Source organism: Aquarana catesbeiana, linkage group LG03 (genome assembly GCF_042186555.1).
Source record: "Aquarana catesbeiana isolate 2022-GZ linkage group LG03, ASM4218655v1, whole genome shotgun sequence".
In the NCBI taxonomy this organism is placed as follows: Eukaryota; Metazoa; Chordata; class Amphibia; order Anura; family Ranidae; genus Aquarana; species Aquarana catesbeiana.
In genome coordinates, this window is record NC_133326.1 from 603,017,668 (window position 1) to 603,089,756 (window position 72,089).

General features: G+C 45.3%; 1 protein-coding gene across 3 annotated transcripts; it reads left to right on the forward strand.

Moving 5' to 3' along the window:
* Positions 1-1,430: 1,430 nt before the first annotated feature.
* Positions 1,431-56,346, forward strand: IL1A (interleukin 1 alpha). Of its 3 annotated transcripts, none has more exons than XM_073622113.1 (5): positions 1,431-1,565; positions 12,810-12,943; positions 27,631-27,807; positions 35,028-35,146; positions 54,870-55,151. In XM_073622113.1, the coding sequence occupies exons 2-5, from the start codon at positions 12,910-12,912 to the stop codon at positions 55,134-55,136; spliced, it is 597 nt and encodes a 198-aa protein (XP_073478214.1). In that variant the 5' UTR covers positions 1,431-1,565; positions 12,810-12,909; the 3' UTR covers positions 55,137-55,151. The 3 variants fall into 3 exon arrangements, with proteins under 3 accessions (XP_073478214.1, XP_073478215.1, XP_073478213.1); XM_073622114.1 differs by lacking the exon at positions 54,870-55,151 and adding an exon at positions 55,348-56,346 and having other exon boundaries at positions 1,549-1,690; XM_073622112.1 differs by having other exon boundaries at positions 1,549-1,690.
* Positions 56,347-72,089: the final 15,743 nt, after the last annotated feature.

The following is a 72,089-nucleotide window of genomic DNA, read 5'->3' on the forward strand; positions in this document are numbered from 1 at the left end:
TTTTGAGTATTTACCAATTTTTTTCACGTCACTTAACATTTTTTATTCTGTCATAAATCTAAGGTGTACGCCGAAATTAATTATCAATCAGTGCAACCATGTTGAACATGCCTGTGCAGAGAGCAGAGCTGTGGGAGGTGCGATGTGGGTTTCCATAGCAATTTGTTGGGGCAATTGCTGGTGTTGGTTTTTGAGTCATCACGCCACCATGATTGTTATGGTGTCAGGAGGATTGAAGCGCATTATTTTTTTTTATTACATTTTAATATAGAATGAAATAGTTCAACTCACCATAATGTAGATGTTACTTGCCACCATCGCCTAACGCCAGATTTAGCTTGTCACTTGCTACCTCACCTGACACCAGATTCAGCTTGTCACATGCCACGTCACCTGCCACCAGATGGAGCTTGTCACTGTTATCTGCCACCAAACGTCGATTGTCACTATCCAAACGTGGATTATCTCTAATTTTATTTAATTAAATGTAAAAATCACATTCCGGAAAAGCTGTGCAGGCAATAAGAGATGTAATCATCTCTCTGCGTGGCCGCCCCACCGCTGACAGAGTCTCCTTCGCGGCACGGCCTGGCAGCAGAGGCGCCACGACCTGGTGTTGGGCCGCGGCCCAGGGGCTGACGCCCTCTGCTGTACATTATCTGTACACAATGAAAGGCAGACGGAGTCTGCCAGTGGATCCACCTGCTACCTGCTTATCCCCGCTGAGCACGCGGATGACATGTCCATGTTCACTCGCTGATGCAGAGGTCTGAAGAAGGAGCCGCACATGCTCCGAAGCGCATTACCTCCCCTTCTCCCCACTGACACCATCAGCCTTGTGTGTCCCGCAGTGAACCCGGAACACAGGCTTCCCTGCTGCCTCCTATCTCCAGCACGTACGAGAACGCTTTACAGCTGCTGGACGGCTCTACACTGCTCTCTACCACCGTGCCGAGGATGGACACATGCCACAGATGGGGACTCCTGATTTTATCATGTTTTTTAACACCCAACGATCTTGTAAGTGCTTTTAACCCTTTGTGCGCTTTATTAAATTTTGCATACTGCACTTAGAGGCGCCTTTGTTTTACGCTTTCCTCTATGGGTAGTTGGATGGAAACGGATCGCCCGTCTGATCATCCGATCCGCCAGATGGATGGGAAATCCCACCCGTCTGTTTTTAGTGGACACGGTCAGATCGGATATCGGCGGGTGTCAGCAGACACATGTTTGTTACATCCACCGCTCCATAGAGGGCAATGGGTGGTCCGATCGGTCCACCTGTGTAAAAGGGGCTTAGGGGTTTTGTTTTGCTCCTGGCCGTGCTGACAGTGGATTTTGTTTTCTGCCTCTAAACTCCTATGTGTACATGGAGGAGTGTTTAGAGGAAGAAAAAATGCTTTAAAATTGTTGTGTATGCATGACCCCTTAGGCATACGTAAATATCATCAATAAGGTTCAGGTTATAAGTCACATATCTATGATTAGGTGTGACTTTATGAATAAACTGCCTCCATAATTATGGAAGTTACAGGAAGACAATAAACCAGGAAGAGAATAAACAGGTAAGACACAAGTTTTTCTGGGCAGAATTGGGCTATAAATGTGTGTGTGTGTGCACACCCAATAGTACAGGCGAATGTCCTCCCAGCAAAGGATCAGACGGTTCAGGACACTCTCTAGTAAACAGGTAGGTGTCTGATTTAACATTGTTTTTGTTTGTACATTCAGCAGCAATGGTGATGATTTACTAAAGTAGTAAAGTGAATGTTGGCTTTGAAAAATGTATGTTCAATGTGTAAAGTGTAAAGTGGCTTTCAGCAAGCTTGAACAAATGCTAAAGCCTGCTAGCAGCTTGCTTAAAGTGGCAATCAGCACTCCCATTAGGATCTGTTTTCAACGTTTACAAACTGCAGCTCTATGGAGCTTTAAATGCTTCAACAAAGCTTGCTGAAAGCTCTGCAAATGCTTTGTGAAAACTTGCTGTTCCCACTGCTCTTATACGCTGCTCTGAAGCCCTTGTGAAACAGGCCAAAGATACAAGTCAGATTTTAGGCACCCCTGCAATAGAAATGCAAGTTTTGATGATGCTCCCCAAGGATCAATCACTTCTAAAGGGATGCAGAAACTGTGGCTTTCCTCATAACACAGAAAAAAACAACAGCTGATTAAAAATGAAGATCCTCTTATTAAAGAGGAATTCTGGCCTCCCTCCAAAAAAATTAAAAGTCAGCAGCTACAAATACTGTAGCTGCTGACTTTTACTATTAAGGCACTTACCTGTCCAGGCATCCAGCTGTGTCCTCACCCGCGTCTCCATCTTGACTAACGGAAGCCTTGTGGCTTCACTGCCGGTTTCCTACTGCGTATGCGCAAATCACGCTCTGCTTTGTGAATGGGCCGAACTTCTGAACTTCGCCGTGGCGGTCAAAACAGGGTACCCTCTTCCCCCCTCCCCCCAAAAAGGTGCCAAATGTGGCAGGGGGGGGGGGGGGGCAGACAAGCAGAGCTTCCCTTTCTGGGTGAAGCTCCGCTTTAAGTGAACAGTCTGGTAAACCAAAAAAGCCATTTCTTCACAGCAACAAAAAGTATGACTCTTCTAAAAAAACCTTGTTAAAATCCTTGCAATGTACATTGATTACCCAGAGGGGTTTATATGTTAACAACAAAAGCGGAGTTACCCTTTACCATATAAAATCATTCACCTTGAATAGGAGTGATTGTTAAAGCAGGCTAGGTTCTATGACACTAGATATTCCATGATTAATTCAAACCATATTATGTCACTATATTACATTCAATCCATATTTTTAACAAAATCTTTATTACCTTTAAATTGCAAGCCAAGCTCCCACTGTTAGCTTAAAAGCTGAAGATTAGTAAAAATATTTTTGGGGACACGGCATCAGGGAAATATATTACATCATAGATCAGAAGGCATCTTTTCACGTATTTCACCGTTTAACCCAAATCCTATGAGATTTCATAAGACAGTCATAACGGTGTTCACACAATAATTTCTATGTATCCTTATTTCATATGCATATGATACATTCTGACCACAAGATGAGAATATGTATCTCCATATTCACAAACCTATACAGTGTTTTCTGCCCAAAATTTGAATGCCTTCGTCTCGCCTTGCAATCCCTATAGAACAGGGGTAGGCAATCTTTCAGAGGTTGAGATCTACCTGGGCAACATGTGGGAAATCAAAGATCCCGGGAGGGGGGGGGTTGGGGCGTTGGCGTCATCCTTTTAAAAAATTAAATGAAAAATTAAAAATAAAGCATTCAATAAAAACACTAAGGGCCGATTCCCACTGCTGCGGTGTCAGACATCGCATGTGATTCGCACTGCACTGCAATGTCTGTGCGATGCAAATTCAGCCAAAGTGTATGGCTAAATTTGCATCGCATTCGGACCAAACTCATGCAGGACCCTTTTTTGGTCAGCACCAGAATCGGATTGTATAGGTGTTCACAGGTGTTCCTGTCCAAAGTTTCATTTGCACTGCGATATGTGAACCGATCTGCATAGCACTATCCTCTGTTTCTATCCCCCAGTAGTGTCCTCTGCCCCTCTATAGCTGTTTCCCCTGTCGCTCCCAACACACAGCTGTGGGTAGCTCTCTCCTACCTTACAGGGTCTGTTCATCACAGAGGAGTTGAGAGGCTCCATGGTGCTGAATGGAGGGCAGGACCAGGAGCTGCTTTAGTCAACGTTTCATGTTAACAAGCTGATGATTGCTTGCTAGGACTGCCTAGCAACCAATCATCTTCTAGTTAACTTGCAAAGGTAACTAAAGCACCTCCCAGTCCCACCCTCCATCCAGCACGGGTTTGCCTCTCGCTCCTCTCTGCTAGTGAAGGGAGAGCAACGTCAGTGTTTCATCAGATTAGGCGACGCGTCAGAATTTGTAACGGAAGTGACGTTCCGTCGCCGCCATCTTGCTACACCCCGCACTCCTCCACAGTAAAGCTATACTGCGCATGCGCGATGTGCAGCCGAAGTGATGTTACCTCGCGGCCATCTTGGTACACCGCATTCGTCTGCAGTAATCCTAGAGTTAGAAGTCGACAAGCGGACATCCTTGTACACCCACTGGAGTCTTGCTTTTCACAGTTATTTTTAACAGTAAACTCAGCTTTTATAGTGAAATGCAGTATTTAGAAGTCCGTAACACTGTTTTGATGTTAAATTTTAAACGCAATGGTGTTCAGTCACATCAACAAACCTGAGAGATCAGCAGGCTTGCCGCTGCTTTTACAATTCAACATCAAAACAATGTTACGGATTTCTAAATACTGCATTTCACTATATAAGCTGAGTTTACTGTTAAAATAACTGTGAAAAGCAAGACTCCGGTTTGTGTATAAAGATGTCCATTTGCCAACTTCTAACTCTGGGCTTACTGCTGACGAGAGCGGGTGTACCAAAATGGCCACGAGGCAATGTTACTTCGGCTGCGCATCGCAATGCTCTGCCACATATCCTCCCCCCTGTTTTGACCCCGAAAGGGGCATAACACACCAGCCAAACCTCTTCAAATTGGCACCTCTGTCCCAGCTATCACCCATAAGGGCTAACCCCAGGTGACTTTCCCTATGTCCCCCTGCTACACTGACTTGGGTACTACAAAGACACTTTTTACGGGTGCGCTTCCAAAAATGCCATCTGCCCATTTTCTTTGGTGCCACATCTTCAAACACTTTAACACTGGGGGAGTTACTAAGGACTTGGACCTTTTTTCCCCAACCTTTTTCTCTTTACTTCTAAAGTGGTCACATTTTAAACACCTTTTTAGCCATAAGTGCGGGCACTTTTATTTGGGAATTAAACTCTTTTAATGACACCTTGTTAAGCTTTGGGCCAGTGTCCTCAGACCTTTTACTCTTGCAACTTGGGAGGTTCCTGGACTTCTGGAAATCTTTCCCAGAATTAAACTCCTGAGCCTGTAGGGGGCCTAATTCTACTGCACCTATTCCCTGTTCAGTGTCTGTCATACCATTATTCATCTTCCTGTATTTTTTTAAGAGTGACAGCAACCACGTCACCTTGACCATCAGGTCTACCCTTATTTTTGTTGTTACCCATGGTAACCGAAACATTTACCAGTGCGTTGCACTTTTCCTCATTGTCCAAAATATCACCACATTTATCAGAACTCATTTCACTAGTGTTCTGCAAGGCAGTGTCTGGAGGAGAATCGCACAAAATGGAGTGGTTGTCTACCATGGCAACGTCTCTAACCACCAACTCCATTGCCACATGATCCTCTTCCAGCAACTGTCCTGATATCTGATCATCATTATCTAATTTCACCTTTGGGTTGATAACCACATCACATATACTTGTGCCCTCTGGCACTACCGCCCAGACTTCTGTCCTGTCCAACAGTACTCCAGAGTGTCTCTCATACACAACCTCTGTATGATGCAATCCAGCACACTGTGAGATGACTTTCCATATTAACAATGATTGCATTAAATGCTTCCAACATTGGCAATCTCTGCATAGTACAGCCTGTAATATCCAGCTCCATTTATGCACACCCCGTGGTACAAGTTCTCCAAACACAGGAGAGGATGGCAGAATTTACACCGGCTGTACACTCCAACATTCTAACATTTATCTCAGCATAGCTGTCATAAAAAAGGCACCGTGATTCTACACCTAAGACCTTCCTGGGGTCCTTCATGTTCCTGGGGATGTGGAAAGACTCATTTACTGATGCCTTAGAGGTGGTGCTTCTTAAAGGGGCTAGAGGTATCCAATGCAATAACCTGGTGCTCTCCTAGAGCGCAGCCAGGTGCGGAAGTCACCACAAAACTCTCAGGCTCAGTGTCAATTATCTGTTCCAGGTCTTCTCTATGGATAAAAGTTTGGTATACCACACCAATAACTCCTTTATGGGTTGTGGGCACAACCTCTGCTATGTGCTCAATCTCTCTTGGCCCTTCCATCTCCTGAGGAATATCCTCTGCAACAGCAGCAAGTGAGCCCTTGTCCAAAAGCTGCTCTGCAGTCCCTCCATTTAGCACAGCAGAAATTGTGTCCGCTCCATTGTTACACACTGAGCCTTCTTTCAATAAAGCCTACAGACTTGTCGCCCATCTGTCCCAGTCTACTTTCTCTATGCTCCCATCACAGGTACTACGCAGTACCTCTCCAAATGCCAAAGGAGACACAGGACAGAGTGGTTCCACAGCAGACACCATTGCACATATCACCTATGGCAAAAATTTTTAAACACAGCAGGCTGCAATACCATAACTTCACCACCTTGTTCGGGTGGTGCTTCATTAAACTCAGGAAGACTTTTGCTGTCAGCAGTGACACACCGCAGTAACCCATTATCACCACAAGTAATTTCAGACATTTTAGTTTTACCATTTGACACATTCTCATCACCAAGGTCAAGTACCCTCTTATCCATCAGAGCGGCACCACAGTTGTCCTGGGCAACCTCTGGCTCCAACACACAGAGCTCCCTGGAGGTTTCTAGGGACACCTCTGCAGCCTTATATACTGTGGCTAAGGGGAATAGCATATCCTGCTTAGCAATCACCCCAACCCCATTAAGCATCACATTATCAGCATTAGTCAACTCAATACCTGTATGATCATACTCCTCAGTAAGTTTCACATCATCACATTCAATTTTGACACTTTGGACAGGGCACTGCAGTGAGGCAAGCCCTTTTCTGCACCAACAGTGGATCTCCCCTCTGGGATCACTTCCACTTCAGTGTGAGCAATCCCACAGTCAGTCTTTCCCATGACTTCAACAGCAACAGCCTTACCATCCTCTTTGGCAGGTGTGGAAAGCTTCAATTGAGGGCATTGTCCCTTCTTTGCTGTGCTTTTATAAGCTGATGCCCCCTCATGGACACGGGGCAACATTGCATCCTTCTTGGATTTACCAACATCCCCTGCAGGCCAAACAGATTTCCTGTTGCCAGGGGTAACAGCAGACCCACACACCTAGTCATACCTCTTGCAGGATACGATGCCCTCTTCTCTGGGCTGACCACTTCACACAAGCAGCCATAAGATGAAAGCACATTTCTTGTGCTCTCTCACCCCCTGCAGGCTGAACACAATTTTCACCAAGGTTGCCAGGGGCGACAGCAGACACTTTTGCACCAACATCTTCACTCAAAATTTGAGCCACGTCTCCACTACGGCTCCTTTCTGCAAACACACTTTCTCCAGTTGCTACGGGATACCACATTCTCACCACTGAATTTTTCCAGCGCTCCCTAGATTGGATTGCTCCTAGGAAATTGTAGTAATCATCTTGATTATGACCCATCCAGCGGTACACCTCTTGGTGTTCTTCCTCCAGAAAAGGCTGTACCAACTCAACCCAGCGACCTTTGGGCCATCCTCTGTAGGAAGCAGTCATCACAAACTCACCCAAAAAGTCTTCAACATGTTCAAAAGGCAACATAGGCTGTATAAAGTCAGTAGCATAGATTTCTCCTTTGTTGCCACAGGCAATCGCAGCCATCTGCTCACTCCTTGCACTGAGTGATGGTTTCCCAAGCACAGATGCAGACTTTGGTGGACTCTCCATACTCCTAGTCACCTGTGCACTCATTGCACCAGTGTTGCTATGGACAACCCCAGCCCTCTTTCTCCTTAGCAAACTCTATTCGGGCATGTATGGGGTTTGATCAGGCGGTAACAACCCCTCCAGCCACAGAGCTCTGTCTCTCATTTCAGTGATCCTTGCTTCTTTTAGGAGCTTTGATCGCCCCATACTCACAGTCACTCCAGAACAACTTTGCACAATTCAGCAACAAATTGGAGCACTGTCTCGTTAAGGCTAGTTACCTTTCTCTTGCAGGTTCTCCTCACCTGCACACAGATTATGCAGTCTCATGCATCAAAACACAGTTCATATAACAGATGAACTTACTTGATTGCAGGGATCTCAGATTGTGCCCAAAGCACTTCTCCACCGCCTGTAAAGAACTAGCGTCAAATGTTGAGCTTTAAAGGACCCCACCACTCACTGTTTCTTCTTTTTAAGAACTTTATTTGCCTATTTTTATTAAAAGCAAGTTCAGCAAACAAACACAGATTTCCCTCGCAGGGGTTTCAGCATTCCTTTTTCCATCAAAATGTCATTCAGCCTAGTTGGCTCTCACTTGCAGCACTGCTGCTCTGGCCTTACGCTCCTGGCCCTTGTCTGTCTCGTACAGACTGTTTCACCGACCACCTTGGTGCATACAGGTGATACTCGCAAAATTAGAATATCGTGCAAAAGTTCATTTATTTCACGAATGCAACTTAAAAGGTGAAACTAATATATGAGATAGACTCATTACATGCAAAGCAAGATAGTTCAAGTTTTGATTTGTCATAATTGTGATGATTATGGCTTACAGCTCATGAAAACCCCAAATCCACAATCTCAGAAAATTTGAATATTGTGAAAAGGGGCAATATTCCAGGCTTAAAGTGTCCCACTCTAATCAGCTAATTAAGCCATAACACCTGCAATGGGTTCCTGAGCCTTTAAATAGTCTCTCAGTCTGGTTCAGTAGGAATTACAATCATGGGAAAGACTGCTGACCTGACAGTTGTGCAGAAAACCATCATTGGACACCCTTCATGAGGAGGGAAAACCTCAAAAGGTAATTGCAAAAGAAGTTGGATGTTCCCAAAGTGCTGTATCAAAATACATTAATAGAATGTTATGTGGAAGGGAAAAGTGTAGAAGAAAAAGGAGCACAAGCAGCAGGGATGACCGCAGCCTGGAGAGGATTGTCAGGAAAAGGCCATTCAAAAGTGTTGGGAACTTTCACAAGGAGTGGACTGAGGCTGGAGTCAGTGCATCAAGAGCCACCACACACAGACGGATCCTGGACATGGGCTTCAAATGTCGTATTCCTCTTGTCAAGCCACTCCTGAACAACAAACAATGTCAGAAGCGTCTTACCTGGGCTAAAGAAAAACAGACCTGGTCTGTCGCTCAGTGGTCCTCTTTTCTGAGGAGAGCAAATTTTGCATCTCATTTGGAAACCAAGGACACAGAGTATGGAGGAAGAATGGAGAGGCACACACTGGAAGATGCTTGAAGTCTATTGTGAAGTTTCCACAATCTGTGTTGATTTGGGGAGCTGGTGTTGGTCCACTGTGCTTCATTAAGTCCAGGGTCAACTCAGCCATCTACCAGGAGATTTTGGAGCACTTCATGCTCTATAGGGATGCTGACTTCATTTTCCAGCAGGACTTGGCACCTGCCCACACTGCCAAAAGCACCAAAACCTGGTTAAATTACCATGGGATTACTGTGCTTGATTGGCCAGCAAACTCGCCTGACCTGAACCCCATAGAGAATCTATGGGGCATTACCAAGAGAAAGATGAGACATGTGACTGAACAATGCAGAAGGCTGCTATTGAAGCATCCTGGTCTTCCATAACACCTCAGCAGTGCCACAGGCTGATAGCTTCCATGCCACGCCGCATTGAGGCAGTAATTGCTGCAAAAGGGGCCCAAACCAAGTATTGAGTACATATGCATGCTTATACTTTTCAGAGGTCCAATATTGTTCTATGTACAATCCTTGTTTTATTGATTGCATGTAATATTCTAATTTTCTGAGATTGTGGTTTTCATGAGCTGTAAGCCCTATCATCACAATTATGACAAATCACGGCTTGAACTATCTTGCTTTGCATGTAATGAGTCTGTCTCATATATTAGTTTCACCTTTTAAGTTGCATTAGTGAAATAAATGAACTTTTGCATGATATTCTAATTTTTCGAGTATCACCTGTATATCTAGCAGCCTCTTGCTGCACTGGTTCCCCCGTGGAGCCCTTCTGACTCCTGGTACTCAGACTTCCTATCTGCCGGGGTGGAGCCCAGAACTATGGTCAGGTTACTACTAAAAGCCCAGCACACACCTGACCAATCATTATGCTGGCTGTTTTCAAAATCGGGACCCAGGACGGGGATTTCATCCCACCCAGATCTCTCAGAAATCCCCGGGCTCCAGATCCCAAAGTGGACTTTTCTAAGAAAGGAGGAAACTGAAAAGCCATGTTACAAGCTCCTGGAGCTTCTCAACCCGTTCAGTTGAGAATTCTGGGTCACAACCTGCTTCTAGACCCTGGCAGGGCAACACTCTGCCACAATATCTATATCCTTTTCCTACTGTATAAAACATTTTTTTGGGGGGGGGAACCCTACGCCGTTTTTTTTTTTTTTTAAAAAAAAACATTATTGTATTACCGGCATTCTTTTCTTTACATTCATCTGTCAGTGGGGAAGCCTACTGACAGATGATGACTCATCGGTTGTTAAGGACTCGGGCGGCCAGCTTCCCGGCCCACTGCTTAACAACCAGCTATTCTTCACACAGAATTCTAATTGATCTGAAAAGTTGGAATTCATTAGAAAAAGAATAAACAAAACTAATTTTTATGGATTTGAACAAAATTTGTTACTATTCTTCCTATTGCATTAAGAGATTCGGATACATCCGAATCTCTGAATGACCAAAAATTTGTCTGAATTTGTATTTGGACCGAAACGAATTGCACATGTCTAATTTCTAACACGCAGCATGTACATACAAAAAATGACACCCCACCATACATTCTGCTACTCCTCCTGGTTATGGCGATACCACATGTGAGACTTTTACACAGCCTGGGCAAAAAAGACATTTACCTCCAGCAGGGCTAGTTTAAAACACCTAGACAATCTAAAAAATATTAGCAAAAAATATGGGGATTTGGTCACACCATATTGCTATATGGTGCTAAGCCCACTTACTGCGACAAAGTACCCCATGATTAGTGGGTCCTACACTATCCATGGATTGGGAGATCCTGCTTCTCTGAACCATGAGAGCAATACACTCTTCTATATGGGAGAACTTTGAGGTCTCCACCCATGACACAAGTGGACACTAATGAGAGGCACTTAATGAAATAGTGGGGTGCTCTGCACCCAAGGGGATTTGGTCAGAATCCATACAATAAACAAACAAGATATTTGGGGGGCACACCCTAAAAGATGCATTAAAGCTGGTGCATCCATAAGACAATAGAGCAGAGCAAAGTATTACAGCGCACACATGCAAAAAAGACATTTACCTCCAGCAGGGCTAGTTTAAAACACCTAGACAATCTAAAAAATATTAGCAAAAAATATGGGGATTTGGTCACACCATATTGCTATATGGTGCTAAGCCCACTTACTGCGACAAAGTACCCTATGTTAAGTGCCTCTCATTAGTGTCCACTTGTGTCATGGATGGAGACCTCAAAGTTCTCCCATATAGAAGAGTGTTTGCTCTCATGGTTCAGAGAAGCAGGATCTCCCAATCCATGGATAGTGTAGGACCCACTAATCATGGGGTACTTTGTCGCAGTAAGTGGGCTTAGCACCATATAGCAATATGGTGTAACCAAATCCCCATATTTTTTGCTAATATTTTTTAGATTGTCTAGGTGTTTTAAACTAGCCCTGCTGGAGGTAAATGTCTTTTTTGCATGTGTGCACTGTGATATTTTGCTCTGCTGTATGGTCTTATGGCTGCACCAGCTTTAATGCATCTTTTAGGGTGTGCCCCCCAAATATCTTGTTTGTTTTTTTACACAGCCTGGCCACATAGAGAGGCCCAACATGGACGGAGCATCGTCAGGTGTTCTAGGGACGTAAATTACATATCTAATTTCCTGAACCCCTATTACACTTTTGCAGGCCCTGGGGCACCAGTACAGTAGAATTACCCACAAAATGACCCCATTTGTCAAATGTTCTGAACATGTCATTTTTTTCCTTACGTTTTTTGAAAATGTGGAAAGAAAATAAACGCTTTTTTTTATGCATTTTGTTTTTACACATTTTTATGGCACTGACAGGCACTGATGAGGATCCACTGATAGGGTGGCACTGTAGGGCACTGATGGCACTGTAGTTCACTGATGAGCACTGATAAACACTCACTGATGTGCACTGATGGCACTGATAAGCACCCACTGATGGGCACTAAAGAGCGCTGTAGGGCACTGATGAGCACTATAGTAGGACTGTAGTGGCACTGATGAGCATTGTAGTGGCACTGATGAGCACTGTAGTGGCACCATAGGGCACTGATGAGCACTGTAGTGGCACCGTAGGGCACTGATGAGTACTGTAGTGGCACTAATGGGCACTATAGTGGCACTGATGGGCACTGTAGTGGCACTGATGAGCATTGTAGTGGCACCATAGGGCCCCGACGAGCACTGTAGTGGCACTGATGAGCACTGTAATGACACTGAGCACTGAAATGACACTAAGCACTGTAGTGGCACTGTAATGACACTGAAGGGCACACAGGATCATGCCAACTCACGCTGCTGCAGTGTTTCTCTCTCTTCTCTCCTCACACAGATACAGCATATAACGGTGTCCCAGAACTAGCCGGCCGCGCTGTAGGCATCATAGTGCAGTCAGCAAGTGGTTAAATAAAAAATATTACAGAGTTGTGTTAAATTGTGTCTAATATATCTGCCTACAGTTCAGCTTTAAACATCATGGTTATTACTGTTGTTTTTATTTTTTTTAAATGATGGGTATTATCATCATATTATTTGCAAGGGCCCTATTTGAAGCAGATTCCTGTTGGATTTTGAAAAACTTTTAAAAATTGTTAAGATTTATAAATTTGTTACTAAAAATATGCCATCATAATGTGGAATTATTAAACTGAATACTATAACTATTGTATGTACAGTATGTATTAAGAGAATATTTACCTAAATGACCACTATTTCTTGCTCATTTCAATTTAGATGAAGATATTATAGGCGAGACCGAGACAAATAAGAATCTCTATTACCTAAAGGGGAAGTCTATAAAATATATATATAATACAACCCCTCATCTGGACTAATGGCCTCGCCGATAAGAAATTCAGAAGAAGGAGGTCAGTTTCTTTTTTTCTTTTAATTGTTTTAAATATGAAATTAAAGTGGTTCTAAAGATATAAAGTGGTTGTAAAGTCTCCACAATAAACCCCCATGATAGGTTCTCTTATGGGGCAATGTGTGTTTGTTCTTCAGCAATATAATCTCTAAATACCTTTTCACAGCAGTCAGGGCCACTGATAAGGCAGTACAGCCAGCCCTCCTGTCCCGGGCCCTATCAGTTTAAAAGGGGGGCCCAGGAACCTGCTGAGCAGGAGGTCCGGCTATACTGTCTTATTGCAGACACCAATCCTCTTCTGCCTCCCCCTGCAGTACTGCCAGCTTCTCCTCCGCTTTCTCCCTCCGGCTGCACTGCAGGGGGATTGTTTCTAACACATGTGCCCCTTCTATCTGCTGTCCGGTCCCCCCTTTCCCACGCAGCACTGCTTCCGTCTATCGATCACAGAAAGGAAAGGAAGGCTCAATCAGTCGCAGGAAGGATTGGTTGATCGATTGCAGGAAGGAGCGGCCAGTCAATCGCAGAAAGTATCAAAGTAAGGAAGGATCAGTGGATCAAACACAATAAGGATCGGTCAATTCGCAGAAAGGATCAGTAGATCGATCGCAGGAAGCATTGTTCGATTGAAAAAATAATCAAAGTATTGGTCGATCAAAGGAAGGATCAATCGATCGCAGAAAGCATTGGTCAGTCGAAAGTAGGATCAGTCGGTCTATCGCAAGAAGGATAGTTTGATCGATCGCAGGAAGGAATAATGTAAGGAAGGAATGATTGATCGAAGGCAGGAAGTTTCGGTTGGTCGATCGCAGTAAGGATCGTCGATCGATCACAGATAGGAAAGGAAGGATCGGTCAGTCGCAGGAAGGATTGGTTGATCGATCACAGGAAGGATCGGCCTGTCAATCACGGGAAGGATTAAAATAAGGAAGGATAAGTTGATCAATCGCAGGAAGGATCGGTCGATCGCAGGAAGTATCAGTTGATCGATCGCAGGAAGCATTGGTCAATCAAAGGATGAATCAATCGATTGCAGAAAGCATTGGTCGATAGAAAGATCAGTCGGTCGATCGCAGGAAGGATAGTTTGAACGATCGCAGGAAGGATTAATGTAAGGAAGGATCAGTCGATCGTTCACAGGAAGGATCGATCACAGGAAGGATCAAAGTAAAGAAGAATCGGTTGATCAAACACAGGAGGGATCAAAATAAGGAAGGATCAGTCGATCGATTGCAGGAAAGATCAGTCGATTGATCGTAGGAAGGATCGATTGATCGCAGGGAGGATCGATCGGTTGATCGCAGTAAGGATCGTCGATCGATCACAGAAAGGAAAAGAATGATCAGTCAATCGCAGGAAGGATTGGTTAATCGATCACAGGAAGGAGCAGCCAGTCGATCTCAGAAAGGATCAAATAAGGAAGTGTCAGTTGATCAAACACAGGAAGGATTGGTCGGTCGATCAATCGCAGGAAGGATCAGCCGATCAATCACAGGAAGGACCAAGGTAAGGAGGGAATCGGTTGATCAATCACATGAAGGATCAGTCGATCAATCGCAGGAAGCATTGGTCGATTGATTGACCAATACTTTGATCCTTCCTTTGAAAAAAGAATCAATCGATCACATAAAGCCTTCGTCGATGAAATAAGGATCAGTCGATCGATCGCAGGAAGGACCGTTTGATCGATCACAGGAAGGATCAATGTAAGGAAGTAGCGGTCGGTCAAACGCAGTAAGGATCGTCGATCGATCTCAGAAAAGAAAGGAAGGATCTATCAATCGCAGGAAGGATTGGTTGATTGGTCGATCGATCGCAGGAAGGAGCGCCCAGACGATCGCAGAAAGGATCAAAGTAAGGAACAATTGGTTGATCAATGACAGTAAGGATCAGTCGATCGATTGCAGGAAGGATCAGTTAGTCGATTGCAGGAAGGATCGGTTGGTCGGTCGCAGGAAGGATCGGTTGGCTGATTGCAGGAAGGATTGGTTGGTCGATTGTTCATTCCTTGTGAAAGCAATAAAGTTGATAAAAAAAGTTAGTGACAGTGCAAAAAAAAGTTTTGAATAAAATAAATAAAACTAATAATAAAAATATTTAAAGCACCCCCTCCCCCCAGTGCTTAAATGTGTAAATGTGAATGCATACGCAAGTCACGTAAATGATGATCACACCAAACATGTGAGGTATCACCGCGAACGTCACAGTGAGCGCAATAATTTTAGCACCAGACCTTCTGTGTAACTCTAAACTGGTAACGTGTAAAGGCTTTTAAAGTGTTGTTAATAGAGTTGCCGTAGTTTGGCGTCGTTCCACGGGCGTACGCAATTTTATAGCATGCCATGTTGGGTATCGATTTACCCAGCGTAAGATTATGTTTTATATTTTAATTAAAAAATTGGGTATTATAAAGTGTTTTTGTGCAACAAAAAAATAATTAAAGTGTATTTTTTTTCCCCAAAAAATTGCGTTTGAAAAACCACTGCACAAATACCATGTGACATAAAAAAAAATCACAACACCCATCATTTTATTCTCTAGTGCCTTTAAAAAATATATATTATGTTTGGGGGTTCTAAGTAATTTTATAGCAAGAAATTACAGATTTTTGCATGTAGGAGAGAAATGTCAGAATTGGCTTGGGGAGGGGAGGAGTAGCTTTAGGGGAATAGCATTGCTCTATGGCGGCTGGAGGAGAGGAGAGGGGCGGGGAGGAGATCGTGTTCTCACACAGACTGCATGCTATGGAACTAATGGGTAGAGGGGGAGGAGGTAGATGCAGAGACGCATAGGAGAGAGCAGGAATGATGGAGGCGCGTAAACTGACCACGTATTCATGGCTCAGCAGTCATGATAAACATGATCAGCTCACAGAGGGGAAGACAGGAACAGGCAGGATCAACCAGGTACTGTAGAAGATAAAAAGGGACCATTGACATGGCAAAAGCACTGTGCTACAGCTTGTGCCTTAAAGGGAAAGGAGCATGACTTTGTAGGATTACAACCTCTTAATGCATTTTCTGCATTAAGGGAAAAAACCTTCTGTGCCACAGGATCAAGCTGTGCTGGTCTATAAACACAGGCAGCATGGCTTAGAATCAAGCCTGCTTAAGTGCCCCTATAGGAAGAGGTTTCATATGGGGGCACTCACCAAAATGTTGGAGCCAGGAGCACCGGCAGGGTACCCCAGGAGAGGAGGATTTGTGCAAAACCATTACACAGAGCAGGTAATTGTGACATGTTTATTATTTCATGGGGGAAAAAGGTTTACAATCACTTTAAACCTTTTGTTTTGGATTGAGTAGGGAATGGTTAAATCCCGTCTTTGTCTTTGTCTTTGTTTTTTTTCTCTGTTTTCCAGAGGGGAGATTTGCCTTAGCTTTCTGTCCTGTAGACTTAACAGAAAGAAAAAGAAAATCTCTCCAATAATAGTTAGTTACAACTGGATTTGTTCTGTAGTATTGAAGATGAATCGTAGCTTCTCCAAGCCAGTTCTAATGAGTGTCAGGAACAAATCCCAACTTTTATATCCACACAGGTAGCACCAGCACCTTGATCCTGACACCATGGAAAGGCTTTTCCCATCTCCTAGAGCAGGAGTCTCCAAACTACGGCCCTCCAGATGTTCAGGAACTACAATTTCATTTATGTGTGGGTTGTGAGGCATAGTGGGTGCAAGGTGGACAAAGTTATTGGGCGTCAGACACTTCTTGGATGTAAAAGCGGTTTTATTTCTCTTAACATTCCTTTTTATATTTTTGGGGGAAAGAGGGTTAGGGCCAGGGCACCCTTAAATAGTGGTAGATTCAATTGGCAGACTTAGAGACTTCAATAGGATGACAGACGTGCAGGGAAAGGCCCCAGCAAGGCGCCACATCTGCACATGCAGGAATGCTGTCTCCTATGGCAACAGTCTTTAACAGTTCCTAACTCAAACGTAACAGTTCCTTCAGCTTCACTACAACTCCCTCTTGTAGTTCTTCAACACTGAGCTCCTGGTCTCTCACTAGACCCCCTGATTTACTGACTCTGAATCCCTTGAGCTCCTCCAATATTTGCAGTGGTATCTCCCTCAAGCGTCACCCACGCTTCCCTGCTAGGTTCCTAGCTTGGCGCTCCAGATACTTCTCAAGCTTCACCCCTGCTGCCTGGCTCGGTCCCTGGCTTGACTCACAAGGCTGCTCTGCAAGCGTCACCTCCGCTGGTTGGGTCCCTGAATTGATCACCGCCTGAAGTTTCCCGTATCTCCACTGTGCCCGTTCGGTGAAAATGCTGCTCCGGTACTTGCTTCAGTTACTCACTGTGGTCCCTGGTAATAAGGTGGTTGGTCCCTTTGTGGCGACAGCTTCCCTTCTACCTCCGACCACGACAGGTTCTCTGACTGGCAGAACCGTCACTTCTGGTTGGACTGCAAGCCGCAATCCCAACCCTGCGCTGCTCTCTTACTTCTGGATAGGCCCTCACACAGCCTAGCAGCCATATGCCCCCGGGATAGGCCCAGTCTCCAGCCTAGCAGCTCGGGGCACACGACACACGTCCGCCCAGACAGCCGTGGCACAGATCATAGATCACCTGACTCCACCTGAATATATACTGTATTTGCCGGGATATAAGGCGGCTGGGCATATAAGACGACCCCCTAATCTTCCATTTAAAACATCGGTTTTGTGCTATACTCGCTGTATAAGACGACCCCCTTCCGACCAGTCTGTCATCCTGCTGGATGTGCGGTAATGCCGTATGTTCAGTAGCTTCGATAACAAGTAACATACTGTCTCAAAGTATACATACAGTATACCGCGCTCGGCCAATCACGGCGAGCGATGTATTCTATTAATGAATACAAAGCCTGCTCGGATTGGCAGAGGCTGTAACATCATTAGCCCGAGCCTCTGACTCTCAAAGCCAATCGGAGCAGGCTACTGTATGTAGCTTGCTGGGATTGGCAGAGTTTGTTACTCCGATCCGAACAGGCTTTGTATTCATTAATGGAATACATCACTTGCCGGTATTGGCTCAGCGGTGTATACTGTATGTATACAGTATTACCGCACATTCAGCAAGCATCCGGAGGGCTGTCATCCAGCAGGCGGCTTGCGTATAAGACGACCCCCTTTTTTATACCCGGCGTATAAGATGACCCCCGCGGTTTGGCCATTTTTTTTTAGTGTAAGAGGTCGTCTTATACGCCGGAAAATACGGTAGGCTCTCCCAGCAGGCCAAGGAATTCAAGAAAAACCCCCCCATATACCCATAACCTGACCTTGAATTGTCCTTCTCATATCTAGTACCACCAAGTGCCCAGTCACCTAGTGGTAGAAGAGAAAAGTACAACCAGGGCATGCTTGGGGAGATATCAATGAATCTCTAACAATTGACCAAGGTAACTACTCCTGGCAAGTAAATTTGTGAGGAGCATCCCTGACTAAGCCCCAGGGTGCTACACAAATGGCAATGCATCAGAGAAGTGTAAACCGGTCCTTCGTGTTCAATGCTATAACAGCTAAAGAGATATTTGTGGTCTAGATCAGTGTTTCTCAACCTTTTTTCAGCCAAGGCACCCTTTAAAATTCTGCACAATCTTGAGGCACCCTATTCTAAAATGTAACTTGAGGGGATTTGACAAGGGCGCAGATGCGCTATTCTGAAGATCGACACACCAAGACCTAATGTCAAGAGGGTCAGACCGATAAGAATGGCTGATGGCTGATTCGTTTCGGGGGAGCACCCCTTTCTTCAGAGCCTGAGCGGGAAATGTCTAATCTCTCATAGTTGCCTCTATAAATATGTGTGTCTGTGTCTGCAAGGCCCAATTGGTAGCGACGCCCACCAAAAGGCGACACCCACCCATATAGACTTCCCCTCCCTGGCCCCATCTCTCCTAGGTATGACCCTTAGCCTGACAACTGGGAACCAACACTAATTATTGTTGTTGTTTAGTGCATGCTGAACCAATACATGTGGTACTGTCAGCATAAATCATAAATCACAGAACACAAATGCTCGGGACAAACACCTCCAAGGGGAGGTGAACCAATGTACCTTGCCCCTATGATGGTCCCTAGCCGTGGGCTGGTGTATGGAGATGGTAAGGGGCATCGCAGGCTCCCGGGAGCCATGGAGGCGCTGTTGCCAGCGTGTGGAACGCAAGCCGCTCAAAGGGCCAGGAAGTGCGAGTATTCCTGGGTTCCACCCGCAGCTTCCGGCCAGTCACGGCATCACTTCCCCTTCCACGCGCGTCGTAGGACGCTGTGTGTAGAGCGGGTGTGTTTGGGCTCCACCCGCTGCTTACGGCCACCGTGGGGTTACCTTGGTGTAGCTTTAGTTGCTGATAGGAAAAAAAAAGAAAATGGAAAAACGGGACTTTATATGAAACATGCACTCCAGGAGATAACAACTTAATAACCATGAATATGGCAAGTACCCAAAATACAACAGAACCAAAACACGTTGCATGGAAGCATCACATAGCCTCAATTAGCATTATATAATTTATTTATTGATATATGAATTGTAACAAAAAGTAAAAATAATAATGACATGGTTCATAATATTAAAAAATCCTTATTAATATTGAGACAGGTCCTAAATTATACATAAGGTATAGCAAAAATACAGTTAATGACATGGTTAGTTCATTTTGTACATACTGTAAAAAGCAATTACATAAATGATAAGTCTCTATGATCATTGTAAGCTGGGTAGGCGAGTAAAATCCAATTGATATGTGGAATAAATTAATAATGCAATTTTTAACATATGGGGGCAACCATTGGCTCACACTTCCATAATAAAACAACATGATTGGCTCATATTGATACATACTGTAGATAGCCAGATTCACTGAAGTGTATCTCCATAGTAAATAATTGTAGCTAGAATTAGTTGGTACAGTCCAATTGGTATAAATACGGTAGTAGAGTAATAGTAATGTAGTGTGGACACGGGGGCATCTATTGGCTCAACGCGTTTCGTGGCGACGCCACTCTTCAGGAGCAGGTATGCAGTAGGTGTCTAAAGATATTGAAAAACATATATATATTAAAAGAGCCTATATGGTAGATCTGTGTAGGGGAGTTGCTGATAAAGCATTATTGGATCAGGTCCTGACTAAGAATGAGTACCAATTTCTGTATTCTAAGCACCCAGTAGTTCCCCACTTTTACCATATCCCAAAGATACACAAAGATATGGAAAAGCCCCCAGGTAGACCTATTATAGCAGGGATTGATAGTTTGACCAGCAATCTTGGTAGCTACATTGATCACTTCCTCCAGGGATTGGTAGTAAACCTGCCATCATTTATCAAGGATTCGGGTCATGCCCTAGAGGTACTTAGTGCATACACTTGGGAACAAGGATATAGATGGCTATCGCTTGATGTGACATCCTTGTACACATCCATTCAGCATGAGTTCGGACTTAGAACTATTGAAAACTATTTGGCAGAAGCACACTTGTTCGATCCTATGCAAGCTTGATTCATCTATGAATGTATCGAGTTTATTCTGACTCACAATTACTTCACCTTTATGGACAGATTCTACAGGCAGGTAAAGGGTACAGCCATGGGTGCTAGGTTCGGTCCCAGCTATGCAAACTTGTTAATGGGCTATTGGGAGCTCAATTACATCTGGGCCAATAACCCATTTGGGAGGAACCTAGTACTGTACTCACGGTACATAGATGATGTTCTCATCATCTGGAGTGGCACCGACGAAGAGCTGAAAGGATTTCTAGCACATTGTGCAGGGAACCCTTTTGGGATTTCCTTTACACATGTGGTGGATGATAAGTCCTTGGTCTTTCTGGACTTGGAGTTACAGGTCGATGGCTCTGGGACCATTTATTCAAAAACCCATTTCAAACTGAGCTCTGGTAACTCTTACCTTCATGCCCAGAGCCACCATCATCCTAGATGGATCAAAAATGTCCCCCTGGCCGCGCCCCCTACACACAGCATCCTACGATGCGTGTGGAAGGGGAAGTGACGCCGTGACTGGCCGGAAGCTGCGGGTAGAACACAGGAATACCCGACCTTCCTGGCCCTTTGAGCAGCGTGCGTTCCACATGCTGGCAACAGCACCTCCATGGCTCCCGGGGGCCAGTGATGCCCCTTACCATCTCCCTATACCAGCCCACGGCTAGGGACCATCATAGGGGCAACATACAGGAGGCAAGGTGCGTTGGTTCACCTCCCCTTGGAGGTGTTTTTTCCGAGCATTTGTGTTCTGCAATTTATGATTTATGCTGACAGTACCACATGTATTGGTTCAGCATGCACTAAACAACAACAATAATTAGTGTTGGTTCCCAGTTGTCGGGCTAAGGGTCACACCTAGGAGAGATGGGGCCAGGGAGGGTAAGTCTATATGGGTGGGCGTCGCCTTTTGGTGGGCGTCGCTACCAATTGGGCCTTGCAGACACAGACACACATATTTATAGAGGCAACTATGAGAGATCAGCCATTGCCCGCTCAGGCTCTGAAGAAAGGGGTGCTCCCCCGAAACGCGTCAGCCATCAGCCATTCGTATCGATCTGACCCTCTTGACATTAGGTCCTGGTGTGACAATCTTCAGAACAGCGCATCTGCGCCCTTGTCAAAGCCGTTTTTGATAGCTCGTTTTGTGAGTATACATCTTGCTGTTTTAATGCTTTATTAAAGTTTTACCAGTGGTAATGCACTAGGTCGGTGCGCCCTCCTTCTTTTCTTGTTTCATTTAGTTTATGAATACCCATTGTTCAAAGGAGGGCTGCAAGACGTCAGGCATTACCTTACTAAGGTGGTCGCACCACATACATAGTTACTGGACACCTGAACGCAGGAGAGATTGTTACTGTTTTTACTTGGGGGGATTTAACATGGTTTTTTAACTTCTGGTGATAAAACTGAGCCATTATGAAAAAAGAGATATTACTGTTACTGGTATGCTTATGTTCGCTCTCAACCAAACTGTCATCAAATGACTGGTGTTATAACTGCAGCATCATGACAGTTCAGGCGCAAGTAGTGCATGCAAACAGGCACTGTTGTTAAGGACTCAGGCGGTCAGCTTCACGGCCTGCTGCTTTACAACCAGCTATTCTTCACACGAAATTCTAATTGTTCTGAAAAGTTGAAATTCATTAGAAAACAAATAAACAAAACTAATTTCAATGGATTTCAACTAAATTCGTTACTATTCGTTCCTATTTCAATCAAAAATTCCGATACATCCGAATCTCTGAATAACCAAAAATTCATCTGAATTTGTATTTGGACCGAAACGAATTGCACATGTCTAATTTCTAACACACAGCATGTACATACAAAAAATGACACCCCAACATACATTCTGCTACTCCTGGTTATGGCGATGTGTGAGACTTTTACACAGCCTGGCCACATAGAGAGGCCCAACATGGACGGAGCATTGTCAGGTGTTCTAGGGACATAAATTACATATCTAATTTCGTGACTACCTATTACACTTTTGAAGGCCCTGGAGCACCAGGACAGTAGAATTACCCACAAAATGATCCCATTTTGGAAAGCAAACATCCCAATGTATACACAGTTGTGCTCATAAGTTCACATATCTTGGCAGAATTTCACTCATGGTTAATGTTTGACTGAAGCCATTTATTATCAATCAACTGTGTTTACTCTTTTTAAATCATAATCACAACAGAAACTACCCAAATGACCCTGATCAAAAGTTTACATACCCTGGTGATTTTTGGCTTGATAACATGCACACAAGTTGAATGGCTATTAAAGGTAACCATCTGTTTGCTTGTAATTAGAGTGTGTCTATAAAAGGTCAATGAGTTTCTGGACTCCTGACAGACCCTTGCATCTTTCAACCAGTGCTGCACTGACGTTTCTGGATTCTGAGTCATGAGGAAAGCAAAATAATTGTCAAAGGATCTACGGGAAAAGGTAGTTGAACTGTATAAAACAGGAAAGGGATATAAAAAGATATCCAAAGAATTGAGAATGCCAATCAGCAGTGTTCAAACTCTAATCAAGAAGTGGAAAATTAGGGATTCTGTTGAAACCAAACCACGGTCAGGTAGACCAACTAAAATCTAAGCCACAACTGCCAGGAAAATTGTTTGGGATGCAAAGAAAAATCCACAAATAACTTCAGGTGAAATACAGGACTCTCTGAAAACGTGGTGTTGGGTGTTGGAAGATGGGCTGCATGGTCGAGTCGCCAGAAGAAAGACATTACTACGCAAATGCCACAAAGTATCTCTGCTTATAATGCACCAAACAGCACAGTGACCACCCTCAAACCTTCTGGCATAAAGTAATTTGGAGTGATGAGACCAAAATTGAGCTTTTTGGCCACAACCATAAATGCTACATTTGGAGAGGAGTCAACAAGGCCTACGATGAAAGGTACACCATTCCTACTGTGAAACACGGAGGAGGATCGCTGATGTTTTGGAGATGTGTGAGCTACAAAGGCACAGGAAATTTGGCCAAAATTGATGGCAAGATGAATGCAGTATATAACATAGATTGATGCGCTCTGATACAAAGTTCAATCAATGTGAGAAAATAATTTTTTGTGCTAAAAAAACAAAGTGAAAAAAATTGCTACCAAATCGCTAAAAAATCGCATATATATAAAATCCCAAATATATGAAAAAATCGCAAATATTTAAAAACTGTGTTCCTCCAGTTATACAAATCCACTGGAAGTGGTGCGATATCTCCAAAATAAACTAAGCAACAATTGTGTATAGATATACTAAAAATGCATTTGTAAATGGTAATCAATCCAAATTAGTGCCAATAAATAAATAAATTAGATATATTCCCTGTGATGAGTGTTGAATCCTCCGTAATAAAAAATAAATAAATGATAAGCTTATAAAGGTGCAATATATATATATACAATTGATGAGTATAAATAGATAAATAGTGCCAATAGAATCTGATTAAATATAGATGATTAAATTCATGAGATAGGATAAGTAACAGGCGACAGTTCAATCCTCAGTAATCTGGGATATCTGGATTCCTGCAGTACTTATTCACCCTCTGAGCTATTTCTTCCACAGCCACAATGAATGGTAATTTTCTCAGTATCAAGTGGTTTTATGTAAAATAAACAAAGAGAGAAAACATTGCGCAATATTGTTACAAAAAAAGTTCACAGGCAAAACAGCACAGTGATACTCACCTGTGCCTGACTTGTTTTAGGCATGCAGATAAGCAGATAGGCAGATCTTAGCTGGCTTGTAAGGACAAGGCTTGCTACGCAAGCTGCTTCTGCTTAGTACAGATGAAAGCAGTACCGTATATACTCGAGTATAAGTCGATCCGAGTATAAGTCGAAGCCCTAATTTACCACAAAAAAATGGGAAAAACGTATTGACCCGAGTATAAGACGAGGGTGAGAAATGCACAGCTACTGTAAGGGGAAAAGAGGGTCAACAATGCCCATTTGCAGCCTCACTGTGCCCAATTGCAGCCTCACTGTGCCCATTTGCAGCCATAGGTCCCCCGAACTTCAAACTCTGTAGTTAAGGCTTCCTAGATGCCCCCTAGCGGCAGCCAAAATTTGGGGTCTCTGAACCCAAAGGGTCCTGAAATGACATTGCTGCAGATGGACACAGTTGACCGATTTTGGGGCCCCGTATCTCGGGGCCACTTAGTGCTAGGAACCCCAAATTTGGTGTTCAAACCCAGTGGAACTAGCACCATAAAAATATCCAAAGCTGGGGTTTCTAGCACCAAGTGGCCCCGAGATACAGGGCCCCAAATATCGGTTCAGAAAATGTCAAGCACTTTTCTGCAGCAGAGAATGACATTTTCCGAACCTACTTTGGGGCCCGTATCTCGGGGTCACTTGGTGCTAGGAACTCCAGCTTTAGATATGTTATGGTGCCAGTTCGACTGGGTTTGCACACCAAATTTGGGGTTCCTAGCTCCAAGTGGCCCTGAGATATGGGGCCCCAAATTTGGTTCAGAAAATGTCAAGCACTTTTCTGCAGCAGAGAATGACATTTTCCGAACCGATTTTGGGGCCCCGTATCTCGGGGCCACTCGGTGCTAGGAACTCCAGCTTTGGATATGTTATGGTACCAGTTCCACTGGGTTCGCACACCAAATTTGGGGTTCCTAGCACCAAGTGGCCCTGAGATACGGGGCCCCAAATTTTGGTTTGGAAAATGAAATTTTTTGCTGCAGAAAAGTTCTTGACTCGAGTATAAGTCGAGGGGGGCACTTTCAGCACAAAAAAATGTGCTGAAAATCTTGACTTATACTCGAGTATATACGGTATGTTATCAAAAAATACTGTAGAAACATTTGCATTCATCAGCCAGGAAGCTGCGCATGGGACGTACCTGGACATTCCAACATGACAATGATCCAAAACACAAGGCCAAGTCAACCTGTCATTGGCTACAGCAGAATAAAGTGAAGGTTCTGGAGTGCCCATCTCAGTCTCCTGACCTCAATACCATTGAGCCACGCTGGGGAGATCTCAAATGTGCAGTTCATGCAAGACAGCCCAAGAATTTACAGGAACTGGAGACTTTTTGCCAAGAGGAATGGGCAGCTTTACCATCTGAGAAGATAAAGAGCCTCATCCACAAATAGCACAAAAGACTTTGAGCTATCATTAATGTTAAAGGGGGCAATACACGGTATTAAGAACGAGGGTATGTAAACTTTTGATCAGGGTTCTTTGGGTAGTTTCTGTTGAAATTATGATTTAAAAAGAGTAAACACAGTTGATTGATAATAAATGGCTTCAGCCAAACACTAACCATGAGTGAAAGAAAAGTTTTTGTGTTATCATTCATATTCTCTGAAAAATGGCCAAGAAATCATAAATTCTGCCAGGGTATGTAAACTTATGAGCACAACTGTGCTATGAGGCATAATAAATCTTTTGAATATGTCATTTTTTCCACAGATTTTTTGAAAATGCGGAAAGAAAATGAAACCGCTTTTTTTTTCCATGCATTTCTTACATATTTTTACGGCACTGATGAGGATCCACTGATAGGGTGGCACTGATGAGCACTCACTGATGGCACTGTAGGTCACCGATGAGCACTGATAAACACTCACTGATGGCACTGATGTGACTTTAGGACACTGATGTGCACTGATGGCACTGATAAGCACCCACTGATGGTCACTGCACTGTAATGGCACTGATGAGCACTAAAGTGGAACTGTAGTGGCATTAATGAGCACTGTAGTGGCACCGTAGGGCACTGATGAGCACTGTAGTGACACTGATGAGCACTGTAGTGACACTGATGGACACTCACGCTGCTGCAGTGTTTCTCTCTCCTCTCCTCACACAGATACAGCATATAACGGTGTCCCAGAACTAGCCGGCCGCGCTGTAACCATCATTCGGCTATAGTACAGTCAGCAAGTGGGTAAATAAGAAAATATTACAAAGCTGTGTTAAATTGTGTCTAATATATCTGCCTACAGTTCAACTTTAAAGCGTCATGATTATTACTGTTTGTTGTGTGGTTTTTTTTTTTTTTTTTTTTTTTTTTTTTTTAAACCACTTCCGGATCGCTGCACGCCGATATACGTCCTAAATTTGAAGAGGGATATCTTTGTTATGGCAGCAGCTAGCTGCCATAATCCTGGTATCCTCTTCTGCGGCGGGCGGTCCGGTTTCCGATAATAGTGGTCTCTGCAGCGGATTCACCGCTAGATCACATTTATCGGCGATGGGAGAGGGCCCCCCCCCTCCCGTCACGCTCCAGTGCCCTCCACCGCTTACCGGAGCCGTCGGCAGCAGAGGAGGCAATCGGATCCTTCTTCCTGCTAGGCATGGAGATGAGTGAGGGGAAGATGGTCCCCACCTGTCTCCATACCATTGCAGGGCGGAAGCAACGTCAAAACGTCACTTCAGCCCATAGCTCTTAAAGGGACTTTTTTTTTTTTTTTTTTCAAATGACAAAAATTTTTTATTGCATTTTAGTGTAAATATGAGATCTGAGGTCTTTTTGACCCCAGATCTCATATTTAAGAGGTCCTGTCATGCTATTTGTTCTATTACAAGGGATGTTTACATAAAAGAACAGTGAAAAAATAAAAGGCAAAATAAGAAAAAAAAAATTTGAAAGCGCCCCATCCCGCCGAGCTCGCGTGCAGAAGCGGCGCCATTTGTTTGAATGCAGAGGCCGGGCATGACGTCATAACATCGCGCCCGGCCTCCAACAAATCTCTATGGTTAACATCCGGGGCCGGCGGATCCATTCTCTGACTCTCCGATCGCAGCGGTAAATCGGTAGAAGCACTGGAGGGCAGCGGCCCGTAAAAATGATCAAGAGGCTGACCAGCCGCCATGATCATTCTTATGGTGTAGGGAATCGCTGGTTGAAAAAGCCAATATCTGAATGATGCCTGTAGCTACAGGCATCATTCAGATATACCCCCACAAAGCCCAGGACGTCATATGACGGCCAGCCATCGGCAAGTGGTTAATTGATGGGTATCATCATCATATTATTTACAAGGGCCCCATTTGAAGCAGATTCCTGTTGGATTTTGAAAAATGTTTTAAAAATTGTTTAGATTTATTAGTTTGTTACTAAAAATATGCCATCATAATGTGGAATTATTAAAGTGAGTACTATAACTATTGTATGTACAGTATGTATTAAGAGACTATTTACCTAAATGACCACTATTTCTTGTTCATTTCAATTTAGATTGGAGACATCGTATGCGAGACCCAGAAGAAGGAGCATCTATATCACATAGAGAGGAAGTCTATATAAAAGGAGCCAGTCAAACATCTCAAATTCATGATGAGGGAAACAAATTGATATTTTATAACCCCTCATCTGGACTAATGGCCTCGCCGAAACGAAATTCAGAAAAGGGAGGTCAGTTTCTTTTTTCTTTTAATTGCTTTAAAATATGAAATGAAAGTGGTTCTAAAGATATAAAGTGGTTGTAAAGTCTCCACAATAAACTCTCATGATAGGTTCTCTTATGGGGCAATGTGTGTTTGTTTTTCAGCAATATAATCTCTAAATACCTTTTCCCAGCAGTCAGGGCCACTGATAAGGCAGTACAGCCAGCCCTCCTGTCCCGGGCCCTATCAGTTTAAAAGGGGGGCCCAGGAACCTGCTGAGCAGGAGGTCCGGCTGTACTGTCTTATTGCAGACACCAATCCTCTTCTGCCTCCCCCTGCAGTGCTTCTCCTCCGCTTTCTCCCTCCGGCTACACTGCAGGGGGATTGGTTCTAGCACATGTGCCCCCTTCCATCTGCTGTGCGGTACCCCCTTTCCCCGCAGCACTCCCGGCTTCCCTCCTCTCCCGCCAGCAGCTGCTATGGGCACACAGGGGATGTTTCAGGATGGAGAGTGGGGGAAGGGGCCGGTAATTGTGTAACACACTGGCCCCTTCCTTTCCTGAATGAACACAGTGAGCAATCGGTACCAATCACTTCTGTGTCCATTCATCAATGAAGCATAGTAAACTGTGTTTACTATCCTTCAGTTTGTGAATTAGCAGGAAGCCTTGGAACGCTTCCTATTCATTCATCTGTGCAGCTTAGGCTGCAGAGAAAGGGACTGATAAATCTACGTCCTCTGTCATTTTTGGCTGGGGGGGAGGGGGGGCCTGTCAGGTAGGCTGTATGGGGCCCCATCATTTCTAACAGCAGCCCTGCCAGCAGTGCTTCTATGCAGTCACCTGTTTTTTTCATGTCTTCCTCCCAAGCAGAGAGACTCAGGTGGGAGGGGCTCACATAACTCTGCTGGGTTAGTTTCAGGAGGGGAGGGGAGAGGATCAGCTTTACACAGACCATGGAAATGATAGGAAGGGAGGGGGAGAGAGGGAGACACAGAGGCTGCAGGGAGAGCAGGATGATGTTTACTTATTGACAGGAACACAAGAACAGGCAGGTGTTATGCTATATGGAAAATAATAAATAACATTGCAAAAAAATTACTTGCACAAAAATAATGAAGGAAGGAAGGATCAAAGGTAGGAAGGTTCAATCAAAACAAGGAAGGATTGATCAAAGGAAGGACCAGTTGGTCGATCGCAGGAAGGATTAAAGTAAGGAAGGATCGGTTGATCAAACACAGTAAGGATTGGTCGATCGATCGCAGGAAGAATCGACCGGTCGATCACAGAAGGGATCAAAGTAAGGAAGGATCAGTTGATCAATCACAGGAAGGATCGGTCGATCGCAGGAAGGATCAGTTGCCCTATTGCAGGAAGCATAGGTCGATCAAAAAAAGAATCAAAGCATTGGTCGAAAAAAGAATCAAAGCATTGGTCGATCAAAGGAAGGATCAATCGATCACAGAAAGCATTGGTCGATCAAAAGAAGGATCAGTCAGTTGATCTTAATAAGGATTGGTTGATCGATCGCAGGAAGGAAGGATCAATATAAGGAAGGATTGGTTGATCGATCGCAGGAAGGATTGATCGCAGGAAGGATTGGTTGATCAATCGCAGGAAAGATCGGTCGATAGATCGCAGGAAGCAGCGGCCAGTCATTCGCAGAAAGGATCAAAGTAAGGAAGGATTGGTTGATCAATGACAGTAATGATTGGTTGGTCAATCGCAGGAAGGATCTGTCGGCCGATTGCAGGAAGGATTGGTTGGTCGATTGTTCATTCCTTGTGAAAGCAATAAAGTTGATACAAAAAGTTAGACAGTGCAAAAAAAGTTTGAATAAAATAAATATTAAAAATAATAATAAAAATATTTAAAGCGCCCCCTCCCCCCAGTGCTTAAATGTGTAAATGCGAATGCATACGCAAGTCACGCACACATATGTAAACAGTGATCACACCAAACGTGAGGTATCACCGCGAATGTCACAGTGAGAGCAATAATTTTAGCCCCAGACCTCCCATGTAACTCTAAACTGGTAACATGTAAAGGCTTTTAACGTGTCGCTAATAGAGGTACCCGTAATTGGGTATTATATAGTGTTTTTATGCAAAAAAAAATCATTCAAGTGTATTTTTTCCAAAAAAAAATTGTGTTTGAAAAACCACTGCACAGATACCATGTGACATAAAAAAAATCACAACACCCACTATTTTATTCTCTAGTGCCTTTAAAAGATATATAATTTTTAGGGGTTCTAAATAATTTCATAGCAAGAAATTACAGATTTTTGCATGTAGGAGAGAAATGTCAGAATTGGCCTGGAGAGGGGAATAGCATTGCTCTATGGCGGCTGGAGGAGAGGGGAGGGGTGGGGAGGAAATTGTTCTCACACAGACTGCACACTATGAAACTGACAGGGAGAGGGGAAGAGACACATAGGAGAAAGCTGGAATGACAGAGGCACGGAAACTGACCACGCATTCATGGCTCAGCAGTCATAATAAACATGATCTGCTCACAGAGGGGAAGACAGGAACAGGCAGGATCAACCAGGTGCTGTAGAAGATAGAAAGAGACCATTGACATGGCAAAAAGCGCTGTGCTATAGCTTGTGCCTTAAAGGGAAAGAAGCATGATTTTTTTTTTTGTAGGGTTACAACCTCCTTAAGGTTTTTACCTTAAAGTGGATGTAAACCCAATGTCATCCTTTCTAAACTACTGCCATAGGGGTTATCTATAAGGATATACATGCCTCCTGCATGTATCTTTACCTGTCAAATGTCTCCCCTCTGTCTGTTATGAGACCCAAAAAACTGCAGATTCTGTGGGCGGGTCTGTTGTCTGGAGCTCGGTGGGTGGAGTCATGATGTCAGTAGACTCCACCCACCTCTACACTCCCCTTGTCAATATGCATTTTCTCCTTTGTATTTCTAACACTGAACTTCTGCTATGATCTCTAACATCCAGTGAAAACACAGGAAAGTAACCACATGACTTCAGCATGCCAAATCATGCTGAGGTGTGGAACAGCCAATCCTTGCAGAGCTGCTGAAGAAAGGAGTGGGAGGGAATTCAAAAATAATGCATGTCTTAGGCTAGTGCACGAGATATGTAAATCACCTGTCACTCACAGCAAGGGGGAGGATTTGACAAAGTTTTTCTTTGTTTGTCAAGTTCACTGAACAATAAAAGAGGATTGCTCAGAGCTGGATTAACTCTTTGTGGCAACACTGGGCTCAAATGATAGGAAATCTTATACTCTACATTATGACATTAAAAAAAAAAACATTTCGGGTTTACATCCACTTTAATGCATTTTCTGTATTAAGGTAAAAAAACCTTTTGTGCCACAGGAAACTCAGCAGCTCTCTCCGCTTTCTCCTTCTCTCAGGGAAGATTGATAGCAACGAGAGCCATTGGCTCCTGCTACTGTCAGTACTGTCTACTGGAGTGCCGGTGTTCCGTCAGATTAGGCGACCCGTCAGATTTCGTAATGGAAGTGACGTTACGTCGCGGCAATCTTGCTACACCCCACACTCAGCCACACTAAGCCTACAGTCTGAAGTCGCCAAGTGGAAATCTTTTTACACCCACCGAAGTCTTGCATTTCACATTTATTTTTACCAGAAAACTGAGCTTATATAGTGAAACAGTTTTTAGAACTCCATGACACTGCTTTGATGTTGAATTTTAGAAGCAGCGGCAAGCCTTTCTAATCTCACAAGTTTGCTAATCTGACAGCAGATTTTGGGTGAAAAAAAGGTTTACAATCACTTTAAAGTGATTGTAAACCTTCATTTTTTTGTTTTTTTAGTTAAAATAAAATTTAAAATGTTTTACTTAAAATAACAAACATGTCATACTTACCTTGACTGTGCAGCTCATTTTGCACAGAGTGGCCCCGATCCACCTCTTCTAGGGGTCCCCGGAGGCTCTCAGATAACCCTCTAGGAGAATCGCTCTTCCGGGGGGTTACCTTGCAGGCGCGCTCCTGAGTCCAGTATTCAGCGTCTATAGACATGAATGCTGGACCCGGACCCGCCCCCCAGCGCCCATGTCATTGGATTTGATTGACAGCAGCGGGAGCCAATGGCTGCGCTGCTATCAATCTATCCAATCAAGAGCCGGAACCCCGTGCAGAGAGGGACAGGTAAGTGAAATGGGCGGGCTGGGGGGCCGGTGACTGCCAGAAGTTTTTTCACCTTAATGCATAGGCTGCATTAAGGTGAAAAAACACGAGGGTTTACAACCCCTTTAAACTTTTTTTTTTTTTTTTGGATTGAGTAGGGAATGGTTAAATCCCATCTTTGTTTTTTTGGGTTTCTTTTTTGCCATCTGTGTCCCAAAGGGGAGATTTACCTTAGCTTTCTGTCCTGTAGACTCAACAGTAAAAAAAAGGAAATCTCTCCAATAATAGTTAGTTACAACTGGATTTGTTCTGTAGTATTGAAGATGAATCGTAGCTTCTCCAAACCAGTTCTAATGAGTGTCAGGAACAAATCCCAACTTTTATATCCACACAGGTAGCACCAGCACCTTGATCCTGACACCATGGAAAGGCTTTTCCCATCTCCTAGAGTGAAGAGAAATAAAAAAATATGTAAACCCTCACCTTGTAAAACTATCCATTTAGGTTAAAATAGAAAGGCAAAACATTTGTGTATATAAATACACTATATTACCAAAAGTATTGGGACACCTGCCTTTACATGCACATGAACTTTAATGGCATCCCAGTCTTAGTCTGTAGGGTTCAATATTGAGTTGGTCCATCCTTTGCAGCTATAACAGCTTCAACTCTTCTGGGAAGGCTGTCCAGAAGGTTTAGGAGTGTGTCTATGGGAAGGTTTGAGCATTCTTCCAGAAGCACATTTGTGAGGTCAGGCACTGATGTTGGTCTCCGCTCTAATTCATCCCAAAGGTGCTCTATCGGGTTGAGTTCAGGACTCTGTGCAGGCCATTCAAGTTCCTCCACCCCAAACTCGCCCATCCATGTCTTTATGGACCTTGCTTTGTGCACTGGTCCAAAGACATTTTTTACAATTTCATGCTCCCAACTTTGAGGAAAGTTTGGGGATGGCCCCTTCCTGTTCCAACATGACTGCACACCAGTGCACAAAGCAAGGTCCATAAAGACATGCAGAGGAGGAGAGGAAGAGGAAATCAGGGGTGGAGAGCTGCCGTTTGAGCAGAAAACAAGCAACAAAACGCTTGTAAAACGCTCAAGTTGGGCGTTTCTATTGAAGTCTATGGGGCCAATGGCTGGAATGCCTAGGCGGTGATGTCACCCAAAGGCTTACTATGGGGCATTCATTTTCGGCTGTCCCTCTCCCCTGAAGCCGCCACTGGGAGCTGATCATGTGACTGGACCAGAATTCCCTGAGAATAGGTATAAGCATCTTATTTCTACAGGGTAGTTAGAATAGGAGTAAGGAAGGAGGGTTGGGGTTTTTTTTACTCTTAGTTAGTTAGAGCCTGGACTTGTACTTTAAGGCTATATTCACACAAGAGTTTGTGAGCAGCCGGGGGTAGCTGCCGGCAAGGATCAATACATCTTGCTGGTGATTGCAAACTGCAATGCAATGTATCAGAGAAGTGTAAACTGGTCCTTAGTCTTCAATGCTATAACAGCTAAAGAGATATTTGTGGTCTAGATCAGTGTTTCTCAACCTTTTTTCAGCCAAGGCACCCTTTTGCAGAATTTTAATCTTGAGGCACCCTATTCTAAAAAGTAAAAAAAACTTGGGGGGGGGGGGGGGATTTAACATGGTTTTTTAACTTCTGGTGATAAAACTGAGCCATTATGAAAAAAGAGATATTACTGGTATGCTTATGTTCGCTCTCAACCAAACTGTCATCAAATGACTGGTGTTATAACTGATCGTATGTGCAGCATCATGACATAACAGTTTTACATAACACAGCAACCCCCACACTTATAGGACACCACGTAAGAGTATTCCAAAGTTCCTCTTCTCCCTCTGTTTCCCTCCCTCAGGCTGGGTTCACATATGCTGCAGACGCAGCTCACAGCAGGGGGTCTGATGCGTCCCTTTTCACTGATTCAGGTGCGAATCTGGTCCGCATTTTGTCCTGAATTCTCACCTGAATCAGAACCAAAGACGCACAGGACCCTTTTCCAAATGCGGACCGTAGCCGCCCCGGAGATGTATGATCTGGCTCCATTGAGAGCCGGGCATTCTCTCCTGTCATGCAAATTGGATGTGGGGAAACCCACATCCAATTCGTATGTATGAGAACCCGGCCTAACTCAGCTCATGTGACCCCAGTTCTGGCAGGAGCAGGGGAGGGGCAAACAAGGGTGCTGTGCAGGGGCCCAACGTCCTCCTTACCAACCAATGACGACATTGATTGTTAGGATGCTGACAGTTGGAAGTTTAAAATAATGTACAAAGAAAACCTGTGGCTTTGGGGTGTATTTACTTTTAGTACATTACAAATAGACTGCGTGTTCTTTGCAAGTGCAGTTACACTTATCTTCCTTAGTATATGTAAATGTGGTAAAGCTTCACTTTGTAAAGAATACCCAATCAGGTGCAAGGAAAAAACAGCATTTTTGTTTGCATATGATTGGATGATGGAAATCATCAGAGCTTTATTACCGCATTTACTAAGCTCAGAGAAAAATAAGTGTAACTGCATTGCAAAGGGCACAGTCTATTTGCCTTTAGTAAATCCACCCAAGTGTGTAACTAAATCACAGGCCTGGTCAACCCACTGGTTTGTATACAAGTTTGGGGAAGTTTTTAGGCATTTTGCCAAGGCACCCCTGAATAAAAGCTGAAGGCAGCCTGGTTGAAAAAGGTTGATCTAAATTATGTACAAAACACAAAGATGTGGATCCAAAATCTTGAGAAAATGCGCCCCTGAACACATATATGGAGGGAATGTTATCATTAGTAAAGTAAGAATTTTTTTTTTATATTTAGTCATTTTACATTACTAATGGGTGTATTTTCTTATATATTGATGTAACTGGGTTTTTTTTTAAGTTTTAGCTGGAGTTGGGCTTTAATTTCACTGCAGAAAGAACAGCACTGTCACCCTGTTATGGGACATTGAAAATCAACCGATCTCTAATGCACTTTGCCAGTGATTTCACATTTTTATTTTCCGGAGCTCACAGTAGCATTGACTATGTTCCAAATGCTCCATAGTAATTGCAAATACTAATATATAGATCATAAAGAATTTAACATTTTTGTGCATTTGTTTTTTACATATTTAGCAAGATTTGTAATTACAAAGTATCGTCAAGAATCCGATACAGACAAAGTGCCAGTTACTTTGAAAATAGATGGAACAAACCTTTACCTCTTCTGCAGTAATGGAGAACTGATACTAGAGGTGAGTCTTAACAGCCTTTTCTATCCATGGATACAGATTATTGCATGTTCCAACTGCCAAACAATCTGCTTTTCTTAACCACTTCAGCCCCAGAAGAATTTACCCCCTTCCGCACTGCGTCGCTTTAACTGACAATAGCACGGTCGTGTGACGTTGTACCCAAACAAAATTGACGTCCTTTTTTTCCCACAAATAGAGCTTTTTTTTGGTGGTATTTGATCGCCTCTGCGGTTTTTATTTTTTGCGCTATAAACAAAAAAGAGCGACAATTTTGAAAAAAAAACGCAATATTTTTTACTTTTTACTATAATAAATATCCCCCAAAGATGTATAAAAAAACAATTTTTTTCCTCAGTTTATGCCGATATGTATTCTTCTACATATTTTTGGTAAAAAAAAATCGCAATAAAGGTATATTGATTGGTTTGCGCAAAAGTTATAGCGTCTACAAAATAGGGGATAGATTTATAGCATTTTTATTATTATTTTTTTTTTTTACTAGTAATGGCGGCGATCTGCGATTTTTATCATGACTGCGACATTGCGGCGGACATATCGGACACTTTTGACACTATTTTGGGACCATTCACATTAATACAGCGATCAGTGCGATTAAAAATGCATTGATTACTGTAAAAATGTCACTGGAAGTGAAGGGGTTAACACTAGGGGGTGGTGAAGGGGTTAACTGTGTTTCCTGGGAGGTGATTCTAACTGAAGGGGGAGGGGAATAACTAGAGGAAGTGACGGATCGTGGTTCCTAGCTAATAGGAACACCCGATCTGTCACTCCTGTCAGAACAGAACAGGGAAGTGTGTGTTTACACACGCTCGTCCCTGTTCTGTGTCTCCTGGTCACGATCGCTCGTGGCTGGCAGTCATCATGACTGTCGGCCACAAGCATCGGCACCCCCGCTGTGCAGCGAGCGAGCCTGCTATCCGGACCCCGCGAGCCAACGTACAGTTATGTGGTTTCGTGCAGGGGAGCCAACCTGCCGCAATAAAACTGCGGTGACTGATCCGGAAGCTGTTAAAGTGGAACTGAACTCAAAAAGCGAAAATTTGCTATGTTATAAAGAACATATTGATTGAAAAAGTAATTGTGCCTAAACAGTATGTTAGTTTGGGAGTATGTGAGTGTGCCTAGGCACGCCTGTGCAAACAGCCTCATAGCTGTATATCTTCATTATGAGTTCTAAGGCACTGCTGCTTCTCAGAAGCTTTTGGGTGGGATTTGGTTAAGTCATTACTCTGCTGCTCATTGTTCTAATTGCTGGAGGCTCTGACATGAGGAAGAAAAGCCCTGCCTCTTCTCTTTTCAATGGATTTTTATTTACTTTTTCCAAAGTAAGAAATACAAGGGTATGGACAAATGGTAGGTTGAACGTAGCTCAAACCATCATATAAGGGAAATGGGAGTACGACATAAAATTATTCATATAGGTTATGGGGACAAATCTTATTCAGACAGGCTCAAAGATGGGGTAACTCTCAGGTATACCATAGGAGCATATTAGGGATGAGCTTCGAGTTCGAGTCGAACTCATGTTCGACTCGAACATTGGCTGTTCGCAAGTTCGCCGAACAGCGAACAATTTGGGGTGTTCGCGGCAAATTTGAATGCCGCGGAACACCCTTTAAAAGTCTATGGGAGAAATCAAAAGTGCTAATTTTAAAGGCTAATATGCAAGTTATTGTCATAAAAAGTGTTTGGGGACCCAGGTCCTGCCCCAGGGGACATGGATCAATGCAAAAAAAAGTTTTAAAAACGGCCGTTTTTTCAGGAGCAGTGATTTTAATAATGCTTAAAGTCAAACAATAAAAGTGTAATATCCCTTTAAATTTCGTACCTGGGGGGTGTCTATAGTATGCCTGTAAAGGGGCGCATGTTTCCTGTGTTTAGAACAGTCTGACAGCAAAATGACATTTTGAAGGAAAAAACTCATTTAAAACTACCCGCGGCTATTGCATTGCCGACAATACACATAGAAGTTCATTGATAAAAACGGCATGGGAATTCCCCAAAGGGGAACCCCGAACCAAAATTAAAAAAAAAAATGACGTGGGAGTCCCCCTAAATTCCATACCAGGCCCTTCAGGTCTGGTATGGATATTAAGGGGAACCCCGGCCAAAATTTAAAAAAAAAAATGACGTGGGGTTCCCCCTAAATTCCATACCAGACCCTTCAGGTCTGGTATGGATTTTAAGGGGAACCCCGCGCCAAAAAAAAAAAAAAAAACGGCGTGGGGTCCCCCCAAAAATCCATACCAGACCCTTATCCGAGCACGCAACCTGGCAGGCCGCAGGAAAAGAGGGGGGGACGAGAGTGCGGCCCCCCCCCCTCCTGAACCGTACCAGGCCACATGCCCTCAACATTGGGAGGGTGCTTTGGGGTAGCCCCCCAAAACACCTTGTCCCCATGTTGATGAGGACAAGGGCCTCATCCCCACAACCCTGGCCGGTGGTTGTGGGGGTCTGCGGGCGGGGGGCTTATCAGAATCTGGAAGCCCCCTTTAACAAGGGGACCCCCAGATCCCGCCCCCCCCCTGTGTGAAATGGTAAGGGGGTACAAAAGTACCCCTACCATTTCACTAAAAAACTGTCAAAAATGTTAAAAATGACAAGAGACAGTTTTTGACAATTCCTTTATTTAAATACTTCTTCTTTCTTCTATCTTCCTTCATCTTCTGGTTCTTCTGGTTCTTCTGGCTCTTCTGGTTCTTCCTCCGGCGTTCTCGTCCAGCATCTCCTCCGCGGCGTCTTCTATCTTCTTCTCCTCGGGCCGCTCCGCACCCATGGCATGGGGGGAGGCTCCCGCTCTTCTCTTCTTCTTCATCTTCTTCTCTTCTTCTTTTCTTCTCTTCTTCATTTTCTTCTCCGGGCCGCTCCTCACACATGCTAGCATGGCGGGAGGCTCCCGCTGTGTGACGGCGCTCCTCGTCTGACAGTTCTTAAATAACGGGAGGCGGGGCCACCCGGTGACCCCGCCCCCCTCTGACGCACGGTGACTTGACGGGACTTCCCTGTGACGTCACGGGGAATGCCACAGGGAAGTCCCGTCATGTCCCGTGCGTCAGAGGGGGGCGGGGTCACCGGGTGGCCCCGCCCCCCGTTATTTAAGAACTGTCAGACGAGGACCGCCGTCACACAGCGGGAGCCTCCCTTCATGCCAGCATGGATGCGGAGCGGCCCGGAGAAGAAAATGAAGAAGAGAAGAAGAGAAGAATATGAAGAAGAAGAGAAGAGCGGGAGCCTCCCCCCATGCCATGGGTGCGGAGCGGCCCGAGGAGAAGAAGATAGAAGACGCCGCGGAGGAGATGCTGGACGAGAACGCCGGAGGAAGAACCAGAAGAGCCAGAAGAACCAGAAGATGAAGGAAGATAGAAGAAAGAAGAAGTATTTAAATAAAGGAATTGTCAAAAACTGTCTCTTGTCATTTTTAACATTTTTGACAGTTTTTTAGTGAAATGGTAGGGGTACTTTTGTACCCCCTTACCATTTCACACAGGGGGGGGGCCGGGATCTGGGGGTCCCCTTGTTAAAGGGGGCTTCCAGATTCCGATAAGCCCCCCCGCCCGCAGACCCCCACAACCACCGGCCAGGGTTGTGGGGATGAGGCCCTTGTCCTCATCAACATGGGGACAAGGTGTTTTGGGGGGCTACCCCAAAGCACCCTCCCAATGTTGAGGGCATGTGGCCTGGTATGGTTCAGGAGGGGGGGGGGCCGCACTCTCGTCCCCCCCTCTTTTCCTGCGGCCTGCCAGGTTGTGTGCTCGGATAAGGGTCTGGTATGGATTTTTGGGGGGACCCCACGCCGTTTTTTTTTTTTTTTTTTGGCGCGGGGTTCCCCTTAAAATCCATACCAGACCTGAAGGGTCTGGTATGGAATTTAGGGGGAACCCCGCGTCATTTTTTTTTTTTTTAATTTTGGCCGGGGTTCCCCTTAATATCCATACCAGACCTGAAGGGCCTGGTATGGAATTTAGGGGGACTCCCACGTCAATTTTTTTTTTTTTAATTTTGGTTCGGGGTTCCCCTTTGGGGAATTCCCATGCCGTTTTTATCAATGAACTTCTATGTGTATTGTCGGCAATGCAATAGCCGCGGGTAGTGTTAAATTAGTTTTTTCCTTCAAAATGTCATTTTGCTGTCAGACTGTTCTAAACACAGGAAACATGCGCCCCTTTACAGGCATACTATAGACACCCCCCAGGTACGAAATTTAAAGGGATATTACACTTTTATTGTTTGACTTTAAGCATTATTAAAATCACTGCTCCTGAAAAAACGGCCGTTTTTAAAACTTTTTTTTGCATTGATCCATGTCCCCTGGGGCAGGACCCAGGTCCCCAAACACTTTTTATGACAATAACTTGCATATTAGCCTTTAAAATTAGCACTTTTGATTATTCATGTTCGTGTCCCATAGACTTTAACGGTGTTCGTGTGTTCGAACGAACTTTTTTCCTGTTCGCATGTTCTGGTGCGAACCGAACAGGGGGGTGTTCGGCTCATCCCTAGAGCATATAAAGAAACTCGGTTAAGGAGAGTAATGCCCCGTACACACGGTCGGATTTTCCGATGGACATTGTCCAATCGGAGCGTGTTGTCGGAAATTCCGACCGTGTGTGGGCTCCATCGGACATTTTCCATCGGATTTTCCGACACACAAAGTTGGAGAGCAGGAGATAAAATTTTCCGACAACAAAATCCGATCGCGTCAATTCCGACCGTGTGTGGCCTGTTCCGACGCACAAAGTGCCACGCATGCTCAGAAGAAATTCCGACACGGGACAGCTCGTTCTGGTAAACTTAGCGTTCGCAATGGATACAGCATTTTCGTCACGCTGCAATGTTAAAAATGGTTTACTACAGCGCACTCTCTTCTTCTTTATAATGTGACAAGAATTAATTCGTTTTGCTGCTCATATTCACACACACTTCTCACAAACTTTTATTTGTGTTTTTTTAGTGGGATTCCCTGAATATATTGTTATTAGTTGTCACATCTGACAGTTTTAAATTTTTTAATGTTTTTTTATTTTGGATTTTAAGCCTTTTTTTTTCTTTAATGTTTGGATTTTTTCCAAGGCTGATCTTTGTTCAACGTTATTTTTATTTTTACTCCAGAATATTTTTGGGTGTGTTTTGTGTGTCAAGTTACCCCAACACCATTGATATCTTTTATTATTTAATCTCCAGGAGATTGTTTGTTTGGTGTTGGTGTCCCTTGTTCATTTCACATTGTATATTTGAAATGTACCTGAATCCTCACAAACCAACTGTCATTTTTGAAGTAAAACACATAGAGTATAATTCAAAACAAAAATCCTTTATTAAGGGATCAGAACCAAACAAAGAGGAAGGCAACACTGGATCAACAGGAGAAATTAGCGAAGCCTGGGACCTCCACGGCAGACATCAATTCTTCAACATCAAAATTGGTGGCCTGAGGAGTCCATATCTAAGGGAAGGCAGTCTGGTCCGGGATTCACAGAGACTCGGATAGCAGCAGATGACATCTGTGTCCCCAGGCTGTGGTACCACAAGAGGCTGCATTTTTTGGCCAACCAGACTGGATCCAGAGTCCTCACTTTCTGGTCTTCCTTTCACGCTTCATTCCGGGCTGTGGCTGTGCAGTTGGAGATGTGGCAGGAGGAGGAGTAGGACCTGGAGGAGGAGGAGGACCTGCAGGAGGAGGAGGACTGGGAGGACCTGGAGGAGAAGGAGGAGGAGGACCTGCAGGGGAGGAGGAGGACCATCCCAAAGATGTGTGTGAGGTGTAATTTGGCCCCTCATACCTTTCTCCAGAGCCTCCGATATGAGGGCCTCACACATGGCTTTTTGGCCCTCCTCCATCCTCTGCATTTTATATGCTATGAAGGCAGCAATGTTCTCCTGCCTGGTGTGTGGTGCTCCCAGGACCTCTGTAGCCCTCCAAAAGAATGCTATAGCCGCCTCCTCTAGGGTACTCCTCCTACTGCCACTTTCTGTTTTCAGGGGGGGTGGAGGGACCTTGATATCAGCCAGCCGGCTCGGCCCGGCCACCTCCTGGCTGAGACTTCCCTGTGTATGAAAAAGGGACATAGTTTTAGTTTTTGCATCATCAATCACAATCCTAAATTAGTACTCCCAACTAACATCTAGTTAACATCATTGATTGGACAAGCAGAAATATTTAGAGGAATGCTATACCTGGCTCAATCTGGGCTCCTCCACATGTGGCCTGGAAGCCCCAGGTTGGGCGTCAGAAGCCTCAGCCGGGGGGGAAGGAAGCATGGAAGGAAGACTGGAGAGGGATGACCTGGGTTCAGTCTGGCCTGCCAGAAAGTGCAGCCTGTCATAGTACAACATCCTGGGGACATAGATGTCATCTGCTGCTCCGGATCTCTGTGAATCCAGGACTTTCTTGCGCTCCCTCAGATATGTGCTCCTCAGGCCACCAATTAATATCTTTAAATAGGTGATGTCTGCCATGGGGATCACCTGCTTCACAATTTCACACAATTGCTCCAGTGCTGCCTTCCTCTTTGTTTGGTTCTTGAAATGGGGGTGGTTAATCTCCCACAGACAGGGCAGCTCACTTAGCATATCTATGAATACTGACATGAAGTCATTATCTTTCATTAAGATATCCATGTTCACTGCAAGACACAACACAAGACAAAGCCTAATGTCACACAAAACTCTCCTAATCTTGTTACAATATAGGCCTCAATCTAGAAGCAGTATAGGCACAAGTTTGTTTCTTACCTTCGTTCTTACGATCGGCGCGTCCAATGCTCCTTCCTCCGCTCACAGATTGTACATAATACGCACGCGTGTTACGCTTTATACACACTGCGCATGCGTGTAACTCCGCCCGCCCCTGACGTTCTTTCTAGTGTATTCCCCGCCCCTTTTTGTTCGGCGCAGTGGGGGATGAGCATGATGGCGAAGTTACAACAGGTGCGTGATAATTCTAACAGCGAGGAGGAGGAGGAAAGCCCGGATCCAGGCACGTCCCGATCCAGAAGGAGACGTTTTAAGGCCACAAATATGTCGTTTGGGGAGATGTTGGAGATGGTCGACATCATGAAGAAGTCCGACTATGACGGAAAATATGGGCCTTACCCCAACCCGAACATCCGAAAGGCCAAGATCATGGCGAAAGTGGTCAGGAGTCTTGAGCGGAATTTCGGGGTCCGAAGATCGAAAGATCAGCTCAGGAAGCGGTGGTCGGACCTGAAGTTGAGAGAGCCAGAGCAGTACCGAAAGATCCGGAGAGTGCTGCAAAAAAGTAAGTAGTTGTGCTGTGTTCCTATTCCTTCTGTCTTTATTCCGTTCGTTCTGCTCCATATGCTTTTATTAATTGTAACGTTTAAAAAGGTCAACTTTAATGTTCATGGGCCCATTATTCGTTCGTATCAAACATTTTTCTTTCGGCCTCTAGAACACCATTGTTTAGGCCATATGTATTTTCACACATTTTTTTGGGCCTACTTGGATGCCAAATATTTGTTTGTGTAGATGGATTTGTTACTAGAATGAAATGCAAACTAGATTGTGTGTAAGGAGAGGACACTGAGCAGCTGTTTTCACATCTGGACACTGGAGCACTAGTGTTGGACCCCAGAACACCCTTTTTATTAGAGGGGCCACACAGGTGCTCCAGTGTATACTACAGGGGGGGCTACATCTGTGAAGCTTGTACCAAACAGGTAAAGTATTGCAGCTTGACAAAGGACACTAAAAAAGATACATCTTGGAACTCGGCTAAAATAGACAATTGTACCCCACTTCCAAGCAATGTTTCCTATTTCTAGTTCTGCCATCAAATATCTGTGTGCTAAGTATACCATTTTTGTTTTACATAGGGGAGAAAAGACTCGGACACCCCTCATCCGAGGAGACCAGAGCCCCCCCCCCCCCCCCCCCTCTGGAAGAAGGGGAAATACCAACCCAAGAAGAAGAGCAGGAGGAAGAAGAAGACATGGTGGAGATTGGCACCACAACAGGTGAGTGTCTGCGACCACAGGCTCAGGTAAAAGAGATGGATGTTGGCAGATTTTTGAGACTTTTTTTTTTGTTCTTTATCTCTTTTTAGGTGATCGTGATCCAGAACGCTTTACATCTGAAAGTGCCCAGATACTCATCAGGGAGATCATGGGGTGTAATCTCCAATTGCAAAACATCCAGCAACAAATCACTGATGTTATTAAAAAAAATAATAACATAATTGATGTTTTGGGGCGAATTTAGATCCCACAAAATTACCTGTTTTATCTTACGAAAATTTTTACAATGTTTAGAAAAGCCAAATTTGGAGGATGCACACAGTGTGCCAACATGTGTTATCTGCCATCACGGGAGATCAATGGACGCGTTTTGGGGGTGCAACCCCTTCCTCAATTATAAAGTCGCATTGAGGAAGGGCTTGCTCCCCCAAAACACATCCCTTGATCCCCCTGATGGCAGATAGCACATGTTGACATTCGTAAATTGGTGTGCATCTTCCAAATTTGGCTTTTCCAGGGGTGATTTCCCCCCATCTGAACGCTATATCAAACACAGTTCCTAAATACTCATGTCTGATATAGCCTTCAGGTTTTACTATATGTGAACTTTGTAAGTTCAAGTTTTTTGGCTTTCTTGTTGGTTTTACACAGGCCTGTTTTATCTGAAATGGATATTTAGATTTTTGAGAATGCTACTGCAAACATTGTTATACAACAAACATGTTGGTTTGTTTTAAAAACCTTTGAGAAATGCACATGTGATTGTGCAGGTATAAAAAAGTGCCTTACTCAAGAATGTGTGGATTATTGTCTCAACACTACAACACTTTTGGGGTGATGTAATTGCTGTTTTATGCAAAAATGGGGGTTATTTCCTAAGGGCAAATACACTTTGCACTACAAGTGCAGGTTCAGTGCAGTTGCAAGTGCACTTGTAGTGAAATGTGTTTTGGCATTTAGGAAGTACCAGCCAACACTGTTTTTTATAAGGTTACCCAATCACGACATTTTCTGCACTCAACACATTTCTGTCAGGGTCAGCTAAAACAAACACAAGCAGTAAATGTCCACAAAGAATTTCTTTTGGTTGTTTTTTATTTGAAAAAGGTGTCACTGATTGTCTGGCATATTGATAGCCCCCCTACCCGCAAAGAACTCCAGGTAGGGTAACCGGACATCACGGGCATTCAGGGAGGGCAAGCCAGGGCGGCCACTTTCAAGCACCGTCAGTGTTGATGGATTAGGGATTCCGGCCTCAGGCCCAACTGAGCCAGCATAGTTGGCTGAATGTTTTCTTAAAAAATTATGGAGAACACAGCAGGCAAGTATTATATGGTTCAGTTTATACTCCGCCATATGGATGGGTGTCAGAAATAATCGGAACCGGCTGGCCAGGATTCCAAATGTGTTCTCCACCACTCTTCGGGCTCTGGCCAGCCGGTAATTAAAAACCCTCTGTTCCGGGGTGAGGGTCCTCAGCGGGAATGGCCGCATCAGGTGGTCCCCCAGCGCAAATGCTTCATCAGCAACGAACACAAATGGGAGACCTTCAACATTGTCCTCTGGAGGTGGCAAGTCCAAGCTGCCATTCTGGAGATGCCTGTAGAACTCCGTCTGGGTGATCACTCCACCATTGGACATCCGGCCATTCTTCCCCACGTCCACATACAAGAACTCGTAATTAGCCGACACCACCGCCAACATCACTATACTATTAAACCCTTTGTAATTATAATAGTACGACCCCGAGTTGGGTGGTGGGACGATGTGGACGTGTTTCCCATCAATTGCCCCTCCACAGTTAGGAAAGTCCCACCGCTGGGCAAAGTGGGAGGCCACAGTCTGCCATTCCTGTGGCGTTGAAGAAAACTGTTGAGGAAAAAACAATAAACATTACTTTTTTTTCTAAGATACATGGCAAGCAGATTAGACACAAACATTATGGGGCAACCTCCAGATAGCATTTACTAAGGGGAATTTAACAAGGCCAAAGTATAAGGTACACCTATCATATTCCCCCTCCATCCCCTCTCATGGGCCATTTCTAACATTATAGGGGGGGGGAACTCTTGGACAGGTAACCCTCTTCACTTCATTGAGAGATGAATGCCTAAATACAGGGTATTACTTGTAACAGCCCCTCCTTATGCTGGGCATACACTATACGAAAAATCGGCCGAAAAATCGTTCGTATAGACACTTCGTTCGTTTTTCGGCAAGTTAATGGGCACAAATCGATAATCGTTTGTGACGTTTTTGTGGGAAAAAAACGAACGGGTAGTTTGGAAAATTTCTGCCGAACGTACGATAAATTGCAAGGTTAATGTGTTTCCCGTCCGAACTGTCTGCACTAGGTATATGTAAAAAAACGAACAAAAAATTATTTATTCATATCCACTGAACAATTTATCGGTCATTATATGATGGCACGATCGTTTGCGGTCACGGTCGAACGTTCGTTTTTCGAAAATGGGTTCGGCCGATTTTCTGTATAGTGTATGGTCAGCATTAGTTACACTATTGGCAGCCCACTGGACAGGTAAGAAGTGTCAGAATACAAAGATATAAATACACACTGTACACATTTGAGGACATTTGGACATTCTGCTATTACCTATCAAGATAATAATAGAACAAAAAAACTTTAAACAGTACCATTGGAAAGTATACAGGCAGGCCCTTGCACTACATGCTTTGGGGAATTCATCCATACATCTGACCAGTAAAGAGATGGGTATAGTGTGTATGGGTTTGGCAAAGTCAGCAGATAGATGATTGAGGATAGAGAATTGGGATCAGCTGACTTAGCAGTTGGGGGAGGGAGGGTTAAAAAAAATTGGGGGACACCACAAAAAAACCCTCTGGCACTCTGCCTGAATTGAAATCAAAAATCACATTTCCAAACATTTTAGGGGGTGTTTGGGGTAAAGCACTACTATGGAGCTGATAAAATACATTGTTAAGTGACTACATGAGGTGAACATAGGGCAGGAGACACCATGCTGGAGAGGTTATTGAAGGGCAAATATGTATGAAGGACATAAAATAATAATTACATAACAATCCAGCATGCATGAGGACAAAGGGGACATTCACAGCATATTACAATCATGGTAATTAGGGAATGAGGAAAGAAATGCAATATATTATCACACATTAAATACAATAAAATGTGAGATAAAAGGATAAAAATCTTACCTTCATATACTCCTTCTGCAGGACCTGTATGATGGCAGAACAGGTCTCTGGGATAATGATCCCCAGAGCCTGGGGGGAGATGCCTGTCGAGAACTTTAAGTCCTGCAGGCTTCTCCCTGTGGCCAAATACCGCAAGGTAGCGACCAACCTCTGCTCCGGAGTGATGGCTTGCCTCATGCAGGTATCCTGCCTGCTGATATAGGGGGTCAGCGAAGCCAACAAACGGTGAAACACGGGGTCCGTCATCCTGAGAAAGTTCCTGAAATCATCAGGATTATTCTCACGGATCTCACGGAGCAAAGGCATATGAGAGAACTGGTCATGCTGAAGCAACCAATTCTTGGTCCATGAACTCCTCCCCACCCTGTTGATGGACTGGACTTGTGTCAAGGTCAGGACCCCAACACCAAGCCCCCGCACAGCACGAACTCTACGAGGAGTACGCATACGAAACATGGCTAGAAAACGGTCGGCTGCTCAGAACGAAGTAACAGAATGCACTGAAGAACAGCAAGGCCTGTGAAGAGCGACCTGAAAACCAGTAACGAACGAACAAGAATACAATGACTACTTAAAGTCACGCGGAACTTGCTTGCACGCACTGAAGAGCAGATACAAACCCACAAGCACAAACTGAACGGCAGAAAACGATCTGAAAGCCACGATTCTGAAAAAGCGCGAATCGTCTCTCACCAAACTTTTACTAACACGAGATTAGCAAAAGGAGCCCAAAGGGTGCCGCGCTTGGTTCTGAACCGGCCTTTTCTAGTCTCGTCGTATGTGGTGTACGTCACCGCGTTGTTGGCGATCGGAAATTCCGACAACTTTGTGCGACCGTGTGTAGGCAAAACAAGTTTGAGTCAACATCCGTCGGAAAAAATCCTAGGACTTTGTTGTCAGAATGTCCGAACAAAGTCCAACCGTGTGTACGGGGTATAATAAAGCAACGAAGGAAGAACCTTCAACAGAAGGAATCAGTAGTCTGTTTATGTACATCCAACACGTTGCTGCCTTAGTCTCGAGTTCCCTTCAGAATGTCTCAACACAACCTGATAGGAAAAAACAGAACCCCCCCCCTTTCTTGGGGAATAATGAGATATGCTTCCTACTCAGGGAGGTAGTAGGAAAAGGTAAAAGCAGAAAAAAAGGGTAAAGAAGGCAGAAAAAATAAAGGAATGGGTAAGATTAATTAGAAAGATGTCACAACGAAGGTTGTAAATATTGTATCCACGATGTCCAGGTGCTCTTAAAACATCACTGTTTGTCATGAAACACACTGGCGATTTTTGCTCGTTCACCATTAACCAATTAAGTTTGCTTTTAGATACAATATTATCTACTATGGGGCTTTTTCAGGATGTATCTCAGTTTTTTGCTGCCAGAAACGTACAGAAACTGTTTTACAGGTTGATTTAAGAGTGCCATAAGTGGGGTTATGACAACATTTATCATGGTAACTTTGGGACAAGTCTACCATGTGTGAAACATAGTTCCCATCTGAGCGCATCCTCAAAAACATAAAAGAGAGGAGTCGGGGTACATCTTGGACAGTCTGTTAGGCACCAAGTACCAGTGTGACCGAACTTTAAAATTTGCTACCATAGGGTTGACATTAAGTATGCCCTTATAAATCCTAGAAACCTATTTATTTCAATCCTCGTCATCGATCTTGACAGTGGCGGCCCATGCATTGTGGGCGCACGGGCGCCGCCCCCCTGCCACCTCCGCCGCCCTCCCTATTCATGTGGCCAGCCCCTTTCAGGACGCCGAACACATGAAATACTATGGCGGAGGTGTGTATTTTGAAGCACGTGATTAGAGCCAGAGGCTCTAATAGGCTTCAAAATAGGGTGGGCTCGGGGCACAGAGCACTGCGTTCCGATCCCACCCTGTTGTGTGGCATAGCGAATTAATTTTCGCTATTTTCACACTAACGTTCCTCCCTGCCAATCAACAGGCAAGTCAGTGAGACCTGTCTCCCAATTGGCCAAAGCATTAGGCGATCCTATTGCCTAACTCTTTGGCAGAAGAGGAGACGAGCGGACACAGGAGCCTTAGCCGCCGCTTCCCACCGAGGAGGAGAGCCACCGAGGAAGAGACGAGAGCCGCCGAGGAAGAGAGGCGCTGAGGAGAAGAGCTGCCAAGGAGGAGAGCCCCGTCACTCCAGGAGAGGGGCGGTAAGTGCCGCCGGACCGGCCACGCGCGGGGGGGGGGGGGGTGTTAGTGAAGTGACAGCCAAGCCTGGCTGCATTTGACGGGCACAAGTGGCTGCATTTGATGGGGCACAAGTGGCTGCATTTGATGGGGCACAAGTGGCTGCATTTGATGGGCACAAGTGGCTGCATTTGATGGGCACAAGTGGCTGCATATGATGGGCACAAGTGGCAGCATTTGACAGGCACAAGTGGCTGCATATGATGGGCACAAGTGGCTGCATATGATGGACACAAGTGGCAGCATTTACTGGGCACAAGTGGCTGCATTTACTGGGCACAGTGAGGCTGCAATCAATGGGGGGGTTCAGTATTTTCTAGTTTGTTTGCGCCCCCCCCAAAAAGCCGCCACTGGGTGTGTGAGTGTGGGGGGGGGGGGGGTGTACAGTATACAGGTGTGTGGGGTGATGTACAGTATACAGATGTGTGGGGGGGTGAACAGTAAACAGATGTGTGTGTTGGGGGGTGTACAGTATACAGATTTGTGTGTGTGTGGGGGGGTGTACAGTGTACAGTATACAGGTGGGGGTAGCGGGTATACAGTATACAGGTGGGGGGCAGGGGGTGTACAGTATACGGGGGGGGCAGGGGGTGTACAGTATACAGGTGGGGGCAGGGGGTGTATAGTATACAGGTGGGGGGCAGCGCGGGGGTGTATAATTCCTTCCCTCTGGTCTCAGCCAGTTAATTTCAACACCCCTAGTTTGTCTAGTGGTAGCGCCGGCCCTGGGGGGATCTATTGTTGCTGTGAGTTCTATTGCTGCTGGCTGCAGGGGACCTATTTTACTGTCTTTCATTAGCAAATTCAACACAAGCTACTTTGCACGATAAAAGGATACTTTTCTGTATTCCCTAGGTCTGTGTTTCTCAACCTTTTATGGTGAAGTACCCCTGCAGGTCTAAAAAAAATTCCAAAGTACCCCTGTCTCGAGAAAGTAATTTCTATTGTTTGGGTGTTATGATTTCTGTGTGTGTGTAATGTCAGTATGTGTTTGTGATGATTTCTGTGTGTGTTTGTGATGGGTTTTTTTTGTGTGCAAAATCATCATCAAATGCAGCCTCACCAGTGCCCATCACGTGCAGCCTCACCAGTGCTCATCAATGCAGCCTGATCAGTGCCCATAAATGCAACCTCAACAGTGCCAATAAATGCACCCTCATCAGTGCTCATCAATGCAGCCTCACCAGTGCCCATCAATGCAGCCTGATCAGTTTCCATAAATGCAGCCTCACCAGTGCCCATAAGTGCAGCCTTATCAGTGCCCATTAATGCAGCCACACCAGTGCCCATATATGCAGCCTCACCAGTGACCAAAAATGCAGCCTCACCAGTGACCAAAAATACAGCCTCACCAGAGCCCATCAATGCAGCCTTACCAGTGCCCATCAATGCAGCCTCACCAGTGTCTATAAATGTAGCCCCACCAGTGCCCATTAATGCAGCCTCACCAGTGCCCATTAATGCAGCCTCACCAGTGCCCATTAATGCAGCCTCACCAGTGCCCATAAATGCAGCCTGATCAGTGTCCATAAATGCAGCCCCACCAGTGCCCATAAAGCAGCCTCACCAGTGCCCATCAAATGCAGCCTCATCAGTGCTCATCAATTCAGCCTCACCAGTGCTCATCAATGCAGTCTGATTAGTGCCCGTCAATTCAGCCTCACCAGTGCTCATCAATGCAGTCTGATTAGTGCCCATAAATGCAGCCTCACCAGTGTCCATCAATTCAGCCTCACCAGTGCCCATCAATGCAGCCTGATCAGAGCTACAACTCCCAGAATGCAACAGCGGCTGGTGTAGCAGTAAGATTGGTATCCTGTGAAAGTAGGTATCTCTTGCTGTGTCTGCGCATGCGCCGGTTTGAGGCAAAGCAAGCAATGCGCAGAGTGCAGAGCTGCTGCAGCCGAAGACAACTGAGGTAAATTAACCCCTTACATGCCGCGTGATCGGCTGGATTATAGAGAAACAGGCTGGATCTGGATGACAGTGGGACATGGCGAGACACAGGCTGGTTGGATTGAGGGGACACAGGGGACACAGGCTGGATGAGGGGGAACACAGGCTGAATGAGGTTGAGAAACCCTGCCCTAGGTAAAGGGTGGAATCAAAAGGCAGTGCTCGGAGGTGGGTAGGGGGCGGAGAAAAGGGGGTGACTGGGAAAGGAGGAGTACCTGCACCTACTCTCTGAGAAAAAAAAGCCCTGGCTACAATGCAAGGAGCCATGTTGATAGGAGAAAAAAGCATTATGACTATGATAAGATCATGAGTGTGCTGCTTCTTCTGTCACTGTCCAGTCGCAGTGCATAGGTGGGAAGAGGTGTCCTGTAAATCAAATTGAAACTGCAGCAGATAAAAAAGATCAGATCCACTCTTCTGCTAAACAAGACTGTGCAGTGGGGTAGAGTTCTGTAATGCATTGTATTTTATCTGTGTATTTAGCTGTTTGCCTGGATTTCAGCTTTAAATGTTTGAAAACTGTTTGCAACATCTTCCTAGGCAGGAAAGCTGACGAGCTATTGTAGTCTTATGGCAAATCAGAATATGCCATGATTTACAGTCGCCACTTATAAAATTATTTTCTGAGAAATGGAATATCTTCTACAACTTTGATACTCAAACCTCATTATTACTCTTCACAAAACTGTGTTAAAGTGGTAGTAAACTCGGTTACACTACTTGTACCTACAGGCAAGCCTATAATAAGGCTTACATGTAGGTACTGTGAATATCTCCTAAACATCAACGGCCCATGCACTCTGAAGGTCCAGCTTACAGTGCAGAACCTTCTGAGCCCGTGCCGTAAACAGAGGCTCCCGCACACATGCCCGGGGGTGATATCATCAGGCCCCCGGCCACTCATGTAGCCAGAGGCCGTGAACCCAGAAGGAGGACCAGGGGAAGATGTCAGCCCTCTCAGCTGTGACAGCATGGCGCTGGAGGGCTTCGTTTTAAGGTAAAGTTTGCATAATGTGCTAGTATGCGATGCATACTAGCACATTATGACATTGCCTTGCAGATTTTTTTTTTTTTTTTTTAACCAACAGTTGGTTTAGTACCTCTTTAACGACTTAAGGACCGCCCACTGCATATATACTGCGGCAGGGCGGCCCTATTGTGCGAAGCGACATACCCGTACTTCATTTCATGCACGAGATACTGCAGCCTGGTCCTTGAGGGGGTAAATCCTTCCGGGGCTGAAGTGGGTAAGGTAGAATTACAGACAAACCCTAGCTAGTCTTAAAATGCTCTCTCCCCCTCCTAATACCTATTCTGACTACCCTCTGTAGGAAAGATCTGTATACTTACCTATTTTAAAGACGAAATCCAGCCTGAGCCTTTTAGGCTGGGCTTCTCCTAATGGTAACAGGAGTGCAATTCGTTTTGCACTCCTGTGAACCGTTTTCAGCAGAGAGCGGTCTGAAGTCCGCTCTCCGCTGACATCACCAGGATCAATCAAGGCAGCGCGTCATCCTGACTGGATCCGCCAGCTGCCTTGACTGATGGCAGTCTCAGCGTCTCAGCTAGCCGCTGATACAGCTGCTCCCAGCCCCTCCACAGCTCAGAGCTCCAATGAGTGCGGGGGGGGGGGGGGGGTGCAGATCAGCAGAGCTACTGAATGACAGCTGACAGTGAGAGAACCGAGCCATCGGTGATGTTCGGTGGCTCAGTTCTCAGTGAAGAGGCAGCGGGGGACAGATGCAGCATCGGTCTGATGCTGCATCCACCTATGAATAGCCAAAAAAAAACAAAAAAAAATACTTCTCTTTTAAAGCTGCTCTGGTCTGGTTAATGATCCAGCTTCCCTCTGTCAGCCAGTGGCAGTTGCAGAGGAAAGGAGAGAGTGCTGACAACGGATGGGCCATATGAGCCTATGGGTGACGTCGCCACACTCAGGCATAACCAGCCATTTAGAGGCATTCTCTCCTCTCCCCTGCAGTCACAGCTGGCTGACACGGGGAGATCATGTGACTGGAATGGAGTGGCCTAAAAATAGGTAAGTATATAGATCTTTCTTACACAAGTTAGTCAGAATAGATGTTAGGCGGAGGGAGGGAGCATTTTAAAACTAGTTAGGTTTTGCTTAAAAATTCTAAGTTGCCTGAAATTCTATATTTTGTGTTTATATGTTAACTTGGCAGAAATATTTTTTCTTTGGGCGATTTCCCAGCCTGTGTTTCTTTTCTTGCCACTATTACTGTTCATTTAATTTCATTCTTATTACTATAAAATAATTGTGTCATATAGAGTGGATGACAGATATGCTATGTATGCCTCATTCCTAATCCTTTTGTTTATTCTTATATCTCAATTTACTGTTTAATGTAACTTAAAGCAGTAAACCCTCACATATACCCAGTGAAGTGAACAGCCTCAGATGATACACAGAGATGAAACAAATCTTCCTACATAAGTTTTACATGTATATCTGCTGTCTTCAGCTTTATATATCCTTTAGAAAGTGCACATCATGTTACAGATTTTCTCTTCCTGTTCAGCACTGAGTGTGAAGTCTGGGCATACAGCCAAGACAGCTGATTGGAGGAAAGGAACACACCCCCTCTCCACATTGGCAAAGGAAGGAGGTGTTGTGAAGAGCTCTGCTGTAAGAATGCAAGCTGTCTGCTAATCTATTTATAGCACCATCCCACAACACAAATTTCAGGCTGCTTTTATCTCCTGTGTCTGAGAACTTGTCAGAAGTTATCAGGCTGATAATAGAGCTACGGGGCAGGAAAAAGCCACGGGACCCAGTGCTTGGGAGAGAGATAAGAAAACACTACAGTTATATGTGCTCAGCTCAAATTTCATGAATCGGGTTTACATCCACTTTAAGTTGTAAATATAGTGTTTAGCAGAGGTTCCCTGAGACCAACAAGTTATTTGAAGGACTCCTCGGTTTTAAAAGGGTTAGAAAATGCTGCGCTAGAGAAATGACAGAGGGGAGCAACACATGCAAGAGCATAGAAGATTCTCTCTCTCTCTCTCTCTCTCTATATATATATAAAGTGCAGCGCTACACCCAATGTGTTATATATCTGTATATTACAAACACAAAATTTAACTATGATTGTGAAGTGACAAGTCTAATCTCTCGTGCAATATTACACAGAACAATATAATGTGAATAAAAAAAATAAAATAAAATCAGTCCCACGTGCTGAAATATATATAAAACACTTCTGCTTATAACTTGGGGAAGTATCTCCAGTGGTACACTCCGCTCCTCCTACGCCAGAAAGTGCTTCGCTCAAGAAGTGCTTTCACATTAAAAACATGACCTGCACATTACACAGGTCATTTAAAGCGGGGTTCCACCCAATAGTGGAACTTCCGCTCATCGGATTCCTGTCACATTTGGCACCTTTCAGGGGGGAGGGAGGTGCAGATACCTGTATAATACAGGTATCTGCACCCACTTCCGGGAATAGACTCCCGCGGGAGTCACGCCCCCTCCTGCACTCCCCTGCTGTCTCCTGGGAAAGACACAGGTCCCAGGAGATAGCGGGGACCATTGAGAACGCACAGCGCGACTCGCGCATGCGCAGTAGGGAACCGGGAAGTGAAGCCGCAACGATTCACTTCCTGATTCCCTCACTGAGAATGGCGGCGGCAGCACCCGAGGATTGAGGGATGGTTCGGTCTCAGGTGCTGACATCGCTGGACCCTAGGACAGGTGAGTGTCCTTATTTTAAAAGTCAGCAGCTGCAGTATTTGCAGCTGCTGACATCTAAAAAAAATTTTTCGCCGGACTCCCGCTTTAAAGCCTTTTTCTTCTCCCTGTTGTTCAGATGTCTCAGTATCCACTTCCTCACAGTCACTCAAGGCAAGCAAAAGCATCCTTCATAGTGTTTTACTGTTTAAATAATTACCTTAAAAACACACTCACATTTGTCAGTGCACCATCTCCTAAATGCACCCTGGTAAATCACAATGTTAAACAAGCATCACTTTTTGATATACAGCTTGTATCAGCACATAATCCTGCAATTCCGGCTACTTCCTGGTCCGTGTGCAATGACGTCACCAAGCCCACCCAACGTACTTTGGCATGGTCACGTGTCTTCATCAGGGAATTTGGAATAAGTAATTACATCCATCTTTTTATAGTCCATCATTCAATAAAATACTACCCTGACGCCATTTTGTTGAAGATCTCCCTATACACTGTGCACTTATTTCTCCACTCATCAGATATTTTATAGCTGCATAATATTCCTTAATTATATTACCCTAATTTTATAACTAAATCTAAACATAACAAATCTATCTATATCAGTCTATAAATTATTAATGGGGAACCTCTCCTGCAACAGGGAAAGGAGCAACACATGCAGGAGCAAAGAGAGAACAGGGCCCAGAGCCATGGAGTAGTGGAAAGGGCAGCAGTTGGCTGGAATGGGGACAGGAAAGTGGACCATTCAGGTGGATCATTGATCATTGGGAAAGCAATAACTGAAAGTACAGACCCAGAGCAAGGGCCACGAAGTAGGAGAAGTGGATGGAGATTTTCAGGTTTCAGGCACATAGAAGAACATATACAAGGTAAGATGGCATGTAGGTACTGGAGCAGATATAGGTGATGGGGGGACTGGACGTCTTGGACAGGCAAGCACATCTATAGCACATTCTTTGAGTGAAACACATTTCACAGTGCAGTGTTTCACAGACAGTGAATTTTCTGGAAGAGGTAAAATTAGGTTCTTGATATGTGTCTTTGAGATGTAGTTAATGCTAGTAGAATAATTCTCCATTGTCTTAACACATATTGCCTTCTCTCTTTATACATACTAGGGCCTGGAAAACGATGAAACTCTTGACACAATACAAGGCTCAACAAAAAGATTTCTGTTTTTCCGAACAAAAAGAGTAAAAGGTGTTATGTTTGAGTCAGTTATGTACCTGGAAATGTTCATCTGCACGGACAACATCAATGCACCATCTCCAGTGAATATGTCAAAATTTGAGGATCCCAAAAAGATTTTCAGATTTACAATTGATGGAGAGTCTTCTTTTGTGGGCGAAATCTTATTATAATTAGGGGCGAGGCATTCATGTGTAAGCGCGTCGTATTGGGGGGAAATTAAACAAAATATTGGAAGTGGCTTAAAGGGACGTGGCTTAAAGGGGGTGTGGTTTGAGTCTGAGATGAATGACGGATGGATGGAGAAAGTAAGAAAGAAATAGGGAGGGAAGGAGAGAGAAGGAAGGAAAGAAAGAGAGATGGAGGGACAGCAGGCCCAGATCCTACACCACAATAGAAATATGTGTATTCCATAAAGTTTAACAATCAGCAGATAAAGACACTCCAAACATCTGGTGTTAGCACTTCAATCATCCCGGAACCATGGTTGTTATGGTGTCAGGATGATTGAACCGCATTATTTCTATTATGACATTGTAATATAAAATGAAATAGTTCAGCTCACCATAATGTAGAATCAGTGGAAGCCCTGAGCGTGTCACTTGCCACGTCACTTGCCACGTCGCCTGCCACCAGATGCCATCGGGTTTCCCCAGCAGAGTCCCTCCTTACATCAGGTGTCCCCAGCGGAGTCCCTCCTTACATCAGGTGTCCCCAGCAGGGTCCCTCCTTACATCAGGTGTCCCCAGCGGAGTCCCTCCTTACAGCAGGTGTCCCCAGTAGAGTCCCTCCTTACATCAAGTGTCCCTGGTAGAGTCCCTCCTTACATCAGGTGTCCCTGGTAGAGTCCCTCCTTACATCAGGTTTCCCCAGCAGAGTCCCTCCTTACATCAGGTGTCCCCAGCGGAGTCCCTCCTTACATCAGGTGTGCCCAGCAGGGTCCCTCCTTACATCAGGTGTCCCCAGCGGAGTCCCTCCTTACAGCAGGTGTCCCCAGCGGAGTCCCTCCTTACATCAGGTGTCCCTGGTAGAGTCCCTCCTTACATCAGGTGTACCCGGTAGAGTCCCTCCTTACATCAGGTGTCCCCAGCAGAGTCCCTCCTTACATCAGGTGTCCCCAGCGGAGTCCCTCCTTACATCAGGTTTCCCCAGCGGAGTCCCTCCTTACATCAGGTGTCCCCAGCGGAGTCCCTCCTTACATCAGGTGTCCCCAGCGGAGTCCCTCCTTACATCAGGTGTCCCCAGCGGAGTCCCTCCTTACATCAGGTGTCCCCAGCGGAGTCCCTCCTTACATCAGGTGTCCCCAGCGGAGTCCCTCCTTACATCAGGTGTCCCCAGCGGAGTCCCTCCTTACATCAGGTCTCCCCAGCGGAGTCCCTCCTTACATCAGGTCTCCCCAGCGGAGTCCCTCCTTACATCAGGTGTGCCCAGCGGAGTCCCTCCTTACATAAGGTGTCCCCAGCGGAGTCCCTCTTTACATCAGGTGTCCCCAGCGGAGCCCCTCCTTACATCTCATGTGTCCACAGCGGAGTCCCTCTTTACATCTCAGGTGTCCCCAGTGGAGTCCCTCCTTACATCTCAGGTGTCCCCAGTTGAGTCCCTGTTACATCCCTCCTTACATCCCCTTATAGTCTCCGCACCATCTACAGAAGACCAGCTCCTGGAGGCGGAAGGGAAGAACCAAGAGACGGAGCCTGGGTTCCGCCTCTTGTTTCTTCCTCGCGATAGCTGGTCTTCTGTAAAATGCCAGCCGGCAGAGACAATTCAGTGCGGCGGCAAAGAAAAAAAACTGATTTCCTGGGACATTTCCCGGGAAACGGTAAGACCGGGACAAGGGAAGGCAACTAAACCAGCAAACCATCAACCATCAAATTCAGACGATTTCTCATGTTTATGTATAGATCTGTGAAGAATACATTTTTTCTTAATTCTGTTTTTATGCAAACAAAAATTGGAAAATCCCCCAGGGGGCTTTTTAGCGGCAATTATAATATATTCATACAGAGAATGTGGTAAAAGTATGATAAAATCATTTATTGTGCAAAACACAGCTTGCAAGTCACTTGTCAAAATAGTTATACAGATACAAAACTCTGGTAACGGACATATCTCAGAATATTTTATCTGAGTTTGGTACAATTCATTTAAAACACAAAGTCAATACATATTGATAGACATCCACATGAATACCACAACGCGTTTCGACCTGTGCTGTTGCGGTCTTCTTCAGGGGATTGTATTCACTAAAAGGGTGAGTTTCAACCAAAAGTCACATATCCAGAGGTTTCCCAAAGGGGGAAGCACTGATTCAGGGGTCCTCATGCGTCAGTCCCCACCCCTCCAGGTGGGCACCAGCATCAAAAATGGCTTGCAAGAAGTCACACCTCGTTGGGACAAATTGGGGGGGGGGGGCGATGGACGACACATTGTTTAGATCCTTTCTGTGTGTGGGGAGCTCTCCTGGGACAGCACAGGTCGAAAACGCGTCGGGGTATTCATGTGGATGTCTATCAATATGTATTGACTTTGTGTTTTAAATGAATTGTACCAAACTCAGATAAAATATTCTGAGATATGTCCGTTACCAGAGTTTTGTATCTGTATAACTATTTTGACAAGTGACTTGCAAGCTGTGTTTTGCACAATAAATGATTTTATCATACTTTTAACACATTCTCTGTATGAATATATTATAATTGCCGCTAAAAAGCCCCCTGGGGGATTTTCCAATTTTTGTTCACTTACAATAATGTTTGGGGTGTGCGGCTGACTCTATTTCATGTGTTTCTCCTATTGTTTAATTCTGTTTTTATATCCTAAGTACTTTTTTTATTCAAGAAACAATAAGGTTATGCAATAACTTAATAAAATAGCTAATTTTCATCCTTTCTTTATTACATACATAACTACAACTATAACATGTAACTATGGCCTTAGAAACTCATGCAACTGCTATGGGACTCTGCACTGGAGCCCAGCACTATCGACCTACATAATATTATGTATAGGTAGCAATAGCATTTGCAAATATATTTGGACACATTAAATGTATATTAATGCTGGAATTCTCTACAAAGCAGGACTCTAAGGGCTCTATCACACGGGGCGGATCAGTGATGATCCGCCCCGTGAACATCCGCTTGCTCAGCGGGGATCACTGCGCGGATCAGGAAGATGACAGGTCCATCGCTGCACACTGTGCAGCGACGGACCTGTCAGAGCACCGCTCTTCCCTATGGGGGATCAGATGATGACGGACCGTTGTGTCTGTCGTCACCCGATCCGATCCGAAAACGGATGGAAAAGTAGGGTTTTCCTCCGTTACACTTTTCGGATCGGAGCGGGTCGGATGTCAGCGGACATGTCACCGCTGACATCCGACGCTCCATAGGGATACATGTATGTCCGTTTTTCATCCGAAAACGGAAGGATGAAAAACGGACATACGGATCCCCCGTGTGAAAGAGGCCTTAAGGAATTTCCTTGAGGACTGAAAGTAGACAATCAGGGGCCCTTTAATGGTCTTACTAAGGTGCCCCATCATGCACAGTTACACCACCAGTTGTATTCATTGTAATTTCACTTTTACATTGATTTTGTTTATTAAACCAGTTGTTGGAATTACACTGACTGAGAGGAGGTTAAATAAAGCAAGCTATTGTGAATAGAGCCTTTGGAGATTTGATGTATGCTTTGTGAACTGAGCCCATATAGTCGCACACTGAACAGTTCTGTTATGTATATTGAGATGTTTTCTAAGTTGCTTGTGCCACGAACGTCGCTATGTTGATAAGATATCACCAGCTCAAGTCTTCTACAGAAACAACAGCTTCATGGAGAGTCAATCATCTGGTCCCCCACCACACTTAATGGTTCCTCCTGCTGAGCCCCTGTATCACTACTGCGTGCTGCGGGCTTCTAGGAGATTGACACTCCACAAAATGTCACATATCATATTATATGTGGTTAAAATGTTATTAAATAATGAAAGTTGTATTAAAGACCCTGCAAAAACGTTATCAACTGTGTGTGAAAAACAATGTGCCCTTGTAATATTTTTTTGTGCTTTGTTTTTGGACACTAATGGATACATACAAACCACAGTAAATTCATTTTTAAAAAAAAGGATAAAAGGGTGCATAGTTCTGGCATGAGGAATGTACAGAGTGCAGGGTTCTTGGATGAGCTATGTACAGAGTGCAAGGTTCTGGGATGAGCTATGTACAGAGTGCAAGGTTCTAGGATGAGCTACGTACAGAGCGCAGGATTCTTATGCGCTATGGCCTGGGGCTGCCAGGCTCCTCCGGGGGGTTGCCAGTGCCATGTGTCAGCCTACCCTGTCATTGCATACTCTGTACACAGCTCATCCCAGAACCCTGCACTCTGTACATAGCTCACTCCAGAACCCTGCACTCTGTACATAACTCATCTCAGAACCCTGCACTCTGTACATAGCTCATCCCAGAACCCTGCACTATGTACATAGCTCATCCCAGAACCCCACACTCTGTACATAGCTCATCCCAGAACCCTGCACTCTGTACATAGCTCATCCCAGAACCCTGCGCTTTGTTTGTAGCTCATCCCAGAACCCTGCGCTCTGTACGTAGCTCATCCCAGAACCCTGCGCTCTGTACGTAGCTCATCCCAGAACCCTGCGCTCTGTACGTAGCTCCTCCCAGAACCCTGCGCTCTTTACATAGCTCATCCCAGAACCCTGCTCTCTGTACATAGCTCATCCCAGAACCCTGTGCTCTGTATGTAGCTCATCCCAGAACCCTGCACTCTGTACATAGCTCATCCCTGAACCCTGCACCCTGTACGTAGCTCTTCCCAGAACCCTGCACTTTGTACGTAGCTCATCCTAGAACCCTGCGCTCTGTACGTAGCTCATCCCAGAACCCTGCATTCTGTACGTAGCTCATCCCAGAACCCTGCGCTCTGTACGTAGCTCATCCCAGAACCCTGCGCTCTGTAAATAGCTCATCCCAGAACTCTGCACCCTTTTATCCCTTTTTTTAAATGAATGTGCTGGGATGTATATGTATCTATGAGACTCTTGCTTGTGGAACAATAATAAAAGCATATTTTATAGGTACAAGGAAGCTTGAGTTTTGTTTAATGATGCCCCTTAAGCTCCTCCCACTGTCAAGCATTTGACCGCGCCCACGGCGCCCTATGCAAGGTTGCTTCCTTCCTCAGGTGTCTCTCATTCTGAAGTTCAAAAGTTGGGATCTATGCTCGTATGTAGCACCCACTACTCAGACATCTCAAGTCTTCCGCGAGGTGCGGGAGACTCCCGCATTTCTGCGGCGGCTCCCGCAAGCGCCTCTCGAACTTCCGGGAATGATCGGTGCGGCGGGGAACAGCTGTGAACACCAATCTCCTTTGTATCAATTTTTAGCTGACAGCCGCTTCTCCTTCTCTTCCTCCTGCGGCTGTCAGCTAAACAGCTATACAGGGAGATCGGTGATCACAGCTGTCCCTCCAGCCGCACGATCATCCCCAGCTGCTCTGTGTGCTCCTCCCCCGACCCCATCCGTGTCCTTCTCCACCCCCCTGTTCTCCTCCGGCCCCCTCCATGTCCTTCTCCGCCCCCCCTGTGTTCTCCTCCTGCCCCCTTTAAGTCCTTCCCCTCCCCCCGTGTTGTCCTCCGGCCCCCTCGTCCCCCGCAGCCAGCTCCCCTCTTCTCCTCTCCCGCCGGCTGCGGGGGGGACTAGTTATTGGACACAGTGAGAGAGATAGCTTTTTTAAAAAAAAAGGATAAAAGGGTGCAGAGTTCTGGGATGAGCTATTTACAGAGCGCAGGGTTCTGGGATGAGCTACGTACAGAGCGCAGGGTTCTGGGATGAGCTACGTACAGAATGCAGGGTTCTGGGATGAGCTACGTACAGAGCGCAGGGTTCTAGGATGAGCTACGTACAAAGTGCAGGGTTCTGGGAAGAGCTACGTACAGGGTGCAGGGTTCAGGGATGAGCTATGTACAGAGCGCAGGGTTCTGGGATGAGCTACATACAGAGCACAGGGTTCTGGGATGAGCTATGTACAGAGAGCAGGGTTCTGGGATGAGCTATGTAAAGAGCACAGGGTTCTGGGAGGAGCGAAATGGTGACAGGACAGTGCATGTATCCCTGATCATGGCCCACTGGCGTGGGGAAAAAAGCAAGCTCCCCTGACCCTGTCCTGGTGCCATAGTCGCACAGGTACTCATTAATGGCCCTCTGCTGCGTGTGCAGCCGCTGCAGCATGGCCAACGTTGAGTTCCACCTGGTGGGCATGTCACAGATTAGGCGGTTCTTGGGCAGGTTAAAATCCTTTTGGAGGTCAGCCAGCCGAGCACAGGCATTATATGACCAGCGGAAATGCACACAGACTTTCCTGGCCTGCCTCAGGACATCCTGTAAGCCAGGGTACCTGCCCAAGAACCGCTGCACCACCAAGTTAAGGACGTGAGCCAAACAGGGCACATGGGTCAGTTGTCCCTGTCGGAGGGCGGAGAGGAGGTTGGTGCCATTGTTGCAAACCACCATACCTGCCTTAAGCTGGCGTGGCGTCAACCACCTCTGAACCTGCCCTTGCAGAGCTGACAGAACCTCTGCCCCAGTGTGGCTCCTGTCCCCCAAGCACACCAGCTCAAGCACCGCATGGCATCTTTTGGCCTGCGTGCTTGCGTAGCCCCTTGAACGCCTACGGAGCACCGCTGGTTCCGAAGTCAAATCAGCACACGAAGAGGCCATGGAGGAAGAAGAAGAGGAGGGGGTGGAGGAGAGAGGTGTGGCAGAATCACCACTAGTAGTATTTTGGAGGCGTGGTGGCAGAACAACCTCCAACACTACTGCATCCTTCCCAGCTGCCAGAAGAGTCACCCAGTGTGCGATGAAAGATAGGTAAGGTTTCTGTCCATGCCTGCTGGACCATGAGTCAGCGGTAATATGCACTTTACCGCTGACCGCCATGTCCAGCGAGGCCAAGGCATTGCCTTCCACATGCTGGTAGAGAGCCAGAATCGCCTTCCATGAGAAAAAGTGGCATTTGGGAACCTGCCACTGAGGAACCGCACATTCCACAAACTCACGGAAGAGAGCAGAGTCTACCAACTGAAAAGGCAGCAGTTGAAGTGCTAGCAATTTAGCCAAGCTAGCATTCAACCACTGGGCATGTGGATGGCTGGGAGTGAACTTCTTTCGGCGGTGCAGCAGCTGGGGCAGGGAAATTTGCCTGGTACAATCTGACGTCGGTGTACCGATAGCAGATTGCCCCCAAGTACTTGGCTGTGACACACCTAATTCTACACCTTCATTCTTCTCAGTGCAGGTCTCAGAGAGGACTGAAGGTATAGTGGGGTTGGAGATCCTAGCTGATGAGGAGCAAGGAGAGGTCCTCTTTGTTCTTTGGTGTGGGTCTTTTAGGTACGCTTGACAACGAACTGCATGGCAGGTCAACATATGTCTGGTCAAGCATGTGGTGCCCAAGCGGGAGATGTTTTGGCCACGAGAGATACGCTTGAGACATGTTGCAAATACCAGTGGTGGGATCTGATGCACTCGTCTCAAAAAAGGCCCACACCAAAGAACTTTTGGAATAACGCGCAGAGACAGCAGCACCCTGCAAATGCGGAGCTCTGCGGTGTGATGCAGTCGGTGTGCTGCCCTTAAGCTGGCCCCTGGAGGGAGTCCTGCCTCATTGGTGATGTGCCTCCTCTCTCCTATCAGGCACCCACGTGGAGCCAGTGACCTCATCATCCCCTCCCTCCTCATCACTGGAGCAAAGCTGGCAGTATGCTGAAGCTGGGGGAACATGATTGCCAGATTGCTGTCCTTCTTGGGCACCCCCTCTCTCTGGGCTCACGTTACTGCCTTCCTCTAGCTGGGTACCATCATCGGAGCCTTCAAAATGCTGGGCATCCTCCTGGAGTGTGTACCCAACACTGTGGTCAAACAGTTTGGGGGACTTCTCAGGAGGACATGGTGGGGCTAGGGAAGGAGTGACTGATGCCATTGAGCCGAGGGAAGAGGCCGCGTTGGCAGCTGCTTTGCCAAAGTACCCTGAGCCTGGGTGAGAGAGGATGAGGAGGATGAGGGTGGCTTAGTCATCCACTCTACCAAGTCTTCCGCATGTTGCGGCTCAACGCGGCCGGCTGCCGAAACAAAAGGACAAGCTGATGAGGATGCATCGTCTCCATGACCAGCACTGTTGCCTCTAGACACAGAGCCTGCTTGCCCTCTTTTATTGGCTTGTGACTGTCTGCCTCTCCTTGTTGGCCTTCCAGACATACTAATGGCCTGCATTGAGATGTAGCTGCACAAAGCTGGGATGTATATATATACTGATACTGCAGCTAGCAGAATCAACTGCCTGCCTGTAGTATTAGTAGTATGAAAACACTAGCAATTGTCTTCAGGTAGCTTTAGGTGCACACTGTGCAGAGGACGCAGTACACTAACTGTAAATACTGTAACTGCCTGCCTGTGGTATTAACAGGAGCAGAACAACAGCAATTGTCTTCAGGTAGCTTTAGGTGCACACTGTGCAGAGGTCACACTACACTAACTGTAAATACTGTAGCTGCCTGCCTGTTGTATTAATAGGATCAGAACAACACCACTCATTTTCTTCAGGTAGCTTTAGGTGCAGACTGTGCAGAGGACACAGTGCACTAACTGTAAATACTGTAGCTGCCTGCCTGTGGTATTAATAGGAACAGAACAACAGCAATTGTCTCCAGGTAGCTTTAGGTGCACACTGTGCAGAGGACGCACTACACTAACTGTAAATACTGTAGCTGCCTGCCTTTGGTATTAAGAGGATCAGAAGAACACCACTAATTTTCTTCAGGTAGCTTTAGGTGCACACTGTGCAAAGGACACAGTGCACTAACTGTAAATACTGTAGCTGCCTGCCTGTGGTATTAATAGGAGCAGAACAACAGCAATTGTCTCCAAGTAGCTTTAGGTGCACACTGTGCAGAGGACGCACTACACTAACTGTAAATACTGTAGCTGCCTGCCTGTGGTATTAATAAGATCAGAAGAACACCACTAATTTTCTTCAGGTAGCTTTAGGTGCACACTGTGCAGAGGACACAGTGCACTAACTGTAAATACTGTAGCTGCCTGCCTGTGGTATTAATAGGAGCAGAACAACAGCAATTCTCTCCAAGTAGCTTTAGGAGCACACTGTGCAGAGGACGCACTACACTAACTGTAAATACTGTAGCTGCCTGCCTGTGGTATTAATAGGATCAGAAGATCACAACTAATTTTCTTCAGGTAGCTTTAGGTGCAGACTGTGCAGAGGACACAGTGCACTAACTGTAAATACTGTAACTGTCTGCCTGTGGTATTAATAGGAGCAGAACAACAGCAATTGTCTCCAGGTAGCTTTAGGTGCACACTGTGCAGAGGACGCACTACACTAACTGTAAATACTGTAGCTGCCTGCCTGTGGTATTAATAGGATCAGAAGAACACCACTAATTTTCTTCAGGTAGCTTTAGGTGCACACTATACAGAGGACACACTACAATAACTTGTAAATACTACAGCTGCCTGCGTTACTGTACTAGTAGGATCAGAAGAACACCACTAATTTTGTTTAGGTAGCTTTAGGTGCACACTGTGCAGAGGATGCACTAAACTAACTTGTAAATACTGCAGCTGCCTGTGGTACTGTACTAATAGGATCAGAAGAACACCACTAATTTTCTTCAGGTAACTTTAGGTGCACACTGTGCATAGGACGCACTACACTAACTTGTAAATACTACAGCTGCCTGTGGTACTGTACTAATAGGATCAGAAGAACACCACTAATTTTCTTCAGGTAGCTTTAGGTGCACACCGTGCAGAGGACGTACTACACTAACTTGTAAATACTGTAGCTGCCTGCGGTACTGTACTAATAGGATCAGAAGAACACTAATTTTCTTCAGGTAGCTTTAGGTGCACACTGTGCAGAGGATGCACTACACTAACTGTAAATACTGTAGCTAATAGGACTAATAGGATCAGAAGAACACCAGAAATTTTCTTCAGGTAGCTGTAAATACTGTAAAAAGACCTGCCTGCCTGTCAGTAGTAGGAAGAGAATAACAGGAACGGATCTAGCTAAACTGAATACAGTGTGTATATATATATATATATACAACACCTAGGATGTATATATATATATATATATACACAATACACTGTAAGTGCAGCTAACTGACTCTCCTGCCTACCCTATCTAACTTAAATCAAATGACACTGTCTCTCTGTCTATCTACCTCTCTCTCAACGCCGTAACACACTACACAGGCCACTGTGCAGGCGGCCTTATATAGTGTGGGGCGTGTACTAAACCCACCCTGGCTTTGGCCAATTACGGCTCTCTGTACAGACAGCGCTGTGATTGGCCAAGCATGCGGGTCATAGTGCATGCTTGACCAATCATCAGCCAGCAATGCACTGCGATGCCGCAGTGAATTATGGGCCGTGACACGCCACTCGAATTTGGCGCGAATGGCCCATATCGTTCGGAATTCATTGAACGACCGAACAGGCAATGTTCGAGTTGAACATGCGTTCAATTCGAACACGAAGCTCATCCCTATATACCAGCATCTATGTAGTGCACTAGGCTGGTTGATTAGATATGAATTAATTGTATAGGGATCTGCTGCCATCTACTGTCTGTATTTGTAAGTGGCTGTACTTTAAGTTATTTATGTACATCACTTCCTATCTCTGTGGGACTGTGTTAAAAACCCAAGAAAGAGAAAGTGAAGCGAGATGAACTGAGCCACATGACCTTATACACACAGGAGCTATTGTTGCTGTTGTATTTCACACAGATCAAAAGCAGGGACTATTATTCAAGTATTCTGAACAGTTTAACCGCAGCTGCCCATAGCTTCTTGAGTGTGTATCTGAATCCCTGTAGCACACAGAGGGGTTGATTTACTAAAAGAAAATAGACTGTGCACTTTGCAAAGTGCAGTTGCGCTCTGCAAGAGCAGTTGCTCCAGAATTTAATGAGGTAAAGCTTCACTTTGCTTAGAATATCCAACGTGCAAGTGTAGCCATGGTGTTAGCACTACTGACAAACAATCTGCCAAATCACCCCACTGCCAGACTTCATACATCCTTTTCAGAGACAATGAACAGTCTTTTGCGAGTCTTGTTTTTGTTGTTTTATTGGGGCGTACAACTTGCATAGGGATAGGAATATGGGATGCCCATAGGATAAGTCTTTGCCATCATATTTAGGGATTTGAATACACTTTGAATAAAGTTAGAGCCAGAAGATATAATGTGCATATAGGATTTTAGTTTCCTCCTGCATATCCATGCAATCTGTTGCTCCTCCTGCGGCTCAACCCCCGCAGACTATTCCATCTAAGAGTTCTCTAACCATCCGACCGTGTGGTGGTAGAGACATCACTAATGACTGTGTAAAAGTAATGTTCTTAGATCTCTTTCACCTCCTGCACATAACTTGTTTTCTCCTGTACACTTGGTTCCTCCTGCACAAACTTGTAGTTACTGTATTGAAATTTGACACATCCTCTTCTCATAAATAATAGGGGCCCACTCTAAATAAGCCTCCCTCCTATGGCTCCTGTTGCTCGCTGCCACTAGGCCAGAGGCCTGCAGAACCTCTCCCTGGAGGCCCAGTGGGTTTAAAGCATATCTTCTAGGAAATATGAACTACTGTTCCCAGCCAACCCAACTTGCAAATCATGAGCCCACAGGCTACATCGACTTGACACAGATCCCCACAGTCTCTTTTCTGATCCAGGACTCCCCATCATCCACCGTGTGTATTGATGAAGACTCCACTAGTGACTGTGTACTAGCAGAGTTCCCTTCACAGACTCCTTGGCACTTCCAGCCCTTGACACCTCCAGCCCCACTGTGGTAACACTCACCGAACTTCCCTCAGCCCTGAGTCCTTGATGAGGAACTTTGACTGGACCATGCGTACCGCCAGTTTCACCTGCCCTTCTGCTCCAGGAGTTCCCTGCCATCCGACCGTGTGGTGGCAGAGACATTGCCAATGACCGTGTAGAGGCAATGTTCCCTCACAGCTCTCCCCGGGCCTCTCCTGCGATCGGCGCACCCTCCCAAGATGGGAATGGCCTCCTGCGACTAACATGCCATTCCTCACTTCACCCAGCCGACTCTGACCCCTGTGGAGAATCACAACAGCTTATATATGAGACCCGCCCCCTGCCAATCTCGATGGGGATTGGTCAGGGCTCACATACAAGCTGCCTGCCACTCCAGTTCTAGGCCCAGCCCCTTTTCCAGAACCTTCTCTCTGGAAACAGGGGAGGCGCCTCAGAGCTAGAGTACAGGTGGTAACGCCCACAGCTACTCTGACGACTCCCAGCCGCCAGGTCAAAACAGACAGGCCTAGCTTGTAGCATAAGCCTGCCTAAATTTGCCTGTGCTGGATGACCTAGTAAAAATATCTTTCTAGCACCTTTTGCTTTTTTTGCTTTTTTGCTTGCACATGATTGGATGATGGAAGTCAGCATAGCTTCTGCTCATTTACTAAGCTCTCTTGCAACTGCTCTTGCAGAGTGCAACTGCACTTTGCAAAGTGCACAGTCTATTTGCCTTTAGTAAATCAACCTCAGAGTATCTGTCCTATTGTTATTATCTCACATGCACAGTGTCACATACTTTGTGGCAGAGCCTGACGTTTAGAGGGAGCCCTCTCTCACTGCCCTGGCTCAAGGGCTACTGGTATTGCGACAGTGGCTGCGAGAGCGTGGTAAGGTAAGAGTGCCTGCAAGATCTTCAGTTGGTTGTAGAAGTGTGTGACAGGTGCGTCACTTTAGCTGGGCTGGATGGCTGAAGCAGCGGATGGCAACAGGAACAGCAGATGTAGGACCAGTGTCACCAGGCACTGTGCAGAGCAGGACAGATGGATAACTGGATGCAGGGTCAGACTGTCCAGGTTAGCAACAAAGGATCAGGTATAAGCATAAAAGGCAGGCAGAGAATGGTCAAGATGCAGGCAGAGGTTGGCAACAGGATATCAGGCAGATGGAAGATATAACAAAGTTTTTAAGGCAAGCCAAGGTCAGGATAGGTAGAGAGCAAGCGTGGTCAGAATAAGTCGGGTCAAACACAGGAATCAAGCACAGATCACAGAAACAGCTATACAGGTAAAGCTGCAGATCAGACAGCACTGCACTAGTGTAGCTGCTGCCCTTATATAGGTCTTAGTTGCTAACAGGCATGCGTATTTGCGCATATGCGCCCGCCTGTGCGTGCCAATATTTACACGCATGCGCATAGGCGTTAGCCTATGCTCGGCAAGATGGGCACCTGCAGGAGCACATGTGCACATACGTATCTGCCTCTACCTAGGAGCTTCAAGTGCACTATGGCCAGCACGTCCCTGACACACAGTGCCAGATAGCTAGGCCGGTGCTACTGTATATATGTAGTGGTCACCTTGCTGTAACATAGAAGATGAACCTGTTTATTTCAGCTCCTGTTTTTTTACTTAAACCTGTCTCTTCGGTCTGGGATTCTATAGCTAGTTTTAGCTCAGGGCTCAATACCCAGCATAGGCTAGAGCCAGGTTAGGCAATCAATGGCCACTTCTGGTAGCCAGAGGTCTGGTTGCATGTCAGATTAGAAATTACTAGGCACTAAAGTGCAGAGTACATAGGCTCCTCTGAAGTTCCAGTGCCACACCAGGGTTTCTGCATGTGAGAAGCTATGTTTCAGGCTGGTTGGATAACAGCTGGAGGGTCCCCCTATCACCACAGATCTTATCTTCAGGTCTCCGACACCAAGACTAACCTCACATCGTGATCATTCTCAGGAGCCCCTGTAACCAGTGTCGTAGCGTGGGGGGTGCGGGGGGTGCCGTGGCCCCAGGCGCGACATTTAGGGGGGCGCAATTTCATGCCACCTCCTAATTTTAATCTCCTGTGTCCCCCGCGCTCTGGCTACCATGTTAATTGTTTGGCGCCCTGTGATTGGGCGTATGGGGGTCATGTGCGGCGTGGGGCTGGCCTATCCGCGATCACAGTTACTCCTGGAGTCCCACCTCCACACATGACTCCCATACGCCCAATCACAGTGCGCCGGGAAACAATTAACACGGCGGCCGGAGCGCGGGGGAGACAAGCACTGGAAAGTGTGAGCCGCCGGGGCCGCTGTCTTCGCCTCCTCCTCCTCCTATCCTTCGGACCGATGCTGGACAAGAAGGTAAGGAATGGATAAAGGGGGGGGGGAGAGAAGAGAGAGGCGCCGTATATGTAGTGTCAGTGTAGGAAGACTGTAGGTGGGACAGTATAGTGTATAGTGTAGTGGTCAGTATAGTGGTCAGTGTAGTATAGTGGTCAGTGTAGTATAGTGGTCAGTGTAGTGTAGTGTAGTGGACAGTGTAGTATAGTGGACAGTGTAGTATAGTGGTCAGTGTAGTATAGTGGACAGTATAGTATAGTAGTCAGTGTAGTATAGTGGTCAGTGTAGTGGACAGTATAGTATAGTAGTCAGTGTAGTGGACAGTATAGTACAGTAGTCAGTGTAGTGGACAGTATAGTATAGTAGTCAGTGTAGTGGACAGTGTATTATAGTGATTAGTGTAGTGTAGTGGTCAGTGTAGTATAGTGGTCAGTGTAGTATAGTGGTCAGTGTAGTGTAGACAGTGTAGTATAGTAGTCAGTGTAGTGGACAGTATAGTATAGTGGTCAGTATAGTGTAGTGGACAGTATAGTGGTCAGTGTAGTTCTCAGTGTAGTATAGTGGTCAGTGTAGTGGACAGTATATTGGTCAGTGTAGTGTAGTGGACAGTATAGTATAGTGGTCAGCATAGTGTAGTGGACAGTATAGTGGTCAGTGTAGTTCTCAGTGTAGTGTAGTGGACAGTGTAGTGGTCAGTGTAGTATAGTGGACAGTGTAGTATAGTGGTCAGTGTAGTGTAGACAGTGTAGTATAGTAGTCAGTGTAGTGGACAGTATAGTATAGTGTAGTGGACAGTATAGTGGCCAGTGTAGTTCTCAGTGTAGTATAGTGGTCAGTGTAGTGGACAGTATATTGGTCAGTGTAGTGTAGTGGACAGTATAGTATAGTGGTCAGTATAGTGTAGTGGACAGTATGATGGTCAGTGTAGTTCTCAGTGTAGTGTAGTGGACAGTATATTGGTCAGTGTAGTGTAGTGGACAGTATAGTATAGTAGTCAGTGTAATGGACAGTATATTGGTCAGTGTAGTATAGTGGACAATGTAGTAGTCAGTGTAGTGGACAGTGTAGTATAGTGGTCAGTGTAGTGTAGTGGACAGTGTAGTATAGTGGTCAGTGTAGTATAGTGGACAGTATAGTATAGTAGTCAGTGTAGTGGTCAGTGTAGTATAGTGGTCAGTGTAGTGGACAGTATAGTAGTCAGTGTAGTGGACAGTGTATTATAGTGATCAGTGTAGTGTAGTGGTCAGTGTAGTATAGTGGTCAGTGTAGTGTAGACAGTGTAGTATAGTAGTCAGTGTAGTGGACAGTATAGTATAGTGTAGTGGACAGTATAGTGGCCAGTGTAGTTCTCAGTGTAGTATAGTGGTCAGTGTAGTGGACAGTATATTGGTCAGTGTAGTGTAGTGGACAGTATAGTATAGTGGTCAGTATAGTGTAGTGGACAGTATGATGGTCAGTGTAGTTCTCAGTGTAGTGTAGTGGACAGTATATTGGTCAGTGTAGTGTAGTGGACAGTATAGTATAGTAGTCAGTGTAATGGACAGTATATTGGTCAGTGTAGTATAGTGGACAATGTAGTAGTCAGTGTAGTGGACAGTGTAGTATAGTGGTCAGTGTAGTGTAGTGGACAGTGTAGTATAGTGGTCAGTGTAGTATAGTGGACAGTATAGTATAGTAGTCAGTGTAGTGGTCAGTGTAGTATAGTGGTCAGTGTAGTGGACAGTATAGTAGTCAGTGTAGTGGACAGTGTATTATAGTGATCAGTGTAGTGTAGTGGTCAGTGTAGTATAGTGGTCAGTGTAGAGTAGTGGACAGTATAGTATAGTGGTCAGTGTAGTGGACAGTGTAGTATAGTGGTCAGTGTAGTGTAGTGGACAGTGTAGTGGTCAGTGTAGTATAGTGGACAGTATAGTAGTCAGTGTAGTGGTCAGTGTAGTATAGTGGTCAGTGTAGTGGACAGTGTAGTATAGTAGTCAGTGTAGTGGACAGTGTAGTGTAGTGGACAGTATAGTATAGTGGTCAGTATAGTGTAGTGGACAGTATAGTGGTCAGTGTAGTTCTCAGTGTAGTATAGTGGTCAGTGCAGTGGACAGTATATTGGTCAGTGTAGTGTAGTGGACAGTATAGTATAGTGGTCAGTATAGTGTAGTGGACAGTATAGTGGTCAGTGTAGTTCTCAGTGTAGTATAGTGGTCAATGTAGTGGACAGTATATTGGTCAGTGTAGTGTAGTGGACAGTATAGTATAGTAGTCAGTGTAGTGTAGTGGACAGTATATTGGTCAGTGTAGTATAGTGGACAATATAGTAGTCAGTGTAGTGGACAGTGTAGTATAGTGGTCAGTATAGTGTAGTGGACAGTATAGTGGTCAGTGCAGTGTAGTTCTCAGTGTAGTGGACAGTGTAGTATAGTGGTCAGTGTAGTATGGTGGACAGTATAGTATAGTAGTCACTGTAGTGGACAGTGTAGTATAGTGGTCAG

Bases quoted from the DNA above. Each gene is read 5' to 3' on its own strand.
- IL1A (XM_073622113.1), top strand. From the start codon at position 12,910: ATGGCCTCGCCGATAAGAAATTCAGAAGAAGGAG. The intron at 12,944-27,630 runs GTCAGTTTCTTT...ATTTCAATTTAG, and splicing joins AAGAAATTCAGAAGAAGGAG to ATTGGAGACATCGTATGCGA. The intron at 35,147-54,869 runs GTGAGTCTTAAC...CTCCTGCAACAG, and splicing joins ATGGAGAACTGATACTAGAG to GGAAAGGAGCAACACATGCA.